The sequence below is a fragment of the Chenopodium album genome, chromosome 1 (genome assembly GCF_948465745.1).
Source record: "Chenopodium album chromosome 1, dcCheAlbu1.1, whole genome shotgun sequence".
Classification (NCBI taxonomy): domain Eukaryota; kingdom Viridiplantae; phylum Streptophyta; class Magnoliopsida; order Caryophyllales; family Amaranthaceae; genus Chenopodium; species Chenopodium album.
In genome coordinates, this window is record NC_137834.1 from 24799459 (window position 1) to 24871547 (window position 72089).

A 72089-nucleotide genomic window follows, 5' to 3' on the forward strand; every position below is an offset into this window, starting at 1 on the left:
CCTCCATCCTTGCTCTACACCTACACATCGCCATGGCCATTCTCTACAGGAATTGATATCATTGGCAAAATCACTCCCCCGGGAACCGGAGGCCACGAATATATCCTAGTAGCAATTGATTACTTCACAAAGTGGGTCGAAGCACAATCATACGCTAAACTCACTGCAAAACATGTAGCACTCTTTATCGAGAGAAATATTATTTGTCGATACGGAGTCCCACATGAAATGATAAGTGACAATGGAACTCACTTTCAAGCCGAATGTGAAGACTTGCTACAAAAATACGGCATTCAACATCATCATTCTTCCCCTTACAGACCTCAAGCAAACGGAGCAGTCGAGGCAGCTAATAAAAACCTAAAAACTATCATCGAGAAAATGACGGAAAATTATAAAGATTGGCCTGACAAACTTCACTTCGCATTGTGGGGTTACTGCACGTCAATTCGCACATCAACAGGAAATACGCCATTTTCCTTGGTATATGGAATGGATGCCGTACAACCTGTCGAACTAGAAATACCATCTCTACGCATTGCATTAGAGAGTAAAATCGATGAAGTTGAATGGACAAGGGCAAGATATGAAGAATTGATTCTACTCGACGAGAAACGACTAGAAGCTCTACATCACACTCAGTGTTACCAGACTCGTATGGCTAGGCATTTTAATAAGAAGATCAAGACAAGAAATATCAAAGTAGGAGACTTGGTGTTAAAAGCACTAAGGAAAAATGTTTTAGATCCAAGGGGTAAATTTAGACCTAATTGGTCTGGACCCTACATTGTCAAAACAATCCTATCAGGAGGCGCAACAAAACTAACTAATATGGATGGCAATGAATTCTCGAACATGACAAATCTTGACCAACTTAAGAAATACTACCCATAATTACTTGAGTAGGATACTCAAGAGAGCTACGTTCGGCCTGATTCTTTAAGAAAGGATACGTAGGCAACCCTCTACGGGTGCGGCCACTTTATTTTTCGACATCTCTGCGTTCCAGAATTAATTAAAAATTCAACAGAAGATCGGCGAATTATCGGTGTCGCAGAGAAGAACCTGGCGCCAGCCAACAACCACCAGCGCCAGTCGATGAACTTGGCGCCTGGCGCCAGACTTCAATGACAGGCGCCAATTGCAAATAAGTGGCGCCAATTTCAAAATAAATTCTGGGTGAATTTCGGTGTTTTTCGGAAAATTTTCGACTTCCGTACTCGAAGAATTTCTGGAAAATTAATTTTTCGGTTTTCATTGCTTTAATAAAATAAAATTACATTATTGGTGGAATTTAAATAAAGCTGAAATAAATTAACTTTAAATGAAAAATAAACTAAGTCTAATAAATTGAAAGTTAAGTAATGCTCCTAATCTTTCTTTTATTTTCTAGCCCTTTTCCAATTTTTGTCTGCTTCCTCCTCATCATCCATAACTTTAGCTAGAAGGCATCCTTTAGAGGACCTACATTCAATCTCAGAATAGATAGTCTCCCCTTCAGCTAGTACTCCATGTTTCTTTTCCACCCAAGTCTTTTTATCTGTGGTGTCAGCTTTCCTTTTCCCTTTACCTTTGGTGACACCTTTCTTCCTAGGCATTGCAGGTGTTTTGAATTCAATTCTTGCACCTAAGCGTTCCTTGGCAGGAATCACCCTGTCACCCAGACGACTCTTCACATCAATTCTACCCTGATCCTTCGAAGGCTTCTTCAGCAACCACTTCTTCACATCATTGGGCAAAGAAGGAGGAACCTTTTGGGTAATCACTTCCCATAAAGGTCTAGCACTCCAGTAAGCATCAAATCTGTCTACTTCTTGGGAAACAGGGTACTCATAGGGAGGACGAAGATCCCCGGAAGGAATATTCTGAAGCAAGTCGTATTGTCTTTTTACCCTGCAGGGGTAATAATAAGTCACACGAGACAAGCTTGGAAGGCGGCAGAAAGGTTGCTTGTTGACACCAACCATCCTTTCTATTTTCCACCATGGGACGACCCACTTGATAGTAAAATTGCGAGATTCGAAGACCTTTCTCCACCCATGGCGTCCAATTTTAGGGAAGCGTTTCTTCCTCCTCACGAAGCAATTGGGAGTATACTTCTCAACATCTTCTGGAGGGCTAATTAATTCTAGCCTTTCCATTAGCCACATCTGTAAAAAAAAGTGCAATGCAATTAAATTATTATTACAATACAAAAATATATTTTTTGATTTCTGTAATTAAAAATATTATTTTTCTACCTGTAATAAAATTGGAGAACCGCTAAAAGGTGCTTTTGGGTCCCTTTTCAATTAATCAAGACTAATCATAGTCTCACCAACTATCAATGGCATTGGATTCCTCCTTGATTCAATTTGTTCTAGTATGGTGGTTATAATTGATTGACCTTCATTATTTTTACCACTACTAAGAAAAAATTGATTAAGCATGAAAAATAAGAAAGCCCTTCTTCTATATATATGAAAAGATTCAGAAAGAGGTTTATCAAAATAATGGCGTGCAAATTCTTTCAAATTCACTATGTTGCCATCTACTATTTTTGATAAATCCCTTTCTTTTAAATTAAAGAAGCGCTCAAAATCCTAATAATAATATGCATCTACTCTAGGGATTACTATGAGGTCTATTGCAGGGAAGCCTAAAATAGCACCAAATTCTTCTGGCAAAGGGCTAATCTCATCATACCCTAGTTTTGGTGACTAAAGACATGATTATATTTTTTCTAAAGCAAAGAATTATTTTATTCGCTGGAATTATGAGAAGAATCGGCTGGGCAGGGGGCTATTTATACACAAATTGCGAGAAGTTTTAATCAGAATGAAATACGGCATCAGCGTCAATTGGCGTCAAATCCCGTAATTGGCGCCAGCCGTCAGTGCTTGGCGCCACACACCAAGTGTAGCGCCTGGCGCCACGCGCCATTTTGTGGCGCCAGCTGGCGCCAAGTTGTCACATCAGACGCGCGTGCTTAACTTGCGTTTTTAATCCTAAACTCGAGTCGACTAATGACTTTATGGCCCCGTTTATCTTTCCTAAACATTTTTTTTATCCTTTTTCTTAATTGATTAAAATAGCAATTTTATTAATTATATTATTCTTTTTTTTGGATTTTATCTAGATTAATTTCCAAGTTTTTTTTCTTATATATACCCGACATTTTATTTGATTTTTTTCCTTTTTATTTTTTCTTTTAGGGGAGAGAGTCGGATACCCTCCATCAATAATAAAAATGACGGAATTTTTACGCAAAATCGTTTGTCACACTTCTCTTGCACACACAAACATACACATAATAATAACAAACAAATAAACTCATAATAGCATAAATATACAAAATGTGTCTATAAATAGTGAGTCTAAGGCAAAGTTCTATGAAAAGTCAAAATAAAATATACACAGGAATAAACTACGGCGCTGGAGGACGTAGGCCCATCATATCGTAAAATTGCGCCGTACGAGGAGTCACCTCTCCACCAGCTCCGGCTCCAGCTCCAGTCTCCGTAGGAGGAGGAAGACTCAATGTAGGTCCACTCCACCCAGGATTAACCTGAGGCTGAGGCTGCGGAGGCTGCTGCGATGACGAGCCTACCTCGTACGTCCCACCACCTCTGAAAGCCGAGGTAGCCTCTCCTATCAGTGCAGCATGAGCACCCTCAGAAGAAGATCCCGAGCCCTCTGCAACGTCAGCACGAGCAGCCTCAGAGCGACCACCTCTACCCCCTGACGTAGTACGACGACGTCTTGAGCTAGACCTCGCCGGATCCCTCCGCCCCTCAGGTCTCGTGCGGGTGTGAGAAGCAATAGGCTGGCCCTGCAAAAAGAATTAAGTCAGAAACAAGGCAAAATTGAAGTGGTAATGCAAAAAATATGTAAAGAAAGACTACCTCTCAAATGACGTCGTCCCGACGGCAGGTGGCTGCATTCCTCATCCGGACGAGCTGGCTCCGGAAGGCATCTATACATCGTGCCATCGCCGAAACCACCTCGCGCGAAAACTGACAGAGAAATAAGTCAGTAAATATGCATAATATATGGACGAAAAATTGCAAATAAACCAAGATTACTCGAGTCTGGTGGCGAGGAATCGACCGCTCTACGAAGCGCTCGCCCTCGGGAGCCGGAGGAATCATCTCCTCGATCGGCCCATATTTCCCCTGGTAATGGATGGACATACGGGGTGGCACGAACTCAGCGGCACCGTCCTGATAAAGCAAAAAGTCAGTAAAACATTACTTGGGGGCTATCTAATGGAAAGTAAAAGCTGAAAAATCTTACCCTCACATCCTCAGCCGATACAGGGGCTGGAGCTAACAACGGCAGTAGCTCCTCAGCATAGCACTGCCCAGGGATCACATAGGACCGCCAAGGGGTACCATCTCCCTCAGACATGCTCGACAACCGCGCGTCGTTGAACATATGACGTGGTGGAGCAGCAGGAACGACGAAGACATCAAAGGAATGCTGTCTAGCAACCCTCTCTCCTAAGTACGCGATCGCCCCATAAGTCCCCAGGAAATAGCGACGCTCAGCAGAATACTTTGCGGCTAACTCAGGGACTGTCCAACCGCCCCACGGCCGATACACCACCTCAGGACCCTACAAAGAACATCAATCAGGCGAGAGTATACCTAAAGCGTCGCGAAAAAGCAAATAAATAATAAAAATCGTGCCGCAATGATCCAGTTCCGGACATGTGTAGTAGACATATCCACATGGCGGCCGCCCCAAGAAGCGCTCACTAGAAATCCGCGCGGCGATGGTCTCGCCGGCGCAGCAGAGGGGAAGTGCTCGTAGAACCAGATCTACGAGGAGTTAAAATTGTGAGTAAATGCTAACTAAAATGTAGAGCTAAACTTTATAGGGAATAATGTTTACCTCTACGACCTTCCAAAAGGCAGACAAAGCGACGTTCGTCCCAAAGGACCGGTGCCGACACGAGTCCCTAAGTGCACGAACGAAGTCAGCGTAGGTCAAGCTGGCCCAGTCATAAGTCCCGATCCGATGAAGATCACGGACAGCAGGAAGATAGTAAAGCAACTCCCTACTACCTTTGTTAGGGGAGAATGTCCTTGACAACAACATCAGCGCAAAGATGCGCACCCGCTGCTCTCGGGTGGTCGCATCGTCCTCAAAAGCCGATGCCAGCGTCGAGCGGCGAATTCCCCTAGCACTAAACTGAGTCGTCTCGACCTCAGCTCGGGCCCGAATAGCGATCAGCCCCAACAGCTCCTCGGCCTCCGAAGAAAAGACGTCAATTCCACTGTCGAACGGCAGTGGCACAGAGTTGAACTCCAGTCCTGTAATGAGACTGAAGTCCGTAGGGGTGACCATCATCTCGCCCCAGGGGAAATGGAAAGTGTTGGTGGTGTCCCATAAGAACTCCACCAAAGCGTGCACTACATGATGACCCCCGCTGGAGGCAACCATAGCCTCGGAGGTCTCGAACAAAGTAGACAGTCCACAAGACTCCCATAGGAGTCTCGTCTCAAGATCCCCGGCGATGTACATCTTGTACAAATCGCCCAAACCATCACAGCCGGAACCGTGATAGCGCGTCCTCCCGGCCGTGATTCCCCGTCTCACCCTCTCAAAAATGTGGTGGACGGGGGCGAAGAACAGGGTCCGCTCATCCCACTCCAGAAGTCGACCAAGCGAAGTGGAAGGTGTGACGTCATCCTCTACGGGCTCGTGCTCCTGTCCGATGTTTCGGGACCGTGAACCCGAGCCTCGCTGTCTAGCCATACTACATTGTGCAAAATCATCATAAATTAAGGTTCTATAGTATCTAAGGTTCGCCTAGCCGCATGATACTATGTTCGCAAAAACAGAGTACGTAGTACTAAAACAGAGCACAAATTCAAATTGAGTAAACGACATTTTTCAAGCAATCAAACAATTTCTTGCAATACTATAGTAATTATTGTGACAAATTGGACAAGAATTGCTAGCAAAAACATCAAAAACAAGTCACATTGTTCTTCACGACCTTAGGAGGTCCAACAATGGCAAATTGCTCATTTCTTCACCAAATTGAGTCAAACAAGTCTCAAATTACTCCCAAGGCAATATATAAACATAATCAAGCAATTTCATGGCATAAAACTTGAAAAACAAAGCAAATTGATCATTATAAATTTCGAATTTACATGAAATTCGTGAATAAACATGCCAAAAATTCATAAAAAACGATGTGAGTTTGAAGAAAACTTACATAGATCGGGAAAATAGATGAAAAGAGCTTTAATTTGCAACGAATTTGAGTGAATTTGGTTGAGGAACGAGCAAGAACTGAGCAATTGAAGCTTTCGGATTTTTTCGAGCAACTTCACGATGAGCAGCCAGCAAAATGAAGAGGAAAGGGGTATTTAAGGAAATCCCCGTGCTGGCGCCAAGCCCTATGCATTGGCGTCAAAAATTAGGCTTGGCGCCTGGCGCTAAGGCTAATTGTGTGGCGCTGATAGTTTTTCAGCGGCGCCAGAACACCCAGCCGCTTGGTGAGGTTGTTCTACTTTTCTGCAACATATCTTGGGTTCCTTGGTACGCCAGTTAACCCCTCTAAGCAATTTGACATGATTTTAGTAATCAGCTTGATTACATAAAGTGATCGACCTGATAAAAGATCGTCTCACTTAGCTTAAAGCGCCTAAGCATTGACTCATTAGCAAAAGACACCGAAATATAGGTTCAAAGCAAAAGAGCACCGACATACAGGTTCATTCGCAAAAAAAAGGCACTGACATATAGGTTCAAAGCAGCAGAAGTGTCGACGTACAGGCATAGCGGAAGCAAAGTTCAGGCGAACTTTTAAAGATCGACAAGCGTGGGTCTTCGGTAGTTTCCTCTGGAAAATTATCGCATCAAATGAGGATGACTTCAAGTGAGGATATCTTCGACGGCATTCCCTAGCTTGCCGAGAGTTGTCACAAACAACTGGAGGTAATTTCAGGCGAAGTTGTCTTCGATCATGTTCCCTTAGGCATGGAAGATGGTCATAATGCGGATGGAGATTATTTCAAGAGAAATAATCTTTGATAGTATTCCCTTGGATGTGGAATATTATCAATGCGGATGAAGATTATTTCAAGAGAAATAATCTTCGATAGTATTCCTTAGGACGTGGAATATTATCAATGCGGATGAGGATTGTTTCGAGAGAAATAATCTTCGATGGTATTCCCTTGGACGTGGAATATTATCATAGCGGTGGAGGATCGTTTCAGGCGAAGAAATCTTCTAATTTGGAAGCAGTTACGGGCGTAGCAGTTTTTAAGCGGGATGGCATTCTCTAGCTTGCAGGAGGTCATCAAAACAACAAGGATACAGCAACAATTGGTTACTTTAAGAGACGTGTGCTCGACGGTGCAAGATACGCGTTTCTTAACTCTTTTATCTGTTTAACTAATGCTAGTTTTGCAGGTATCGGCGTTACAAGAGTGATTTAGGATCACAGAACGTTCTGAATCATTCTCCGTCCCTATCGATACTTTGACTTTTGTTTTCGAAACTTGCGTTTCTCCAAACTCAGCCAAAGTGGGGGCTTCTGTAGACACCCATTTGTGTCTCCCCAAAACCAAACCCAGTGATGAGCACCTTTCACGTCGAGTCATAATCGAATGAAGCGAAAGTGTGGAAAGTCTAGTGTTGCGGATAGTTTTAATTTCTTTTCTCTTCCCTCTGTTTTTGAAAACTTATTTTAAGAAAACAGCCAATCCAGTTTGGTTGGTCCATGATATGGGTCCAATAGTAGTGTAGTTGGATGGGGCTTGACAAGAGCTTTCCAACGATATATTATAAGCCCAATTCCGATGAATATCGAGGAAGTTATGGCCAAATTACTGAACTAGGCCCGGTTTGAGCCTTATATGCGGCCCAATGATCTAGGGGAGGGCTTATTATGATTTATCATTCCTAATGCAATTAGGAATGGTTTTATTCTTCTAGATTCTTCTAGAAGGTTCTTTTCATTCCTAATTCAATTAGCACTGACAAATTGACTTTTGTTGACTTTTCAGAGTTTTAATCAAAATCAAATAGCATTTTCGAGGAAATTATATGATTTTATCCTCCAGTACGGCAAACTTATCTGATTTTCGAAAACGCGTTAAAATCAGGCTTGGCGCCTGACGCTAGCCATTGGCGCCTGGCGCCAGTGTTGGTGCCTAGCGCCAGTTATCCAGGGCTTGCGCCAGCTCTGTTTTTTGTGCGTCAGACTCTGTTTTGTTTATTTTATCTTTTTGGCTGATTTTCTCTATAAATAACGTATTGAAAACTCCGTTTTCATTTACCAATTCTCATCATTCACGAGTTCTCATCTACAATCAGTTTTAATTAGCATTCTCTTAATCATTCAATTCTTTCTTTCTTTCTCTTCTCTCCAAACTTGCTTTTACATACAAAATTCCGCATTCACAAGATCTAGAAACACCTAGCCATATTCGAAGTTGCCTTCGCCCTAGACGTGAAAGGTTTAATTTCTGAGGGTTTGGTCCCAAATCTCTCTTTCAATTATTTAATTTAATTGTTTTATTATTTTCCTTGAAGTTACTAACGTGTGTATTTTGTAATTAGAAAGAGGTACGAGGCATCAAAGTAAGTGCTTTAATTGATTTATTGATATTATGATGTAGAAATCATGTTTATATTGTTATTATGGTATTCCTAGTATCATGTCTAGAGTAATTTTAATATTTAATATGATTGTTGCGATGCTTCCTATTTTCTTCCTAATATTTATGATCGATTGTTAGTATCATGTTAGGGTTAAAGATTTGATTTTTATTGCTTAGTGACATGCTAGGGTTTGTTATTAATCTTGTTAGTATCATGCCTAGGATCTTGCTATTATTATTATGCTTTAATATTAACATGAACATGATTATTATTATAATTGTTGTAATTTATGATGATTATTTTATCTATGATGATATTATTATTATTATGATTATTTTAATTATTCATGATTATTATTGTTTATTATGTTGCTTGATATTATTTATTCATTGCTTGATCACGCCTTTTTATGCATTTTTAAAGGGAATTTGTACTTGTAATCACGCTTAATAAGATAATTGATAATCTTGTTAGGGTTAATATGATTATAATTTCAAGTGATCGCCAATAATAATAGTTTATTTGTGCATTAAATTCAACCAACATAGATTAAACAGGTTTCGGCTAATCCTATTGATTGCATGTTAATTAAAAAGCGCACATGAATACGATCAGAATAAAGTAGAGGCCTATTATTAGGGCAGGTTCAATCTCTTTTAGGTTGGATTTGTACCTTCATCCCCGAACCCTTATTTGGTTCTAGACCTTATGGAGTTGACGATCTCTTGGATCGTTAAGGGGTGTAACCTTCACCTCGTGAACGGTTTACAAGTTCCTAAAACTTGTTGGCGACTCTTTTACTCTATCTTCTTACCTTTTGGACGCCACCGTACTTTAGTGTATAATCACAGTGGGGTTCAAGCTAGAGGGATTAAAGCTTGAAAATATTCCCTACAGGTAGGCTAGTGTTTAGGCTAAAGCATAGAAGAGAGAAAAATCTAGAGAATTAATTCATGCCCCGTACATCAGAAATGAGGAGGTATTTATAGAGAAAATGTGCTGAGGGAACACACGGAACCCTAAAATGATAAAAACCCTAAAAAGTATCCCGCGACACGGCAAAGTGTACCGTGACACGGGAAATCCCACCGTCAGGCGGGAAACATTCCCGTGACAAGGTGCACTTTTGTGTGACGCGGGAAATATTTGCTGATTGGGAGAGAAAACGCGTTAAGGGTTTACGCGGAAAGGACACGGAAACCCCCGTGTCACAGCAGGTGCCCCGTGTCACGGGGAACCCCACCGTCAGACGGGAAAGTTTCCCATGACACGGTGGACTGTTGCCGTGACGTGGGAATTTTCAGTCCGCTTTTCCGTCTAAATTCATTTTTAACCCTAATTTCGTTCAGCATTTTAAGTGCCGATTGATAATTTCGGGCTATTTCTGATTTTATTATTAATTGGGCTAAAATAAATAAAAAGTTTGGGCCAAAATAAATAATAAAACAGTAAAATAAAAAAAAGGTTTGGGCTGAAATTACATAATAAGTTTTGGCTAAAATTAAAACTATGCTTTGACCAAACATCAAGACTAATCCATGGACTATTCAAAAATACGAATTTATTTAAATACGATTTTTTAAGCACTCTCGGGATTAAATACTGAACCCGACCAATAGTGGCAGTGAAAGGTTGTTCATCATCGGGTTTGGTTTTGGGGAGACATTTTTAGGTGTCTACACCAGTTCATGCCTCCCAAAAATTGTGAGGTCGGCAAACCTTTGCCAAAATTTTGGGACGAGATGTTGAATCCACGTCCCTTTGGCATGTTGGAGGTTAAGCAAACCCTCCCCGGTGAGTCTCTTATAGACCACGACAATGTGGTCTAAGGAGGGTTCAATAGGTTTGTCCGATTTAAGCTCAAACAATTTACCAAATTCTTTTAAAGTTAATCGCACATCATTGTTTAGAAATCGAAATTGGACATGAGTGATTAAAGCATTAGTTTTAATAACATTGAAGCTAGAAATAAATTCTAATGTCAAATAATCATAGGTATCATAATGCATTTGGAAAAATCCACTAATTCCTATACCTTTAAACAATTTCTCTACAGGTTTATCAATTCCTAGTCTAGACAATGTAGGATGATGTACAAATCGAGTAGAGATTACCTGCCTCTAGATGAGGTTGAGCATCCTAGCTCGTTGTTCGGTTGAGGTCACGACAACTTCCTCCCATCCCGGTATTTGAAGCTCCGGGTCGACCATCGGTTGTTGTTGTTGCCTAGAACCTTCACCCCTTTGTTATCTAGATCTCTTTGAATCCATTTGTAGTGAAAAATTTAGGAATTGAAGCTTTCTCTCTCTAAGGGTTTTGAGAAATCTTGAGAGAAATCTTGAGAGAAAGTGGTAGAAAGTTAGTGGAGAATGTAGAGGAAGGTGTAAGGATTAAGAATATGTAAAAAAAAAATTGAGTTTTGATGGATGAATTTGAGGAGATCTTGAAAAGAAAGTGAGTTTGGAGGTTTGAAAATAGAGGTTTGAAAATGGAGATTTTAGAGAGAGAAAGTGTGAATGAAGAAGAAGAAGTAAGAAAGAAAGAGAAAAGAAAAGAGGGGAAAAAAATATAATCCCGGACAAAAATTTCGGCCGATCGGGCGAAGACTGGTTTTGCTGAAAATGTGAAACGCGCGCCCGATCGGGCGCGAACTCGAACCTGAGATTCGCCATGTTGCTCGCCCGATCAGGCGAGCTTCGCCCGAAATTTCTTTTTATGTTACTCGATTTCTCCAAAATTCCGCCCGATCGGGCTGCCTCGCCCGATCAGGCAAAATTTCCCTTGATTCTCTTCCTTCCTTGCGCGCCCGATCGGGCGAATTAAAGCTCCAATAAAATCCATATTTTGCGCCCGATCGGGCACTTTTTGCTCGATTTTTGACCCCTAGGTGCGCGCCCGATCGGGCGAGCTGACAGGATAAAGTCGTATCACCTAATCAAAAGTATTACCTAAGTCCTCTAACTAAAGTAGATAGGGAAGTAGGGTCGAATCCACAGGGAAACTGGTCTTTCTATTCCTAATTAATCAATTATAATCTAAATTATTAAAGTAACCAATTTGTTGTTGTTAAAGGAATTATACTACGAAGAATAAGTTTAGGGAGAAAAACAATAATAAGAAGGCCTAGGGTCACAGGTTCACCAATAATTAATATTCCGGGATAAAACATAATAATTAATAATTAACATTGCACAAATAACATGATTAACAGGCTCTCGCAATTTATTAATCAACATAGATCTAACAGACTCTCGCAATTTACTAGATCTAAGTTCCCATTAAAAATAGCCTTTAATATTAAATTAACATCTGTTCGATTCATCAATTCAATATTGCTAAACATTCACAATCAAATTACATCTGCTCGATTCATAATCTAATTGCAAAGAATTAAAACAATTCAATAAGAAATTATCATGCAATACCAATAATCAATAATAACAAATCATCCCTTCATATTAATTATGGATCCCCATAAACCCTAGAATTAAACTACTCAGACATAATCATAACTAAACTAATCAAATAAATAAAACAAAACATAATCAAAGAAGTAAATGAAATAGCTGAAATTAAAAGAGAAGAAATTGTTACCAAAAGAAATCTGGATTAATGAAAGTAATTAAGAACAAAAGTTGAGAGAGAATTTAAGAGAGAGAAATATCCTAAGTAGAGAGAGAAAATCTAAAAAAGAAGGTAATCCAAAATTACGTACATAATTCGTACTTAAAACATTCCTCAAAACAAAAATTAAAACTAATCTAATCAGCTCTGAGAAAAACACGCGCCCGATCGGGCGAAGGGCCGCCCGATCGGGCCTGCCTTTTTGCCTTGCCCGCTGCTGTTGTGCTGCGCCCGATCGGGCGCGCCTCTTCCTTGAGGGTCTTTATGCGCGCAACCGCCCGATCGGGCGTATGCTTGCCCGATCTGGCCCGGTCTTCTTCTTCGAGGCTTGGGTTTCGATTGGGCTCAATTCCTCGGCCCAATCTAAGTTTCCTCATCGGGTCTTGATTAATCGATCCAATAGCCCCGGTATCTCATACCAAGCCCTTAATCATCGGCTCTCACCGATCTTGGGCTTCAAGAGTGGCCGTGTCTTTCTAGCTTCCGTAGTTGATCCATAAAACCCGGGAAAATGCTCCAAGAGTGCAATTTCCTATAAAATACAACTAAAACTACGAAAACACTAGAAAACACAAATTAGTAATAAAAGTGGCTCTAAGGAGCCAAAAACACTACTAATTATGACCGCGGGACATGGGTAAAACACTATATAAATTGGATATATCAAACTCCCCCAAGCCAAACCTTTGCTTGTACCTAAGCAAAGAGCTCATCAATGAACATATAAAACATGCCTCATCCCAATAAACAAAATCAAGCACAAACGATTCAAGATAAATCTAATGAACATGCTTCAATGTCAATCAATCTCATACATCTAATTATCATTCATCCCCAACAATTGTCAAGTAAAGCAAACCACATGAGCATATAGAATTCAAGACTAGTGCTCACGCACTCAACTCTCATTTATGTGGCGAGTAAAAGATGTACTCGATCGTTCTCCAACCAACCCCTTTATTTGTGAACAATGCCCACCCATCTCACACTCTCGTGTGTTTAAAACAATGAACGCTCAACCTACTAGTCGACTCGAAATATGTCAAATCATAACTTGCATTGATAAACAACACTTTCACATTCACACAACTCTATGCACAAAGGTCGGAAGGTCTTTAAAGCTTGTAATGTAAGGTTAGGGTAAAGGGAAGGATAAATTTGGGAATATGTGAGAGAAAGCTATGCATTAAGGGAGCCAAATCCTAATAAACCCATGATCAAAATAAATGATGATCATACATCTCCATCAACATAACTAACTCCAACAAGAATCCACCAAATACAACTCCAAACAATATAAACAATCCCAACACTTACAATTTTCACGCATAAAAATATGATAATGTAGAACTTGAGTGAAATACAAGCTTTGAACTCATTCTTTTTTTCTTTCTTTTCAAACTTGAAATTTTTTTTTTTCTTAAACAACCTTTAAATAGAACATTTGAACATATGAAACAATTTTTTTATTTTGCTCTTTTTTTTTTCTTTTTAACTCATATTGGAAATTTCAACTTTGTAACACAATATATCAATATTTTCCAATCATAAAATTAAAGAACAATCACTCTTCTTTTATTCCCACATTGTGCAAATAATGTGCACGCCACAACTCCCTCACCTCACCAACTAATATCTCCCCCAAGCCAAGCTTGGGACTAGTAACCAATGGGGCTCATATAGGCTTGTAATGTGGCTAAATAAACAATAAAAGGGCACAAGCAACAACATGGGTAACAAGAAGGGAACAAATGTATCTTATATCGTCTGAAGGCTTCCTAAGAGAACAAATGCCTTCGTCCTCCTCAATGTGCATAATATTGAGCTATATAAACATTACTAATAGTTGCAAACCAATACTCAAATTCATTGACATACCAGGAACTATGGAACTATCACACATTCCTAACCAAATCAACTAGTCAAGCACTATATTCACAAATAGTTGGCAAAATTGACGCATGTTTAGGAATCCAAACAATTAAACTTCAAATCATGATCAACAAATTCACAAAGCTCATTATCATATACCAAGAATCAAAACAATATTTTCCAAGTATGGGACACAAGGAAGCATGAATTATAATTCATTGGAACATATTTTTGGATTTTTTTTATTTTTCAATTTTTTTGTATTTTTCTCATAAGGGAAAGCAAATAGAAACTACACTAAAAAGCAAAAAAACTATACTAGAAAGCAAATAAAAAGAGAAAAGGAAGAGAATTACCAAGCGAAAGATCACCCCCCCCAAGCCAAATCAAGCAATGACCTCATTGACTTGGGAATGTAGCCTACTCCTCATCCTCGTCCATCCTCGAATAGCCCCCTCCATGGCTAGGACCGGCTCCTCCATGGCTAGGACCGGCTCCTCCATGGCTCGAACCACCACCTCCATAACCCGAACCACCTGCAAAGTAGTTAGGATCCACATTCCCCCCAAGTCCACCAAAAGGAACATCGGTCCCATAACCATGGACCGATGAGTAGTCCACATAGGTACCGTAGGCACTTGGGTCCGTGTATCCTCCTTGAGGATATTGGAACCAATCGAGAACAAGTGATTCGGAGGGAATAGCCCCCCGACGTGCATAGTCATCGTACACTGGGTACAAACCCCTCCCGACGTTCCTCTCCACATACCCCACCCGTCTATCTAGAGACCCAACTCTAGTGTCCAAGTTCCTAACCATACTCTCGACTCTCCCTTGCCCCATCTCAATCCTATCCAATTGGCTCCTAAAAGCCGAAAAGTCATAAGGGGCCAATGTTGTAGTTGGTTGAGGATGTGGGAATGTCATATGTGTAGGGTTGGGGTGGTAATTGGTGAAATTAAGGTTGTGGTGAGGGTGGTGCTTGGTGAGATGCTTGGGCCTCACCTTGGTTGCCTAAGTCGAAGGTGTAAGAAGGTAGACCCTTCTCAAACTTGGTCAAAACCAGGTTAGGCAAAGTAAAAGCATTGTCCCTTCTACCCGATTCCCTTTAAATCACCCACCAAGTCTCACTTCCTATGACATTTATCCAATTTAGGCCACCTAAATAGGGTAGGTCCATAAGTGTTGGGTCGGCTACCTTCCCCTCGTTGTTAGGGACAAAGTTAAGGTGTTTGACAGCTATGTGAGTTACTAGACCACCAAAATAAATGGGTACCCTAGAACTACCCCCCTCGGCCGCATTGGCCACCCTTTGGAAGTGTTGGGCCATCCTATGGACAATGTTGAGCTTATCACTCCTAGGTATCATGTATGACCCTAACAATTCTAGTTCATCCCTCCTAACGTTGGCGGGTTCATACCTCCCAAAGATGGTAAGGCCAACAAACCGTTGCCAAAACTTTGGCACGGGATGTTGTATCCAAGTGCCCTTGGCATGTTGGAGGTTCAAGTTGGCATCCCCCGTAAGGGATTGATAGACAACGACAATGTTGTCTTGAGGAGGTTCGATTGGTCTATCCGATTTTAACTCAAATAATTTGCCAAATTCTTTCAAAGACAATCTAACATCATTATTAAGCAATCTAAATTGAACATGAGTAATCAAAGCATTAGATTTTATAACATTAAAACTAGAAATAAATTCCAAGGTCAAATAATCATAAGTATCATAATGCAACTTAAACAAACCACTCATGCCAATTCCTTTAAACAATTTTTCTACGGGTTTATCAATTCCTAATCTAGCAAGGGTGGGGTGATGAACAAAGCGTGTAGGAATTACCTGCCTTGACGTGAGATTGATCATCCGTTGTCTTTGCTCTTGGGTGGTGATGACCACCCTCTCCCATCCCGGAACTTGCAACTCCGGGTCAATCCTAGGCGCTTGTTGCCTTGAGCTTTCCCCCCTTATGGTCCTAGATCTTTTGAGAGCCATATTTGATGAGAAATGGTAGGAATTGAAGCTTTCTCTCTCTTAGGGTTTTGAGAAAAATTGAGAAAAAGTGGTAGAAATTTGATGTAGATTGTAGAGAAAGATGAAAGGATTAAGAATATGTAAAAAAATTTGAGTTTTGATGGAAGAATTGGAGGAGATCTTGAAAATAAGGGAGTTTGAAGGTGTGAAAATAGAGGTTGTAGAGAGAGAAAGTAGTAATGAAGAAGATGAAAGAAGAAGAAAGTGAGGAAAGAAAGAAGGGAAAGGAGTAAAAGGGGATGGCCAAAAATAGGCGCACCCGATCGGGCAAGCCTCGCCCGATCGGGCGAAAATACTGAATTCTAGATGCCTCCTTGCGCGCCCGATCATGCGCGAATACAAAGTAAGATTTCGCCTTTTTACTCGCCCGTTCGGGCGAGCTTCGCCCGACATATCTTTTCCTTTACTCAATTTTCCACAAAAATGCGCCCGATCGGGCGAATTAAGCTCCAATTCCAACTCCAGTTGCGCGCCCGATTGGGCAAGCCTCGCCCGATCGGGCAAAATAAGAGCTGAAATTCTCCTTGCTTGCGCGCCCGATTGGGCAAGCTCCGCCCGATCAGGCCCGTGCCCAGTCGGATTCTCTTAGCTTCTTCTTCGATTTCTTTTCTTCTTCAAATTTTTCTAAGTCTCCTTACCTCTCAAATCTATACCTGTACAAAAACACTTATAAAAGGTAAAATTTCACTCTCCTCGCCTCTCTAAAATATAAATAAAAATAAAGAAAAAGGAAAACTAGTCTAGAAAGCAAGAAATACGGGTTGTCTCCCGCAAAGCGCTGGTTTATCTAGGTCCCGCACGACCTTCTTACCACCTTGTAGTTCAGGTTGGAAGTGGAGTTAGGAGGGTTTCCTCCACATCTCTAATAGTAGCGCCCTCATGATACACTTTCAATCGTTGGCCATTTACCTTAAACTCTTCACCCTTGTCATTGACCAACTCTACTGAACCAAATTTGTTCACCCTTGTGACAATGAAGGGACCGGACCACCTAGACTTCAACTTTCCTGGGAAAATCTTTAATCTAGAATTGAAGAGAAGAACCTTATCACCCGGTGCAAACTCTCTTGGTAAGATCCTCTTGTCATGCCACTTCTTGGTCTTCTCCTTATAGATTCGCGCATTATCATATGCCGACAATCTAAACTCATCTAACTCATTGAGTTGGAGGAGTCTTCTCTTACCTGCGACCTTAGAATCCATGTTAAGCTCCTTGATCGCCCAAAAAGCTTTGTACTCCAACTCCACGGGAAGATGACATGCCTTACCATAAACTAATCTATAAGGCGAAGTACCAATTGGTGTCTTGAATGCCGTTCAGTATGCCCAAAGTGTGTCATCAAGCTTCATACTCCAATCTTTCCTTGACTTGGCTACTACCTTTTCTAAAATCGCCTTGATTTCCCTATTAGAGACCTCGACTTGACCACTAGTTTGAGGGTGGTAACTAAGCCCGGTTCTATGATATACACCATACTTCTTAAGGAGGTTATCCAATTGTCTTTCATGGAAGTGAGTACCTCCATCACTAATAATAGCCCGTGGAACACCAAACCTCGGAAATATGATCTTCTTGAAGAGCTTGATGACTACCTTGGCATCGTTTGTTGGTGAAGCTATGGCCTCGACCCACTTGGACACATAATCGACGGCTACAAGTATGTAGAAATTCCCATTGGAAGATGGGAACGGCCCCATATAATCAATACCCCAAACATCAAATATTTATACTTCAAGAATCCCGGTTTGGGGCATCTCATGCCTCCGCGAAATGTTGTCATTCCTCTGGCAAGAGTCACAAGCCTGCATAAACGCGTTAGCATCCTTAAACATAGTGGGCCAATAGAAGCCTGACTCATTAATCTTAGCCACCGTTTTAGTGGGGCCATGATGTCCTCCATAAGGTGAGGTATGACAACTGGTAAGAACGCCATGAACTTCCCATTCGGGAACACACCTGCGAAATAATCCATATGCACACTCACAAAACAAAAAAGGATCATCCCAAAAATAATGTTTAACATCAGAAAGGAATTTCTTTTTCTGTTGGAAGGACAAGTCATGAGGTAGAATACCACCCACTAAATAATTAGCAAAGTCCGCATACCAAGGGTGTTGCTCTACAACTGCATACAGGTTGTCATCAGGGAATGAATCATCTATAGGAAGAGAATCCTTACCCTCATCATACCTGATTTGTGACAAGTGGTCTGCCACTACGTTCTCTGCTCCCTTTTTATCTTTTATTTCAATGTTGAAGTGTTGGAGCAAAAGAACCCATCGGAGTAGCCTTGGCTTTGATTCCGCCTTAGCTATCAAGTACTTCAATGCTGCATGGTCAGTAAAAACAATGACTTTAGAACCAACAAGATATGATCTAAATTTTTCTAAAGCATAAATAACAACAAGAAACTCCTTTTCCGTAGTGGCATAGTTGACTTGAGCTTCATCCAAAGTTTTTCTTGCATAATAAATAGCATGCAAAACCTTGTCCTTTCTCTGTCCAAGCACGGCTCCTAGCGCAAAGTCACTTGCATCACACATGATCTCGAAAAGGAAGATTCCAATCGGGAGCACATATGATGGGTGGCGATATCAAATCCTGCTTAATCCTGTTGAAATCCTGAAGACACTCGTCAGTAAAAATAAAAGGAGCATCCTTGAGCAAAAGCTGAGTCAGTGGTTTAGCAATTTTAGAAAAATCTTTGATAAAACGGCGATAAAACCCCGCATGACCCAAGAAACTTCTAACTCCCTTAACATTAACTGGGGAAGGTAATTGCTCAATCACTGATATCTTAGCTTTTTCTACTTGTATGCCCTTATCAAATACAATATGACCTAGAACTACTCCCTATGTCACCATAAAGTGACATTTTTCCCAATTAAGAACTAAATTGCACTCTTCACATCTTTTCAAAATTTTAGCGAGATTAATTAAGCATGAATCAAATGAAGAACCATACACGCTAAAATCATCCATAAAGACTTCCATAATAGACTCTATGAAATCAGAAAAAATGCTCATCATACAACGTTGAAAGGTAGCGGGTGCATTATATAAATCAAAGGGCATTCTACGATATGCAAAAGTGCCATAGGGGCATGTAAAAGTAGTCTTCTCCTGATCTTCAGGGTGAATCGGAATTTGGAAAAATCCCAAATACCCATCCAAATAGCAAAATAATTTATGTGTAGCTAACCTCTCAAGCATTTGATCTATAAAGGGAAGAGGGAAGTGGTCCTTTTTAGTGGCGATATTTAATCTACGATAATCAATGCACATACGCCACCCCATAGTTCTAGTGGGAATTAATTCATTTTTTTCATTGGTTATCACAGTCATCCCACCCTTTTTTGGCACTACCTGCACAAGACTTACCCTTTGGAGTCAGAAATAGGATAGATAATACCTGCATCAAGTAATTTCATAACCTCCTTCTTGACTACTTCCTGCATGTTGGGATTTAATCTTCGTTGGGGTTGAATGCAAGGCTTATAGTTGTCCTCTAGATGTATCCTGTGCATACAAAATTCAGGGCTAATACCCTTGAGATCATCAATATTGTACCCAATAGCTTTCTTATGGGCTTTGAGAACCCCTAGAATTAGGGAAGTTTTTAGGTCAGTAAGTGCAGTACTGATGATCACGGGGTATAGTTCCTGTTCATCAAGAAAAATATATTTTAAATGAGAAGGGAGAGGTTTTAGCTCAGGTTTCTTGACCTCAATAGGTTTTGATTCCTGAACTAAATTTACTACCTTCATTGTTTCCTTGGGGCTTAACTCTTTTAAGGAAAGAGCCTTTTCAATATCTTGTACCTCATTACCCCAAACGCTTGCATTGTCTCTAGATAAATTCCCGTAGAGGACTTCCTCTAGGGGATCCCTCGCAAGAACTTGTGGCAAGCTATCATCACAAATATCATCCATTATATCAATTACATCAATATAGCAACAATTCTCCTCTAGCATAGGCTCTTTCAAAACCTTCCCTAAATTAAAAGTAACATTGTCGTCACCTAAAGAAAGGGTTAGTTTACCATTTTTAACATCAATAATTGCTCCTGCGGTATGGAGAAAAGGCCTACCTAATATAATGGGTATTTGCGTATCCTCTGCCATGTCTAACACAACAAAATCAACAGGAATAAAAAATTTACCAACTCTGACAGGGACGTCCTCTAAAATACCTATGGGGTATTTTACCGAACGATCTGCCATTTGCAAAGTTATATTAGTAACTTTTAATTCTCCCATACTAAGTTTAGCACAGACAGACGATGGCATGACACTGACACTAGCACCCAAATCACACAAAGCTTTATCAATAAAAACATTCCCTATATGATAAGGGATAGAAAAACTACCAGGATCCTTTAATTTAGGAGGGGATTTGTTTTGCAATAAAGCGCTACACTCCTCTGTGAAAGCTACAGTTTCTACTTCATTAAAGGCCCTTTTCCTAGTCAGAATGTCTTTCATAAATTTAGCATAAGCAGGAACTTGAGTGATGAAGTCAGTAAAAGGAACTGTTACCTGCAGGTTTTTCACAACCTCTAAAAACTTACCGAATTGTTTATCAAGCTTACTCTTCAGTTGTCTATTAGGGAATGGAAGTTTGATAACCGGGCTCTGCACATCTCTTCCCTTATCCTACGATTTACCCTGCACAGAAACGTTAGTAGAGTTAGTATCTATTTGTAGCCCTGCAGGGCTAGCAGGATTAGCGTTTGGTATAGAGGAATCTAGATCAGGAACTAGTCTACCTTCCTTTGGCATAGGAGGTCCATCATAATGTGAACCACTCCTTAGGGTGATTGCATTGGCATGATCTGTAGGATGGATAGGTTGTGATGGTAGAGCTTCCTGCTGACGGGATTGTAGGGTAGATGAAAGTTGTGCAATTTGATTGTCCATGATTTTATTATGGGCTAGGATAAAATCAATTTGCGCATCCCTACTCTCCATATGCTTTTTCATGTTGGCAAGCATTGCTCTAATTTCTGTCATGGCAGGGTCGGAAGATGATGAGGGTGATGCTTGGCTTTTATGCCCGGAATTAGGATGATAATATTTTTGCTGTGGTGGGGTTTGTTGTTGTGGTTGTTGTGGAGGTGGAGGGTTTTGTACATTGGTGCTCCGGTATGAAAGATATAGATGGTTCTTATAACCGGCATTGTAGGAATTGGAATATGGGTTATTCTTCCTATAGGTTTGAAAGGCATTAACTTGTTCCATAGAGCTCCTACAATCTTGCTCCCAATGCCCTACAATTCCACAATTTTCACAAAAAGCTTCATTGTTAGCAACAGTAAAGACATTAGGTACAGAGTTAGGAGCAACAGTAAGATTATCTAATTTTTGACAAATAGACGTTAATTGAGCTTGCAAAAAGGATACGGAATCGACATTATGTTTTCCTTTATTTGCAAACCCTCTCGGATTCCCATATTGGGAATTGTGTATTGTCATGTCTTCGATAACCTGTCCTGCATTGTCCACATTTAAATTCATGAACCTCCCACTAGCTGCAGAATCTAGCACTGATTTAGAAGAATTTCCAAGTCCATTATAGAATGCTTGGATCAATTGCCATTGTGCTAGATTGTGGTGGGGGCACTCTCTCTGTAGATCCTTGAACCTCTCCCAAGCCTCATATAGCGTTTCGTCGGCCTCTTGAGCGAAGTTCTGAATAGCACTCCTTAGCACCGCTGTTCTCTCTGCAGGATAGTATTTATTATAAAAATATTCAAAGCAAGAGTTTCCCAGTCAGTAATACCAAGTGCAGTTCTATTCAAACCATTAAACCATAATTTAGCTTTGCCACATAATGAAAAAGGAAAAAGAATCTCCCTGATTTGGTCTTGCGTGACCCCGGCTTGTCTAATGGTGTTACAATATTGGCAGAAATCTGCGATGTGAAGATTAGGATCTTCACCCTTAGCTCCACTGAATTGCTTCCTCTCTATCATACTGATAAATTGGGGCTTGATTTCGAATTGAACTCCATCTAGTGCCGGAGTGGGAGTAAGGTGTGGGAAATCTGTGAGCTTCGGCTGCGAGTAGTCACTAAGTTTCTTCTAGGCCGTCATCTCTGATTCTGAATCTGAAGGAATATATGTGTCACTAGAATCAGAGGGAGGATCTCTTCGACTGTTGTCCTCGTCAGAACCCGCCAGAATTTGTCTATAGATTTTCCTTTGCCTATGAAAATAGCGCTCGATCTCAGGATCGAAAGGGATGTAACCTGATCTGGAACACCTGGGCATAAACAAGGAACTAAAAGACAAATATGAGAATTGCCTCAAAGAATTAACGTTCTCTAAGACAAAAGGGGATAATCTAGACTACAAAAAATAATCAGAAAATAAAATAAAAAAAAAACCGTTTCCCCGGCAACGGCGCCAAATTTTGACAGGGTAAAGTCGTATCACCTAATCAAAAGTATTACCTAAGTCCTCTAACTAAAGTAGATAGGGAAGTAGGGTCGAATCCACAGGGAAACTGGTCTTTCTATTCCTAATTAATCAATTATAATCTAAATTATTAAAGTAACCAATTTGTTGTTGTTAAAGGAATTATACTACGAAGAATAAGTTTAGGGAGAAAAACAATAATAAGAAGGCCTAGGGTCACAGGTTCACCAATAATTAATATTCCGGGATAAAACATAATAATTAATAATTAACATTGCACAAATAACATGATTAACAGGCTCTCGCAATTTATTAATCAACATAGATCTAACAGACTCTCGCAATTTACTAGATCTAAGTTCCCATTAAAAATAGCCTTTAATATTAAATTAACATCTGCTCGATTCATCAATTCAATATTGCTAAACATTCACAATCAAATTACATCTGCTCGATTCATAATCTAATTGCAAAGAATTAAAACAATTCAATAAGAAATTATCATGCAATACCAATAATCAATAATAACAAATCATCCCTTCATATTAATTATGGATCCCCATAAACCCTAGAATTAAACTACTCAGACATAATCATAACTAAACTAATCAAATAAATAAAACAAAACATAATCAAAGAAGTAAATGAAATAGCTGAAATTAAAAGAGAAGAAATTGTTACCAAAAGAAATCTGGATTAATGAAAGTAATTAAGAACAAAAGTTGAGAGAGAATTTAAGAGAGAGAAATATCCTAAGTAGAGAGAGAAAATCTAAAAAAGAAGGTAATCCAAAATTACGTACATAATTCGTACTTAAAACATTCCTCAAAACAAAAATTAAAACTAATCTAATCAGCTCTGAGAAAAACACGCGCCCGATCGGGCGAAGGGCCGCCCGATCGGGCCCGCCTTTTTTCCTTGCCCGCTGCTGGTGTGCTGCGCCCGATCGGGCGCGCCTCTTCCTTGAGGGTCTTTATGCGCGCATCCGCCCGATTGGGCGTATGCTTGCCCGATCTGGCCCGGTCTTCTTCTTCGAGTCTTGGGTTTCGATTGGGCTCAATTCCTCGGCCCAATCTAAGTTTCCTCATCGGGTCTTGATTAATCGATCCAATAGCCCCGGTATCTCATACCGAGCCCTTAATCATCGGCTCTCACCGATCCTGGGCTTCAAGAGTGGCCGTGTCTTTCTAGCTTCCGTAGTTGATCCATAAAAACCCGGGAAAATCCTCCAAGAGTGCAATTTCCTATAAAATACAACTAAAACTACGAAAACACTAGAAAACACAAATTAGTAATAAAAGTGGCTCTAAGGAGCCAAAAACACTACTAATTATGACCGCGGGATGAGGGTAAAACACTATATAAATTGGATATATCACGAGCCTCGCCCGATCGGGCCCGTACCCAATCGGATATTTCTTTTTTTTCTTCAAACTTTTGCTCTTGAAAACTCCTTACTTTATGATCTTAAACCTATACAAAGACACTTATGAAAGGTAAAATTTCACTCTCCTCACCTCTCTAAAAAAAATAATAATAAAAAAAATTAAAGGAAAAACTAGTCTAGAAAGCGAGAAATACGGGTTGCCTCCCGCAAAGCGCTGGTTTATCTAGGTCCCGCACGACCTTCTTACCACATTGAAGCTCACAATGAACCGGAACCGCTTAGGTGAAGTAATTCAACTGCACCAATCGTAGCCCCTTCATGGTATAGCTTGAGTCTTTGGCCATTAACCTTGAACTCGTTATCATGTTCATCGAATACCTCCACAGAACCGAATTTGTTAGCCCTTTTGATAGTAAAAGGACCCGACCACCTTGACTTCAAATTTCCGGGGAATAGTTTAAGTCTAGATTTGAACAACACTTTATCACCTTCTTTGAATTCTCTCGGAAGGATCATCTTGTCGTGTCATCTCTTTGTCTTCTCCTTGTAGACACGAGCAATATCATAGGCCGTCAACCTAAACTCGTCGAGTTGGTTAAGTTGAAGTAACCTATTTTCTCCCGCTAATTTGGCATCCAAATTGAGCTTCTTAATAGCCCAATATGCCTTATATTCTAATTCCACCAGGAGATGACATGTTTTACCGTACACGAGTATATATGGAGTAGTACCTATTGGGGTCTTAAACGCAGTTCTGTACGCCCAAAAGGTGTCATCCAACTTATCACTCTAGTCTTTCCTTGATTTTGCCACCACTTTTTCTAGAATGGCCTTGATCTCACGGTTGGAAACTTCAACTTGGCCACTAGTTTAGGGGTGGTAGGCTAAACCTGTCCTATGGTAAACACCATACTTTTTGAGGAGGGTGTCTAACTTCCGCTCATTAAAGTGAGATCCTCCGTCACTGATTATAGATCTAGGCACGCCAAATCTTGGAAAGATAGTCTTCTTAAAAAGTATGTGTACCACCTTGGCATCATTAGTACAAGTAGTGATGGCCTCAACCCACTTAAATACATAATCGACGGCGACAAGTATATAACGGTTCCCGTTTGAAGAAGGGAACGACCCCATGTAATCTACACCCCAAACATCAAAAATTTTAACTTCCAAAATTCCAGTTTGGGGCATCTCATGCCGCCGCGAGATGTTGCCAGTCCTCTGGCAAGAGTCACAAGCCTGCACAAAAATGTTAGCATCCTTAAACATAGTAGGCTAATAGAAACCTGACTCATTGATCTTGGCCACCGTTTTGGTGGGGCCATGATGTCCTCCATATGGTGAGGTGTGGCAACTAGTAAGCACACCGTGAACTTCCCATTCGGGAACACACCTGCGAAATAATCCATCTGCACACTCACGAAACAAAAAAGGATCATCCCAAAAATAATGTTTAACATCAGAAAGGAATTTCTTTTTTTGTTGGTAGGACAAGTCATGAGGTAGAGTACCACCCACTAAATAATTAGCAAAGTCGGCATACCATGGGTGTTGCTCTACAACTGCATATAAGTTGTCATCGGGGAAAGAATCATCTATAGGAAGAGAATTCTTACCCTCATCATACCTGATACGTGACAAGTGGTCTGCCACTACGTTCTCTGCTTCCTTTTTATCTTTTATCTCGATATTGAAATCTTGGAGCAAAAGAACCCAACGAAGTAGCCTTAGCTTTGATTCTGCCTTAGCTATCAAGTACTTCAACGCTGCATGGTTAGTAAAAACAATGAATTTAGAACCAACAAGATATGATCTAAATTTTTTTAAAGCATATATAACAACAAGAAACTCCTTCTCCGTTGTGGCATAGTTGACTTGGGCTTCATCCAAAGTTTTGCTTGCATAATAAATAGCATGCAAAACCTTGTCCTTTCTCTGTCCGAGAACGGCTCCTAGTGCAAAGTCACTTGCATCGCACATGATCTCGAAAGGGAGATTCCAATCAGGAGCACATATAATGGGTGCCGATATCAAAGCCTGCTTAATCCTGTTAAAAGCCTCAAGACACTCGTCAGTAAAAATAAAAGGGGCATCCTTGAGTAAAAGCTGAGTCAGTGGTTTAGCAATTTTAGAAAAATCTTTGATAAAGCGACGATAAAACCCCGCATGACCCAAGAAACTTCTAACTCCCTTGACAATAACTGGGGGAGGTAATTGCTCAATCACTGAAATCTTAGTTTTATCTACTTGTATTCCCTTGTCAGATACAATGTGACCTACAACTACTCCCTTTGTCACCATAAAGTGACATTTCTCCCAGTTTAGTACCAGATTGCATTCTTCACATCGTTTCAAAATTTTAGCGAGATTAAGTAGACATGAATCAAATGAAGAACCGTACACGCTAAAATCATTCATAAAGACTTCCATAATAGACTCTATGAAATCAGAAAAGATGCTCATCATACAACGTTGAAAGGTAGCGGGGGCATTACATAAACCAAAAGGCATCCTACGATATGCAAAAGTACCATAAGGGCATGTAAAGGTTGTCTTTTCCTGATCTTCAGGGTGAATCGGAATTTGGAAAAATCCCGAATACCCATCCAAATAGCAAAAGAACTTATGGTTAGCTAACCTCTCAAGCATTTGATCTATAAAGGGGAGGGGGAAGTGGTCCTTTTTAGTGGCGATATTTAATCTACGATAGTCAATGCACATACGCCACCCTATTACAATTCTAGTGGGAATTAATTCATTTTTCTCATTAGTGATCACAGTCATCCTACCTTTTTTAGGCACTACCTGCACAGGACTTACCACTTGGAGTCGGAAATAGGATAGATAATACCTGCATCAAGTAATTTCATAACCTCTTTCTTGACTACTTCCTGCATGTTAGGATTCAATCTTCTTTGGGGTTTAATGCAAGGCTTATAGTTATCCTCTAAATGTATCCTGTGCATACAAAAATCAGGGCTAATACCCTTGAGATTATCAATACTATACCCAATTGCTTTCTTATGGGTTTGAAGAACCCCTAGAAGTTGGGAAGTTTGTAGGTCATTAAGTGCAGTACTGATGATCATTGGGTGTAGTTCCTGCTCATCTAGAAAAATATATTTTAAGTGAGAAGGGAGAGGTTTTAGTTCAGGTTTCTTGACCTCTGCAGGTTTCGATTCCTGAACTAAATTTACTACCTTCAATGTCTCTTTGGGGTCTAACTCTTTTAAGGAAATAGCTCTTTCAATATCCTGTACTTCATTACCCCAGACGCTTGCATTATCTGCAGATAAATTCCCACAAAGAATTTCCTCTAGGGGATCCCTTGCAAGAACCTGTGGCAAGCTATCATCACAAATATCGTCCATTATATCAGTTATATCAATAAAACAACAATTTTCCTCTAGCATAGGCCCTTTCAAAACTTTCCCTAAATTAAAAGTAATATTATCATCACCAACAGAAAGGGTTAGTTTACCATTTTTTACATTAATAATGGCTCCTGCAGTATGGAGGAAAGGCCTACCTAATATAATGGGTATTTGTGTATCCTTAGCCATGTCTAAAACTACAAAATCAACAGGGATAAAAAATTTACCAACTCTGACAGGGACATCCTCTAAAATACCTAGAGGGTATTTTACAGAACGATCTACCATTTGCAAAGTTATATTAGTAACTTTTAAAGCACCCATATTAAGTTTAGCACAGACAGATGATGGCATAACACTGACACTGGCACCCAAATCACACAAAGCTTTATCAATAAAAACATTCCCTATATGACAAGGGATAGAAAAACTACCAGGATCCTTTAATTTAGGAAGGGATTTATTTTGCAATAAGGCACTACATTCCTCTTTAAAGGCTACATTTTCTACCTCATTAAAGGCCCTTTTCTTAGTCAGAATGTCTTTCATAAATTTAGCATATGCATGAACCTGAGTGATTAAATCAGTGAAAGGAACTTTTACCTGCAGGTTTTTCACAACCTCTAAGAACTTACCGAATTGTTTATCAAACTTATTCTTCAATTGTCTATTAGGGAACGGTAGTTTGATAACTAGGATCTGCACATCTCCTCCCTTATCCGGAGATTTACCCTGCAAAGAAACATTAGAAGGGTTAGTATCTGTTTGTATCCCTGCAGGGTTAGCAGGATTAGCGTTTGGTATAGAGGAATATGGATCAGGAACTGGTCCATCTTCCTTTGGCATAGGAGGTCCATCATAATGTGAACCACTCCTTAGAGTGATCGCATTGGCATGATCTGTAGGATGGATAGGTTGTGATGGTAGAGCTCCCTGCTGACGGGTTTGTAGGGTAGATGAAAGTTGTGCAATTTGATTATCCATGATTTTATTGTGGGCTAAAATAGAATCAATTTGCGCATCCCTACTCTCCATATGCTTTTGCATGTTAGTAAGCATTGTTCTAATTTCTGTCGTAGCAGGGTCAGAAGATGATGAGGGTTATGCTTGGATTTTCTGGCCATAATTTGGATGGTAATATTTCTGCTGTGGTGGAGGTTGTTGTTGTGGAGGTGGAGGGTTTTGTACATTGGTGCTCCGATACGAAAGATATGGATGATTCCGGTAGCCAGGATTAAAAGAGTTGGAATATGGGTTATTTTGCCTATAGGTTTGGAAGGCATTAACTTGTTCCATGGAACTCCTACAATCTTGCTCCCAATGCCCTACAATTCCACAATTTTCACAAAAAGCTTCATTGTTAGCAACAGCAGAAACATTAGCTACAGAGTTAGGAGTAGCAGTAAGATTATCTAATTTTTTATAAATAGATGTTAGTTGAGCTTGCAAAAAGGATACGGAATCGACATTATGTTTTCCTTTATTTGCAAACCCTCTCGGATTCCCATATTAGGAATTGTGTATTGCCATATCTTCGATAACCTGTCCGGCATCGTCCACATTTAATTTCATGAATATCCCACTAGCTGCAGAATCTAGAACTGATCTAGATAAATTTCCAAGTCCATTGTAGAACGCTTGGATCAATTGCCATTGTGCTAGATTGTGGTGGGGGAATTCTCTCTGTAGATCCTTGAACCTCTCCCAAGCCTCATGTAGAGTTTCATCGGCCTCTTGAGCGAAGTTCTGAATAGCACTCCTTAGTACAGCTGTTCTCTCTACAGGGTAATATTTATTATAGAAATTCAAAACAAGAGTTTCCCAGTCAGTAATACCAAGTGAATTTCTATTCAAACCATTAAACCATAATTTAGTTTTGCCATATAATGAAAAGGGAAAAAGAATCTCCCTGATTTGGTCTTGCGTGACCCCGACTTGTCTAATGGTGTTACAATACTGGCAGAAATCTGCAATATGAAGATTGGGATCTTCACCCTTAGCTGCGCTAAATTGCTTCCTCTCTATCATAGTGATAAATTGGGGCTTGATTTCAAATTGAACTCCATCGAGAGCTGGAGTGGGAGTAAGGTGCGGGAAATCTGTGAGCTTCGGCTGCGAGTAGTCACTGAGCTTCTTTTGAGCCATCATCTCAAATTCTGTATCTGAACGAATTTCTGCGTCACTAGAATCAGATGGAGGGTCTCTTCGATTGTTATCTTCCTCAGAACCTGCCAGAATTTGTCTATAAAGGTTCCTTTGCCTATGAAACGAGCGCTCAGTCTCAGGATCGAATGGGATGTAACCTGATCTGGAACACCTGGGCATAAACAAGGAACTAAAAGACAAATATGAGAATTGCCTCAAAGAACTAACGTTCTCTGAGACAAGAGGGGATAATCTAGACTACAAAATTAATCAGAAAATAAAAATAAAACCATTTCCCCGGCAACGGCGCCAAAATTTGACAGGCTCAAGTCGTATTCACCTAATCAAAAATAAAACCTAAATCCACTAAATATGTAGATAGGGAAGAAGGGTCGAACCACAGGGAAACAGGTCAATTTATTCCTAATTAATTAGAAGCAATCTAAATTATCAAGTAACCAAATTTGTTGTAAAAGAGTAATTAAACTACAAAAGGTAAAAGTAGGAAGGGAATAAAAAGAGGATGTAAATCAATGAAGGGAAAACCTAGGGCATAGGTTCACTAATAAACAATATTCCAGGGCAAATCATAATAAGCATTCATCAAGCATCAATTAATCAAATTATAAAGGGCTTTCGCTACGTATTACAATCACATAGTTAATTTACCGGTATTAAATCTCATATCTCGAATCTCGACTTAACCATTTATAAATTAGTCCGCCTATTGAAACTAAGCCTAAACATCAATTCTCATCTGTCGAATCTCGAATTAATATTGCTAAACTCATACAATTAAATCAAGCTAAACCTAATTGCATAGCATTAAATCAATCAATAGGAAATTAAATAAGCATTGATAATCAACAATCACAAATTACCCCTTCATATTATTTATTAGATCCCCATAAACCCGAGAAATAAAACTACTCAAGCATAATTAAATCTAAACAACTCAAAATAATAAAACAAGACATCATGAGAGAATTAAAGAAAATAACTGAAATTAAAAGAGAAGAAATTGTTACCAAAAGAAATCTGGATTAAGGAATGGAATTAAGAACAAAGTTGAGAGAATTTAAGAGAGAGAAAATATCCTAAGTAGTGAGAGAAAGTCTAAAAAAGAAAGTAATCAAAATTACATACAAAAATCATACTTAAACATCCCTAAAACAAATCCTAATTGAAAACTAAAAATCTCGACAATCAGGTCCTCTAAAAACACGCGCCCGATCGGGTGAACCCGCCTTTTTTCCCTCGCTCTTCCTGGGCAGCCGCGCCCGATCGAGCTTACGCTCACCCAATCGGGCGCGCCTTCTTGCTGGTGCATCCTTGTGCGCGCCCGCCTGATCGGGCGCATACTTGCCCGATCGGGCCCGGCTTCTTCTTCGAGACTTGGACTTCGATTGGGCTCGATTCTTCGGCCCAATTCGGATTTCCTCTTCGGGTCTTGAATACTCGGTCCAAATGCCCCGGTATCACACACCGAGCCCTTAATCACCGGCTCTAACCGGTCCTGGGCTTCAAAGACGGTTGTGTTATCTTAATGCTCGTAGTTGCTTCATGAAAAACCCGGAAAACGCTCCAAATGTGCAATTTCCTACAAAACTCAAGCAAAACTACAAAAACACTAGAAAACACTAATTAGTATTAAAAGTGGCTCTAAAGAGACAAAAACACAACTAATTATGACCAAGGGACGGGGGTAAAACACTATATAAATTGGACATATCACTAGCCTGCTCTCTGCCGATGGACAACAGCAAAGGAAACCTCACCTTGGGAATTTCTCGCCACCACTTCCAAGCTAACCCATCCCTCTTCACTTAAAGACGCATCAACATTAATCTTAAGACACCCGCAGGTGTTAGGATCCAAACCTTGGAGCTAGCAGCACGTCTTTGAGCCGGTTGTTCATAAATACGAGCCCCATAATTAAGTTGTTCCTCCACCAACTTGAAAACCCGAGCCTGAACCACCTCAAGTGGAGTTTCTCATCCTTCAAAAATATTCAAGCTTCTCTCATGCCATATTACCCATGTGAGAGTTGCATCTCTACGTTTAAGGGCAGGATCTTTTGTCTTCCAGCTAGCAATTATATCACATAGGCTCAATTCCTCATAATCTGCAATAAGTTCTGCATAGCAGCAAGCATCCCAAAGCGATCTCGAGTGCGGGCACCTGATGAGGCTATTGGCAGCAGTCTCCTCCTCCACATTGCACCACGAGCAGGCAGCTTCTTCAATCAAGTGGCGGTGCTTCATAAGACTACGCACAGGTACTGTACTTGTACATACTCTTCAGAGAAAGTGTCTTATCTTTGGTGCAACATCAAGACTCCATATAACCACCCACGCAGCATGGAAAGTATCCAAATTAATTCCTTTACCCAAAGTGTAAGCATTACGAATAGAATAACACCCGTCCTTCGAAAACTCCCAGCTAAGTTCATCAAGCATATTTTGTTTGCTAAGAGGAATTGCCAAGATACACCTCATATCCCGTGCATTGAAAGTTTCCTCAATTTTGCTCATATCCCACTCCATGCTTTCTAATTCATTGACTTTAAACACCCCTTCAACGGCAGCCGTGGTGGAAAAGCGACCCTCCTCATCCACAATCCAAGGATATTTCCATACATCAATGTTTGTTCCCCTCCTGACTCTCCAAGCAAGACCTTCTTTAAAAAGAGCCTTGGCGCTCCAAATACTTCTCCAGGAGTAACTAGTAGAGAACCCCAACGAAGCATCAAGAATCAAATACTTCAAAAAGTATTTTGCTTTCATGACTCTTCCAATGTTCTTGCCCCTAATCAACCTCTAAATTTGCCTTCCCAATAAGGCATCATTAAAGACTGAGAGATCCCTAAAACCCATTCCCCCAAAAAATTTAGGGGTGCACATCCAATCCTAACTCTTCCAATGTATTTTCTTCCGCACTCCATCATGCCCCCAAAAAAACCGGGCCATAGACGATTGGATAGAGGACAAAACCAAAGCCGGAAGCTTGTAAACTCCCATAAGATATGTTGGAATAGATTGAATAACCGATTTTAAAAGGATCTCTTTCCCTGCTCTTGAAAGAAGCTTCTCTTTCCACCCTTGAAGTTTCTTCCCGTTTCTTATAAGAAGTGCATTAAAAATCGCATTTTTTTACTCTCCGGTGATGGTAGGAATTCCTAAATAGTTCTCATGTCTCTCTACTAGCCTTATGTTCAGAAGACCCAAAATTTCCGCCCTTTGCTTAGTTCTAACTCCTCTGCTAAACGAAACCTTTGACTTATCATAATTAATTTTCTGCCCGGATGCTGCTTCATATTGGTTGAGAACCTCAACTATTTTGTAGCATTCATGTCTAGTGGCTCTAGCAAAAAGTAAACTGTCATCCGCAAATAAAAGATTAGAAACCTCGGGGCCATTCCGGCTAGCCTTAACACCATGAATCTCTCAATTATCGACTTTATTCTGCAACATACTAGAAAAAGCATCAGCAACCAGAATAAAAAGATACAGAGAGAGCGGATTCCCTTGTCTTATTCCTCTAGATGGGGAGACAACACTATATACACCCCCTCTGATGACAAAAGAATAAGACACTGAAGTAACACATCCATAATAAAATTCACCCACCTCCCATCAAAACCCATAGTGAGAAGCAACTTCTTTAAAAAAAAACCCCATTCAACTCTGTCATAAGCCTTACTCATATCTAGTTTCATGGCAATATGACCTCTGCGACCCTTATTACGATGCTTCATAGTATGAAAAATTTCAAGGGCTATGAGAGCATTATCTGTGATCAATCTACCCAGAACAAAGGCACTCTGGTTTTTCGACACCACATTAGGGAGTATATTTTTCAATCTCATTACAAGGGCTTTCGAGGCTAGCTTATACAAATCATTACACAGACTTGTAGGCCTAAACTCAGACATATTAGTGGGATTTTTAACATTTGAGATCAATACAATATTAGTTTTGTTTACATTACAAGGGAAAGGGGCCCCATGTAAGATAGTACTAACAAAACTAAACACATCCTCACCAATAATATGCCAAAAACGTTGATAAAAAATAGCATGCAACCGTCCGGGATCGGGGCTTTACAAGGTTGCATATGTTGTTGTATGTAGACACCTAAAAATGTCTCCCCAAAACAAAACTTGATGATGAACAACCTTTCACCGCCATTATTGGTCGGGTTAAATATTTAATCTTGGAGTGCTTAAATCCATATTTCCATTTCATAAACCAACCCAAATCTTAGCCCATTTCCCCAAACCATAACTTGTTTTCATCTTTTTGTGCCTTTAAACCCAAAATAATTCATTTCGTATCCTTTAAAATCATTTATTTCGTGTCCTTTTTATAAAAATGTTAAGTTCAGTTTATTTTGGTCCATAATCTAGGTCCAATGATTGAATAGTTGGATGGGGTTTGAAAAGAGCTTTCCAACAATATATTATAATCCCAAATCCGAGTTATAACAAATAAGTTATGACCAAAATAAACTGGGCACAAACCGAACCTAAGCCCATCTTACCTACGACCCAATGATCATGTAAAGGGTCCAAAGGATTTAATCCCATTTCTAAACCAATTAGGATTAATTAGAATCTTCTATAAGTTTCTAAAAGATTTTAATTATCCTTTTGAAAAGATAAGAGTAAAGAGTTTGAAATTGAATAAAACTTTTCTTTTTGAAAATCCTAATTTTATTTGAATTGAAAGACGTTCAAAGATAGACAGATATTATTTTTGTGCCTCATAGTTTTTATCCAAATCTTAAATTTTTGGATAGCCCTTGAAATTATATTTCCAATTATATATTATAATATCAATTCCGAGCTATAACGAAAAAGATATAAATGAAATATCAAACTCTATCCAAAACTTACACCGTCTCACTATTTCAGCCATATATTTTATTCTACAAAATATTTTAATCTGATTCTAATTGTTTTAGAAAGTAGACTTCAACCGCTTTCCAACGACATATTTTTTTATCTTATTCCGATTTTTGAATCAAAAGATATGATAAAAACAAAAACCGCAAAAGCTGTTGTCTATCGCAAGAGTATTATTCCAATTCGAATTCTTATCTTTTCTTAATTCTTCGAGCCTTCTTTTTCCTTATAAATAGAGGTCATATCTCCCCTTTTTCAATCATGAACAAGCTTGATCATAAAAATAATTCTCTTCTCCCTCTTTAGCCTAAACACTAGCCTCCCTATTCTTTCATTCCTTAAGCACTCTAAGGAGTCCATACAATACCCAAAGTTCTATACTTAAACAAAGGCGTAAAAGGTATAATTGACAGAGGGTTTGGACCAAATCAACTCTATTTTTTTATCTTTTTTTTTAATTATTTTCATTTGATTTATATTTTAATTGAAGTTACTAACAGTTTATTCATGATGTAGCAATTCAAGGAAACGCGAAAAGGGAGTAATTAATTCACTTAATTACTCCTATTAATTTAATTTCTAGCATCATGATAGGATTATTATATTTGATTTGACTAACAATTTATTGTTGAATTGCTTCCAATATTAATGCTTATTTTATTATATTTATTGATCACCACATTGCATGTTAAAGGGAATATGTAATTGAAAATCACGCCTAATAAGATAATTTGGACGACCGATTTAGGTTCCTTTTTAATCTTATTGTTTAATAAAATGATCACTAATATATTAGAATTATGTGCTGCATTAATATTCAACCAATTTAGCATAATAATAGTTTGGAAAATTTGAGTATTTGTTTGCATGCCTTTGAGATCGCAGGAATCACTTTTCACTATAAGAATCAAGTAGAGGCCAATAAGGGTGAATGTGACTCCATGACTCACTTCGTACCATCATCCCTGATCCTCCTTTCATGGTTCCGAACCATATGGAGTTAGTAATCTCATGGATTATGAATGGGGTGTAACCTTCACGGGTCAATCGTTGTTGCCTTTCATTGTCCCTTAATCGTGGTTGTCTTTTATGATCCATGAACGGTTTACAAGTTCCTTAAAAACTTGTTGGCGGCTCCCTACTTTCCTTGTCCCTAATCGTTGTCCCTAATCATATATGTCAATTCCTACTTCCTAAGAGTGCCAAGCATATTCACAACATGCTTTAACGTAGGCGCACTTCGAACGACGCCTACATTGTGGAACCTGGTTTTTGGTGGACAAATATTAGTCTATAAGTTTCCACTTAAGTGTCTGATAAGACTTATAAACAACATTTAGAGTCGCCACCTTATTTTTATCCGAATAAGGACAGATTTTAAAACAATCAATTTTAAGAAATAAAACTAAAAAAAGAAATCAATTTTAACTCCAAAAAGATAAATAAGGCACAGGGTTCGGGGTTTAGGTTAAGAGAATCGAACATCTGGAACTCGTCTTCCCTTCTGTTCTAAGGAACGAACTCTTACTATTGTGTTGCTAAAAATCAAGTTTTAAAACATGTTAATCACAAAGAATATGATATAATAATTAATATAAGGTAGGTTTTAGCACCAAAGTTGCACTACGTACCGATAGGGGTGTTCAGATCCGGGTACTTCAAAATGCGGCCCATGACTCGACCCGAGAAAACTAGGTACCCGGTTTTTGGGTACCCGAATTCTCGAGTCGGGTCATAGGGTACCCGAATTTGTTACCATAACAATTTGCTGCCCAAAAATTTGAAAAAGAGGCACAGTTCGTTTACTACCAATCTAACCTTCACACAATACCAAGACGCAAATAAATAATCAATATCACAAACAAGTTTAAACTAACAAAGAATTAAAAGTGAAAAATAGAGGGAAATATATATTTATTGGTATCTAAACAACCAAACATAAAAACAAAAGATCTACTCTAAAAATAATACTTAGTAGACGAATGGAAATAAGGAAGGAACTAGTGGAGGAGTATATCAATTAATAATACATAAAAAATAAACAAAAATATTAATAATAATAAAAAAGACCATTAGTACTTTGGTAATTGGTAGTACTGATGTAGCTCAATGATTTACTGCGTTGTTACACTTGCTTCATCATCTATGCGCTTCAACTACAAACCTGCAATGAATTGGAAGTGGTGAAATAGATCGATTGGTTGACGATGTGAATCACGAGATCCATTGATGAATAAGAACGACCATGAGTCACGAATTCAAGGAGTAGATATTACAATTGTAGGCAAGATCGAGAGAAGAAATGAAATAATGTAAGATGAATATGGAGATTAGAGGAAAAAATAACCAAAGAAAGAGAGATAGGTGAGATTGTGAGAAGAGAAGATGAAAGAGGAGAGAGTGAGGAATACAGGGGAAAAGTGGCCAATAAACCCTAACAGCAACTAAAGATCCAGAAGAAATAAAAAAATTTAAAAATTACTTAACGGGTCTTCGGGTACCCGCCAGCTATAAAGATCGGCCCGTGACCCGACCCGACAACCACACAAATTTCTCAGGTCGGGTACCCGACCTGCAAAATTGATTTTTTTGTAAAAACTACCCGGCTAATTTACACCGGGTCAGCAGGTCAGGTCAGTCGGGTCGAGTATTTTTGAACACCCCTATGTACCTGTAGGCACCTAAAAATGTCTCCCCAAAACCAAAGTCGATGATGAACAACCTTTCAGCGCCATTATTGGTTGGGTTTAGTATTTAATCTTGGAGTGCTTAAATCCATATTCAAATCCATATTTTCATTTCATAAACCAACCCAATTCCTAGCCGATTTCCCCAAACCTTCACTTATTTTCCTCTTTTCATGCCTTTAAACCCAAAATAATTCATTTCGTATCCTTTAAAATCATTCATTTCGTGTCCTTTTTATAAAACGTTTAATCCAGTTTATTTTGGTCCATAATTTGTGTCCAATGATTGAATATTTGGATGGGGCTTTAAAAGAGCTTTCCAACGATATATTATAAACCCAAATATGGGTTATAACGAATAAGTTATGGCCAAAATATTAAATTGAGCCCAAACCGAACCTAAGCCCACCTTACCTATGACCCAATGATCATGTGGAGGGTCCAAATTATTTAATCCCATTCCTAAACCAATTAGGATTAATTAGAAGCTTATATAAGTTTCTAAAAGATCTTGATTATCCTTTTTGAAAAGATAAGATTAAATAGTTTGAAATTGAATAAAACTTTTCTTTTTGAAAATCCTAATTCTATCCGAATTGAAAGACGTTCAAAGATAGACAGATATTATTTTCGTGCCTCATAGTTTTTATACAAATTTTATATGGTTGGATAGCCCTCGAAATTATCTTTCCAATGATATATTATAATATCAATTCCGAGCTATAACGGAAAAGATATGAATAAAATGTCAAACTCTATCCAAAACTGACACCGTCTCACTATTTCGGCCATATCTTTTATTTTATATAATATTTTAATCTGATTCTAATTGGTTTAGAAATTAGACTTCAAGAGCTTTCCAACAATATCTTATTCATCTTATTCCAATTTCTGGATCAAAAGATATGATAAAAACAAAAACCGCAAAAACTGCAGTCTATCGAGTTTTATTCCGATTTAATTCGGATTTTATCTTGTTTTTTCGACCCTTCTTTTTTCTCTATAAATAGAGGTCATATCACCCCTTTTCAATCATCAACAATCTTGATCATCAAATAATTCTCTTCTCACTCTTTATCCTAAAACACTAGCCTCCCTATTCTTTCATTCCTTCCTTAAGCACTCCAAGGAGTTCATACTTAACCCAAAGTTCTATACTTAAACCAAGGCGTGAAAGGTAGAATTAACTGAGGGTTTGGACCAAATTAACTATAATTTTTATTTAATTTAATTTAATTTCCATTTGATTTATTTTTATTGTAGTTACTAACAGTTTATTCATGATGTAGCAATTCAAGGAAACGCGGAAAGTGAGTAATTGATTCACTTAATTACTCTTATTTTATTTTTATATTGCTAGTATCATGATTAGGGTTATTCTGTATTTGATTTGACTAACGCTATTATTGTTAAATTGCTTCCAGTATTAATGTTTATTCTATTGTTATTATTGATCACCATATTGCATGTTTAAAGGGAATATGTAATTAAAAATCACGCCTAATAAGATAATTTGGACAACTGGTTTAGGTTCCTTTTTAATCTTGTTGTTTAATCAAGTGATCACAATATTTTAGAATAATATGTTGCATTAATATTAAACCAATTTAGCATAATAATAGTTTGGAGCAAATTGAATATTTTGTTTGTATGCCTTTGAGATCGCAGGAATCGCTTTTCACTATAAGAATCGAGTAGAGGCCAATACGAGCGAATGTGACTCCATGACTCACGTCGTACTATCATCCCCGATCCTCCTTTCGTGGTTCCGAACCATATGGAGTTAGTAATCTCATGGATTATGAATGGGGTGTAACCTTCACGGGTCAATCATTGTTGTCTATCGTTGTCCCTTATCGTGGTTGCCTTTTTATGATACGTGAACGGTTTACAAGTTCCTTAAAAACTTGTTGGCGGCTCCCTACTTTGCTTTGTCCCTAATCGTAATGTCAATTCTCACTTCCTATGAGTGCCAAGCATATTCACCACATGCTTTTAACGTAGGCGCACTTCGAGCGACGCCAACAGTACCGATCATAGTGAGATTTTGAATTCACTCTCGGATCAAAACATTCGTAGTTTGGACAGACGCCATGTTTTCTAAGTGGGATTTTTTTTTTAATTTGGGTTGTTGACATAAACGTCATTTTTTCTAAGTGGGATTTTAGTGATCTTTGACGGATTCGCTCATAAAAGTAAAATGAACCACCTTGGTTGAGGAAAATCACTCCGATAAGTGATTATCAAAAATGTCTTTTGAATAAGAAAATTCAACAAATGCGTCCCAATTGACGACTTTTAGTGGGTCAAGGTATTTTTTGGAGTGAAACAGTAAGGGTTCACTGTATAATCTCACTTTGGGTTAAAATCACTCAAGGGTAATTTTTTGTAAGGTTTTAAGGGTTATGTGTTTAGGCTTAATGGAATTGACCAAATAAAACACGACACTTGTCAAGGCCTTATTTCTAAATAAAAGGGAACAATGAACTATTTAATCATATCCGACTGTCAATTAATCCATCAGGTAATTATAATTGGATATAAGCTTATTTTTATGGAGATGGATAATTGTTACAACCTTATATAACTAAATAATTAATCTTAACCTCATGTTTTAATTTGAAAAGGAGACCATAACCTTATATTAACTATCATTAATTATTAAAACAAACAAGCAAAGTTACGATTCATTCTTGTGTCGCGAAAGGGTTTGAAATAAGAAGGTTCACAAAATTATAAAAGATTTCTAAGTTTGTTAAAACTCTTATTTCTGAAGTCTTCTTAAAATAAAATTGAAGATTTTAAAACATTTCTTTATAATTAAAGATTGTGAATAATTCTTACTTCTAAAGTCATCTCTAGATAAAATTAAAGTTACTTAAAACCTTAATCAATAAAGTTCTATAAATATAAATACATGATATAGTGTAATATAGGTTCCATGACACCATTAGTTTCTTGGAAATAAATTAATAAAAAAAAAATTCACAAAAAAAAAAAAAAAAAAAAAAAAAAAAAAAAACAAAACAAATTAAGAGAAAAACGTGCCTATTTCATCTCTTTGATAGCTTAAACTAAAAAAAAATTAAAATATCATAGAAAAATCGAAAAAATTATTGTGAGATACAGTTGGAAAGCTCTTGAAAAGTTCTATCACTTGAGATAAAGAAATAGAACTTCTTTTGGACATAAGGGTTGTTTTATAGGCCATCTTTGGGACGTGGTAAGTAACTCTTCACTCTTGAACATCCTTTAGATAAACTCTTAATTCATTAGGTCTTTAAGCTCACTTTAAGAAGGAAATTATTCTTAAAAATATATCTTAGGCAAACACATGATTATGTTAACCTTTTATATTTAAAATGCATTAGAAAGAGATGTCATGCAAAATGCAATTAACCCCCCTCTTTTATAACCTATCACCTCACCAATAGACTTGACTTTCTAATGTGGAGTAATGAAAGATTTAGGGCTAATTTAGCACCTAATATCGTCATCACCCCTATTGGTAACATAGAATGGAAACAAACACATTAGGGTTCGTTTGACATTGATGTGGTTTTCTGTTTTTTTGTTTTTTGTTATTTAAAAGTATATGATATATGTCCCATAATGAATAAAAAATTATATAAACTTATTAAAATCATGATAATTTTGAAAACTGACAACAGAAAAGTGAAAACATCTTTTTCTTGCCTGTGTTTTGGTTTTTGATTTTTAAAAAAAAAAAAGGAAACTAAAAAACCAAAAATGATGTCAAACAAGCCCTTAGTTAGCATCTATTAACTAATACTAAAACAAAACATTGCTGACATCATGCATTTTCCAAATTGTACACATGTCACTTTGACATAAATTTTTTTCCCGCCAATTTGCTTTGATGATGTCAATAATTTTTTTTTTATTTTTTTTATTTTTCCTTATTTTATTGCAGGAAAAGGAATGTTTGTCATTTCCCTACCTCGGTTGGGTACAAGTCTTTGGACTAGTGGGCTTTTTATAGGTAAATGGACCAAATAATGGGGTATTGTACAAATCGTAAAAATCTCTAGACAAAAAAGATTACTCTAAGTGAACACACCAATATGATTATTATACTTTAAAAGGGTTAAACAATACTTGTTTATAATGAAAATGACATATTCCTCTGACGAGACAAAAAATATTGTACTTTTATACTATATAGTAATTATACATATACGTATGAAATACCCACTTTTACTATAAAAAGAAAATTACCCTTATCCAAAATCTCTACTCACCACTTAATTCTTATCTTCTTCCATCTCCCTCCTTACCCGAAAAAAACCAAACAAAAATCACCATTAATTTTGGCCACCATGTTTCAAGATAACCAAGAAGATCAACCTATCTTTACTTTTGAGGAAGATATGAGGATGATACGGGTGTACTTCATGTACATTGTGGGGCTAGTGGTCCTCCTAATGGCTGCATTAATTTACTTGCTAATCCACAAGTAAGGCTCGAAAATTACTTCGGTGGAGTAGGGTAAAAATGCATGTGGTGTTAGCTATACTTCAATATTTTGAAGTACAAATTGTAACATGTATTTTGGAAATTATGAATAAAAATCATTATTATTACTTGTTTTCTTTTTTTTAAAAAAGTCATTAAGTTATAAAAATATTTGGGAAAAATAATAATGATTATTTGCAAAAAAATAACTATAATAATAAAAGATAATAATAGTGATAATTACAAAAGCGGGATCAAAATTTGGTGTCTACAGTTGTACAGTTGAGAAAATTTCCTCCTTTAATTTGTATATGGTTTCTTCAATTCATCATTCATCTATGGAGTAATTACTTCTCTGACATGTTGTAGCAATCCTTGCAAGACCTCGTCTGATGGGTTAGAAGTCTCAAACAACCTCTTGTAAAAGGTAGTAAAGATGGGCTCTAATTTATCTTCATCCCCCAGCCAAACATCATTCTCATAAAAAAGGTCTTCGATGTGGTTTCTACTTTGCCTTTGGGAGGCCTTATGATGAAAGTATTTCGTATTCTTATCACCATTTTTTACCTACGCCACACGAGAACGGATATACCAATATGCCTCCTGCTTTTGAGTAAGCTCCTCTAAAAGACGTTTCAAGCTCGATACACTCATTGCAGCTATCTGCCGAAATTGGTCTTCTTTGAGCTTCGTGGAGAGCAACTTCTGTTTTTGCAATCTCTTTACCCAATTCATCAAATTTCATTGCACTCCAAAACTTTAATCTGACAGCAACTAGCGCAAGCTTATCCATCACCCCTCCCATCATTTCTCCCCTCCAAGCGTCTCAAATGACCTGCTTACAAGAATCATCAAGGAGCCAGTAGGTCTCAAATTTAAAAGCCTTCTTTTTCTTCTTCTTTTTTATTTTCTCGGGTTTTAATTTCAGCACAAGAGTAGAGTGGTCAGACTTCACATGAACCAAATGTTCCACCTCAGCCGTAGGAAACAAACCGATTTAGGGAGAAGATGCGAGGCAGCGGTCTAGCCTTTCACATACTTGAGTAGCAGGAGTTAACCCGCGTTCCCACGTATACCACGCACCCTTAAAGCCCAAATCACGTAGCTGACAGTCATCAATCATCTCTCGAAAAGGTACCATTTCTCTTCTCACGGTGTTAGCTCCCCCTTCCTTCTCTTCGTATTAGAGGATTTCATTGAAATCCCCACCAATAAGGATCGGACTAATAACACACCCTTCGCACAGTTGCCTCACCAAAGTCCAGGTGGTGTTTTTTATCAGTTTCAGGCCATCCATAAATTCCCACGAACCTCCAGCTCACGCCACCACTAATCACATCCCACTGATATGGTTTTGTGAATAAGAGACTAAGTTAAAAGTAACTTTATCCCCTCTCCAATAAAGACACAGCCCACTTGCTCTCCCTCTACTCGCAATACCAAGTGCATTCGAACAACCGAACCTATTCTTCAAATTTTCAGCCTATGCTTTATTAATTTTTGTTTTCGAAAGAAATATATATCGGGGTAAAATCAAGGCTCCACTTGCGAAGCCGCCGAACTGCACGAGGATTACCTATCCCTCGACAATTCCAGAATATGAGACTCATAATGATTGGGGGGGGGGGGGGTTGGTCCTCGCCAACCGCTGCCATAATATAGTTAGAAGAATCGTGATAAGCAATCTTAGAGCGCTTATTTATATCTGCCCCTTCATTATATTAGCCCCATTAGAGTCCTCCTCCCAACCCCTTTTTTGAAGTAAACTCTTCTCACCACCATCAGCTATTTTGTCAATTTTCCTTACCACTTGCTCATGTTTGTTCTCACGAACTGGGAGCAGAGCATCAGCCTTGACAACAACTATTCCACTACCACCAGACACACCTGCATTCTTTTGAACTCTTCTACTCTTTAAAGTAACCTGACATTTCCTAGGAAAAGTTTTATTATCCTATCTTCCCACAGCAGAAACGTAAAGCATCCCCCACACACATCTGAGAAATTAGCAGTCTTCCCCATTGTGGTATTCTCTAGGTGATCATCTTCTCTGACTAGCTCACTACCCGAGGCTGTAGTAGCCTGTAAAGGATAACTTTCGGGTCATCCTTGGTGACACTAAGATTTTTGCAAGTTGGGAGGTCTTGCAGTTTTTCCACATCCTTCATTCTCCCCTTCCTAGGTGAAGCTCGCATCCAAGTTCCCCAGGCTAGCCTACCTTTCTTCTCCTCCTAGGAAACAGATGAACAATCCTTCTCTAAATGGCCCATGATCCCACACGCAAAACAGAATAAAGGCAAACGTTCATACGCAAAATTCAATCAAAACTTCTTTCCCTTTATTATCAAGAATTTTTTGAAACACCCTAGCCCTCCGAAAGCGGTCTAAACCCAAAACATCTTCTTCTATCTCAATTAACTCTCCCATTCCAACTATAATAACACGAACATGCTCATCAGAGCGACACTTAAAGGGAAACCTCTTAATTCGTAGCCAGAAAGGGGATTTAGAGAGCACAAATTGTTCCAACTGCTCATCGCCTTCAATCTCCTTCAAAAGAATCAAAATATTATCAAAGCACCATGTGTTATACGGTCTTTCGGTCAACAATTTGCCCACAAGAAGCAAATCAAGATTATCCATATCTTTGTTAACCGTTCTGCATTTTGCGTTTCTTAATTTAATTTTTATAGTAGTGTTTTTTTGGTGTTCCACCTGGTTCACTCTTAGGGCTAATCCGGAATTGAGAATCAATTCTAGATGGTTATGTTTCAATCCCCTCCCGATTCCAACATCCGATTGGTATTAACCTCATTAGTTCAGTCCCTCCTACTGCTACTCTCCCTTCCTCTTTCTCCCTTTGCGATTCTTCCTCCTTTTCTGATTTCGTACATCATCAACACGGTTCTCTCCGGCACTCTTCGTTTTCGTCGTATTTCAGGTATATGTTTAAACTTCTCTTTATTTATATGAATTTAGTTTCAATTTTTTTTTTTTTTTTTTTTTTTTCGGTTTTGTTTTGTGGGTTTTGATTTCAGGGTTCTGTAATTTGATATTGCTTACTATAGTTTTTGGGTATAATTTTGGTTAATTGTAACTAGAAATTCTTACCTGTTTTTGCTTGTAAATTTGATGTGTTGTTGAATTATTCAGTCTGATTTAGTGTATGTTCACTGCAAATAATGATGAAGTTTGCGTGTTTGTGTCTTCGTTTTGCAAAAAACCAGTTTGGGATCACAGTTATACATTAGGAATTTCCCAACAAATTTACCCCTAGACCCCTAACGGCAAAATTGCTAGGTTGCAGCACGGCATTATCAACAAACATACTGCTGGCAAATTCAAAGAAGATGGAGACGAAGGTGACGATTCTTCGGCGGCAGGGGAATTTACCGTTACAGCTGAATTGTACAAAAAAAAAAGAGTGAGTCTGGGAATTCAATTGCTTATTTCTATTGAATTTACTATATTGGTTTTTGCATTTACTCGTGTAATTCGCTAAAATGTCGGTGGTTTCGCTGCTTGATTTGGGTTGTGAGAAGAATATATTATCTCATCAAGAGGATATTCATCCAGTAGTGGTTTATGACGATCCGTCGGATCAGAGATCGTTATCACTAGATGATATAAGTAGCGCTGATGATTCGCCTAATGAAACTTGCCTTTCTTTAGAACTTACAAATGAGGTTGTTCCTTATATTGGCCAGAGATTTACTTCACATGATTCTGCTTATGAATTTTATAGTGAATTTGCTAAGAGATGTGGGTTTTCGATTCGTCGTCATCGGACTGAAGGAAAGGATGGTGTTGGGAAAGGTTTAACTAGACGGTACTTCGTTTGCCACCGTGCTGGCAATACCCCGGTCAAAGTAGCTAATGAGAATAAGCCCCAAAGAAATAGGAAATCTTCACGTTGTGGGTGTCAAGCATACTTGAGGATTAGCAAGACAACTGAATTGGGTATTTCTGAATGGCGTGTAACTGGTTTTGTTGATCACCATAATCACGATTTGTTGGAACCTAATCAGGTTCGTTTCTTGCCTGCTTACCGGAATATATCGGAAAATGATAAAAGCCGAATTTTTATGTATGCCAAGACGGGAATTTCTGTGCAACAGATGATGAAGCTGTTGGAGCTAGAAAAATGTGTAGAACCTGGGTTCCTTCCATTTACAGAGAAGGATGTTCGGAACTTAATTCAGTCATTTAGGAAATTGGATCCAGAAGAGGACAGTATAGACCTCCTGAAAATGTGCAGTAACATTAAGGAAAAGGACCGTAATTTTAGATTTGAGTACACTTTGGATTTGAACAACAATCTAGAGAATATTGCGTGGTCTTATGCTTCATCAGTTGAAGCATATGAGATGTTTGGTGATGCAGTTGTCTTTGATACTACACATCGATTGACTGCTTTTGATATGCCCCTTGGAATATGGATTGGAATAAATAATTATGGAATGCCTTGTTTCTTTAGCTGTGTACTTTTGCGTGAGGAAAATTTGAGGTCATTATCATGGGCTTTAAAGGTACATCTCTGCCTATCTTATACCACTCCTGTGCCTTTTCCCTTTGTGTCATACATGTTCCGTTCTTCTGGTTGGTGGCTAATTTTACAATGCTTGTTAATATAAACTTCTAGTTGATGCTATGTAATGACTTGATAATATTGCATATATGAGTTGGGAGAAACTAACACTTTATGGCATATTATATAAATTATTAGCTTAAGTTTATATTATTTTGTGAGAATGTTCCTTTGCTGTGCAATGCACTTGAACTTGAGTGTTCATGTACATCAAATTTGTTTGTTTTTTAATTGATTCTTTTTTCCGCCTAGGTATTTTTAGGCTTCATGAATGGAAAGGCTCCACAGACAATATTGACCGATCAAAATATGTGCCTAAAAGAAGCAGTGACAGCGGAGATGCCTACCACTAAACATGCATTGTGCATATGGCTCATTGTAGCAAAGTTTCCCTCTTGGTTTAATTCTGTCCTTGGGGAACGATACAATGAGTGGAAAGAAGAGTTCTATCGACTCTATAACTTAGAGTCCATTGATGAGTTTGAGTTGGGTTGGAGAGATATGATTTATTCTTTTGGTTTGCTCTCTAACAAACATATTGCCAATTTGTTTGCCTTGAGGTCACTTTGGGCCGTATCATACTTAAGAAGCCATTTCATGGCTGGATTGACTACTACTGGCCAATCAAAGTCAATTAATGCTTTTATCCAACGTTTTCTTAGCGCTCAAACTCGGCTTGCTCATTTTGTGGAACAAGTAAGTTTCTATTTATTGCTTCTGTCCATTACTATGCGACTATACTTCACTGATTATTCGTGTTAATATGCAACTTTGATTGGTTATCTTGCACATGTCCCACTTTCATGTCATCACGGGTTAACACTCCAAATCCTCTTTGAACAAGTAATTTGAAGTCATATCTGTTTCTTTTGACACAGTGTGGACTTCTAGCAGTTTTTTTCAAACTTTACTTTTGGTGCTTTTTGGCTTGACTTTTGTGGTAAAATTGTGTTACTCATGTCTATTGAAGTGAGTTATGATACTTATGATTATGTGTTATAGCAACTCTCTCTTGCAGCAAAGGTTGGTCTATGCTTGTTCTTCAGTATAGCTTCAAAAAGATAAAGTCTGAAATGACTTTTCCATTCCATTCTTTAATCAATGGGGAAAAACATGGAATATGAAAAATCAAATGGAAAGTTGTACTCAAATAAATGTCACTTGCTTTGTAATTAATTGATAATTACAAGTACAAAAAAAGTTTCTCAAGTTCTCTAGGAAGCATGAAACTGGATATCAGAATGGATCATTGGGTATTGTATCTCCAACTTTGTATCTGTTATATCTTTTTGTTTTTGGCTTGAGTGGGACTTTGACTCTCAATACGTTAAAGATAGGAATGTTATTTAAGTTGGTAGCTAGGAGGGACTTATTTTAAGGTTAGGGAATGTGGTGGTGGCTTTGGGAACGGTTCCCCAGAAATGATTGCCGAGGTAATGGTGGAAAGTACCTTGGTCCTTTAATGACTGTTCGATATGTCTTATTTGGGATTTTATGAATCTCTGTAGGTTTGGTTGGATGATGGAGAGGGGAGGGTGATGAGGTAGGGTGTGGTGTCTATCTTTGGGTCAATTGAGGTTTGGAAGGTGTGGAAGATGTTTTGGTTGTGGAAATAGAAGAAAAAGAGTGACTGATTATGAAACTCTAAGAAAACTTCTTTTTTTTTTTTTAATTTTTATTTATTGTTCTCATTTATATTTGGCTGGCACTAAAATAAAGGAAAATAGATGAACTTTAATGGCTCATATTATATTTATTTATTTATTATTCATACTTAATTACAGTTAAAATTTGTTTTAATGATGAATGATAAGTATGAGAATGGGAAAGATCTACATGAAGCTTTCAGGTGTCAGGATTTCATTGTTATAAAACAATAATGAAATCGATGCTTTATTTGATCTAAATTCCATAACTTTACTAGAAGATTGTTAAATCATCAGTTATTTATGGGAGACACAATTAGGTGTCTACACCAAGGCATCCTGAGCTGAATTTTCACATTCTGTTTTAGTTCCAGATATGTTTTAGATTCTTTTCAGCTGGTAATCCATCTATTTGTAAATACATTTGTATGTCTTGCAAAAGTACATCTTTGAGTGACACCTGTACTTCACACCAAAAGTTATCTATTGTCATGATTCACTGAAAAGCAAGCTAGTTGTTTCATCTTTATGGGCAGCTCTACTTGATCTATCTAGACTGGCGATACTAGTGAAGATCCTAAAGCTATAATGGAGCATCTATTCATTATTTGGACAAGTTCTTGCCACTAGATCAAGTAACCATTTTTTGATTCTACCCTTTTGCATTCGTGCTAGTATTAGGGTTTATGTGTTTTGTTTAGTTGCCAGCTATCAAATATTGGATTAGGAATACAGATTTAGTGTGTAGTTCTTAGAAAAACTTAGTAGGGTTATCATTGTGGCTAAGTGTCTTTTACAAGTGCTAATTTTCTTAGATGTGTCCCTTTCATCTGCATTGCTGTCAATTTTCCCGGAGATCTGTTTGTGATTGCTTAAAGTAGAAATAAGTATCTTTGGCTTTTCTTAACAGGTAGCTGTAGCTGTTGATTTTAAAGATCAGGCCGGTGAGCAACGAACAATGCAACAGAATTTACAAAATATTAACCTGAAAACTGGAGCACCAATGGAAGCCCATGCTGCCTCAGTCCTCACACCCTTTGCATTCATCAAACTTCAGGAGCAACTTGTTCTGGCTGCCCACTATGCTTCTTTCCAGATGGAAGATGGTTTTCTTGTGCGACACCACACTAAACTCCAAGGTGGCCGGAAAGTGTACTGGGACCTACAACTAGGTATCATTAGTTGTAGCTGTGATCAGTTTGAATTCTCGGGTATCCTATGTCGGCATGCCCTCCGAGTTCTTTCGACTGGAAATTGCTTTCAGATTCCTGAAAGATATCTTCCTCAGAGATGGCGACGATTCAATTCATCTGCCTTGAAGCCCCAGAGCACCCTTACTGACCATGGAGAAAAAGTTAAACGGTTGCAGAGCATGGTATCTACCTTGGTTTCAGAGTCGTCCAAGTCAATGGAACGCTTAGATTTGGTAACTGAGCAAGTATCTATTCTTTTGTCACAGATCAAGGATCAGCCGATTTCAACCTCATTCGTCTCAAGAGGTGCTACCGTGCACAGATGTTTTTAGCTAAACCTGTACAATATGGGTTTCACTTTTCCCGTATTATTGAACACAGTAAGGAATCAGTTGTTTAAAGGCAAGAATTGCCTCAAGGGGTCTGATTTGAAAGCCCACTTTAGGAAGGGTTGCTAAGTTAGAGAGTATAAATATGTTTGGAGGACAGTAGATCCTGCCTGGTTCCTATTTTTGTGGTTGCAGAGTATTTCTGTATGTATTTCCTTTGTATCTAATTGTGTTGTATGCTGTTTTGCATCAGCTACTGTCATATTGTTTGTAAATCCGTAACCTTTAAAAAGTTTGAAGTCAATAACTGTCCTTTTGAACAGCAGCAGCTTCACATCATCCATATATGTTTGTTGCTCATCTTTTAATTCTCTCTCTTAATCTTAAAGACATATACACCTAGATTTATCCCGTCTTTTCTTCTTCCCAGTCTCTCATAGTAAAACCCCAAAAATGGTGATAACATCAAGATCATCTTCATTGTTGAAGGCTCCTCCTAAGAAATACGTCTGGGCTGCTATGCACAAGAGCTCTGTTGACTAATGCCTCGGCAAATATGTTATGGTATTTTCTTTTTCTCCTCTATTTTTCTCGATTTTGACATAATTTGTAATTGATTTTTTGAGTTTCAATTTGATTTTAGGTATGAGATTCAACGAATGTTATGATCCAATGGAAGATCTGGACATCAAAGGAGCTCTAGATTGGCTCTGTCTTTTTTGTGCACTTTGAACCTTTTCATGAAGCATGAGTACCTCCTGTAGATGTCCAGGTCTTCTCTCTGACATGATTTCATGAGATTGACTAATTGGAGTCTTCGGCAACCTGTCACTTTCTTACATGATTGAAACCTAGGTATAATGTTTAGCGTTTTTCTACTGCTTATATTTTTGTCAATTATTTGATGATTGGTATCCATGACAACCTAAACCATCAGCTGCTGATTTATTCTCAACTTTTTTATGATTTTGTAGATAAGATTTATCTTTATTCAGATGCAGTTTTTGTATTTTTTAAATTTTGGCTACATGACTACATGTGTGTTGCTTGGTAGTTTTGTTGATGGCTTGTAATTTTTGATGTTCTCTCTCTCTCCTTTTTTTTTTTTTTTAAAAAAAAAAAAAAAAAAAAAGAAGATATTTTCCATATCTTGGTGTGTAACTATTTATCATGGATGTCATGTTGCTACAGGGATATCAATGAGGTGGTGTTCCACTTCAATTGCATCAACATGTTATGTGATGCAAATTTATGGATAAGGCACTCGGGGTTTGCATGGCTATGATCAGGCTCAATGAAGCTGAGGTATTGTTTTAATACTCCTTCCGTTTATTTTTCAAATTTTTTTTCGTCTTATTACTTAACATTTAGTTTTATTTTTTTATTTTTTTTATCTTCCTATTTTTTCTTTATTCCTTTTATGGTAAATGAAAGGCTCACTTTTTAACATTATACTATACATTAATACCAATGTCTTCACACAACTTTCTCTTTCCAACCCATAGAATCAAAAAAGACTTTCCACTAAAAAGGGAGTGCGCAAGTGAAACATTAGTATTGCAATATCAATTTTTATAGAAAAAAAAGCTTATGAAATTATGACTTTGATCAAGTGTGTTATGTGGATTTACTTGTGATTTTTCTATTATTTGTCATAATTATTTGCAAGTATAAGAAAATAATTGCTTTTTATAGCTGTTCTTTTTCTCTTCATTTTTAGTATTGATCTTAGCTTTGTTTATTCTCCATATTCAATCTCTGAATTGAATTTGAAAATAATACAATGTACATCAGAAAACAGAGAAGGGAGGAGAGAGAATGATAAGATAGAGAGAAGGATAAGAGAGAGAGAGAGAGAGAAGATTGTATTAATGATTGGATGATCAATACAATATACAGGCTAGCTTAATTATAGTTGATTATCAGGAACTCAGGAAGTAATCTAACTAATTACAATTCTGTTATAGCTTTCTAACAACCGTAATAATATCACAATATCACAACTGACCAACTGATTTTACAAACTGAACTCTCCTATCATACTTCCCCCATGAAAAAGACTATTTTTAAGTCTTTGAAATTGGCGGGAAATTAGGAAATTTAGTTCAAAATCTTCTGCATTCTCCCAGGTGGCTTCATGGTCAGGGCATCTTTCATTGAACTAAATATTGAACTTGAGCAGCAATCTGGAACTTAATCATTCTTCCTTCGATAGCAGCTGGTTGATCACCACATTTACATTCTGTCCATGTAACCCAATAGAAATATGAGCAGCTATAGGAAGGGTACCATGGTACTTCTTAAGTTGTGATACATGGAAAACGTTATGTATCAGGCACCTTCAATTTGTAAGCAACTTTTCCAATTAAAGCCTCAACTTAGAAAGGTCCAAAATATCTCTGAGCTAACTTTTGATTAGGTCTGTTTTGAATGGAATTCTGCCTAAATGGTTGTAATTTTAGAAGTATCCAATCTCCAATGTTGAAACTTCTCTCTGACCTATGCTTATCTGCCTGCATCTTCATTCTACATTCTAGCTTGAGTTTGATCAAGCCTTCTCTTCTCTGAATGCTTCTATCAACAGCTTCATTCTTAGATTCTCCGGCTAAATAAGGCAAGTATACAGTTGGTGGCTGATTATAGAACACTTCATATGGTCTCAATTGTGTGGAAATGAGTATTGTACCACCATTCAGCTGTAGGCATCCATAACAGTGGCGGACCTAGAAATTTGACAATGGGGGGACAATTTCGATAATTCAACTAACATCAACCTGTTTTTTTTAAAAAAAACGGGTACACAATACAAATGATTCGGGTACACAATACTAATAAGAAATAAACTAAATCACAAATTAATTCAAAAACATGATTTCATAAACATAATTACTCATAAACTAATTCTTTAATTTTTTATAATCTAAGATAAAAAAATTAGAAAAAAATCAAAAAAAAAAAAAAAAAAAAAAAGAACAACCTGACATATAGAGGCGTTTCATTCACCTCAAATCATTTCCTCTCTCCACAAATTAGTTTGTACGACTTTTTCCTTAAGCAATAAAATCAGCTAAGTATAAGATTTCAACAACAACAACAACAACAACAAAAGATTGAACACAAAAAAAGTTTATTTTGTCAATTGCCTAATACCTTCAAATCAATCTTGCAATTGGTAATAATTGGATTTATAAAATCTTATTCACACTATACGGAATCACTATCAAATTCCAATCAAAATGTAACAAATTTATCATTTAAAAGCATCCAAAGTAATGAGAAAATATATAATTAACATGAAAAAATTAAAATCAACACACAATAACTTAGCTAAATTTGATATTTCCAACAAAAAAATCAACAAGAATTGTAAAATAAAGGTAATTATGCGTACATATAATAATCCAAAACCTAGGGTTTAGCAAACATACCAGAAACAGAGGGTTTTGACTGGGGTTTTCGTTATCCTCAGCTTGTTACTCCATTGAATTTTGAAGTACAAAAATTTTGATAGAGATAAACTAGGACTAAGTAGAATTCGTTTGTGATTTAATTTGCAGAATTTCAGAAATTTCTTCAGGTGTTGACGCCTTGACGGTAGTGGCGCTGTGGCGGTGTTGCGGCGAGAAATCCGGCGGTCGGTGACTCGGTGGTGCCGTGCTCTTGCGGTGGTCGGTGGTGGGGATCTTCAATTTCTCTTAGGTTTTTGAATTTCAAAGCTTTTCTCTTTCCTCCCTTAATTTTCTGAAAATTTTTCTGAATTTCTCTTTCCTCCCTTTTTTTCTCTTTCCTCCCTTTTTTCTGAATTTTTTTTCTCTTTCCTTCTCTTCTTACCCACGTGCTGCTGATTTCTTTTTCTTTTTTTTTTTTTTTTTAATTTCTCTGATTTTTTTTTTTGAAAGTGGGGGAAAATGGTCCCCCTTGTCCTCACGTGGTCCGCCACTGATCCATAAGCACCAATCTTGACACCTTTTTCCACACATGCATCTCAAATAAGTTTCCAGACACCTGTTCACCACTTTTGTCTAACCATTAGGATGGTAAGCTGAAGTTAGCAAAAATTCTTTATCATGCAAGGAGAACAACCCTTTCCAGAAAATTCTGTACCATATAAGGAGAACAACCCTATCCATTAGCTTAAAAAAAAAAAATAGCATTCTTTCTCACTAACAATGCCCTAGGCCACCCATGTAACGTGAAAATGTTGTCCAAATAAGCTTGAGTAACCTGTAGAGCTGGAAAATGATGAGCGAGGAATAAGATGAGCATAATTGCTCGGTCTATCTACTACAACGAAAATCACCTCTTTACCCATGAAAATTTATTGGAACATTACGCATATGGTTAAAAAACACGGGCAAAAAAAAAAAAAGAACATCATAGACATCTATAACCTATATAAAAGTTGAAGGCACCAAAATTGCTGTAAAATTTTCCTTGTGAATAGTGGTGTATAGGGTAGCTCCTGCTGCTGCCCTATTCTCCCAGCGCTGCCCAAGGGGTGTACTCTCATCCCAGCCAGATCCCCGGGCTCACACTCGGGTCAAAGGCGTTGGGCAAAAGCAAGATAAGTCGGCCCAGGCTCACCCGAGGCACGATAGGGTTATGATACAATATAAATACCCCTAAAAGGTAGTTGAATAATCTTTCTCCCTCTCTCTAAAAAGCATATTAAGCTTATTATCATCAACCCTTTAAAAGAGAGAATATGTGTTACTGTTATCGTGAATAGTGAATTGGCTCCATTGTCCTTATTCTTTCAATGTATTTATGATGAGAAGGTTTTGCGTAGAATAGACTCACGTGAGTCCGGTTTATAATGCACACATTCATCCCCCACCCACTGCCACTGCCTACTTGCCTAGTCCCCTATCGGCGGCTGGCGACCCTCTCATCCTGGCGCTGGTGACCCTCTCCCACCCAAGTAAGGTACTCGCAGCACCTTCATACTTCTCAAGTTTTATATAAACACTAGCGGCAGCTCGTTACAAGTCAAATGCCGTCTGCTCTTTCTCATCTGATGCTCTTTCTCATCTGATACAAGTACGGAGTATTATATAGTGTTAGTATATTATATATCCAATTTAATTGCTCAATTGGTCTCCTCTCTTCCTCTCGAAAAACAATGGCTTCATTTCATTATCTTTGCTTTGTGATACTCTAATTTATGATAAACAGTCGTTTAACTTATATTTCCACTCAGCTTGCTCCGGTGAGCGTCGCTCCTAGTGACGGTGAGTTTAGCCTATCTTTTCGTAAAATAATTAAGCATTTTTGTATTAATTATATTGGCCATTAGCTTTTCAGGGTCTGGACCCGCCATGGCTGAATGCCTTCAGTACATAACCGCATATATTTCACAATATTATCAAACAATAGAAATCTAATACTTCACTAATATCACCTATTATCAAACAAAAAGAATCTAATACCTGATCAATATTGATCTATTATCAAACAAAATAAATCTAATACTAATACCCGACCAATATAATCTATTATCAAACAAAAGATTTCTAATACCCGACCAATATAACCTATTTTCAAGCAAAAGAAATCTAATACCTGACGAATATAACTTGTTATCAAACAAAAGAAATCTAATATCTGACCATAATCTAATTTATGACACATGTAATCTAACACTTCCTTTGTTTTTTATTACTTGACCTGACCTATTGCAAATAGGCACAAGTTTTAAGGCATAATTGGAAAGACCAAATTACCCCTCCACTCCTACCCTTCCCTTCCAACCCACACATATAGTACTCCAGTAATCCAGTATAGTACTACTACATCTCACCACCACTTCACCCAAATGCTTTCCTTCACCACCACAACCGCCTACGACGCCGCACCACAACCGCTGCTTCACCACAAATAATCTTCGTCACCACTCCCGTCCAGGCCACCACCACCCCCTTCTTTAATTAAAAAAAAAAGCACCTTCTTCATCACCATCGTGCAAAACCACCATTGAAATAGAGGAATAGGAGGAGAGAGAAAATAACCACCACCGTCACATACATGAGCAATTTTTTAAGAAATTGAAAGATTTGAGGGTCAAATTTGGTTGTGGTGGTTATAGATCGTACATACCCATACTCCAACCACCAAATTAAAGACAAGAAAAGAGATGAAAAGAAAGAAAATACCCGTACTCTAACCACCGTTGCCGGAGCAACTTTTAAGAAATTGTGACCCAAAACGAGGTTGTGAAGGTTGAAATTGGTTGGGTTTGTTTTAAATCTGGACTTGATGGTCAAAATCGACCACAATAGCCTCGATTTTGGACTTTGGTAAACTTTGAGCACTTCGACGGTGGTGGAAACGACACGGAGGTGAAGAGAGAGAGTGTGATGGGAGAAAGGTGGAGGGCATCATCGGTGTAGAGGAGAGATAAGGGCGGTGGTTGATGTGTCAAAAAAAGTGAGGTGGTGGTTGTGGTGGCTGCCATGGATAAAGGGTGGATGTGGTGTTGGTAATCACTAATGAACTATGGGGTTGATTGAGGTCAGAGAGGAAGAGGGAAAGGTTAAAGGGTAGTTCTCTATTATGTTAAAATGGTCATGAGGGTATTTAAGTAAAAGTGTAGTATTATATTTGCCATAAAAGGAAACAGGTCAAGTAAAAAGAAACTTCCCAAAAAGAAATACAGGTCAAGTAATAAAGAACGGAGGAAGTATATGACTATTATTATTTAATTTCTGACTTTTTTTTTTTTTTTTTTTTTTTTTTTTTTTTTTTTTTGTGTATGATTGGATTTACGTGAGTCAGTACTTTTCCATTTCTGCCATTCCTTTTTTTTTTAAATGGAAATTACAGAAGAAAGGGAACGACAGAGAGGAGGTGAGACTATTCTTTGATTTATGGCATGAGATTTGTTTCCCCTTCCATTTCCATTTCCAAATCTCTGTCGTCCATTTTGATGAACTCTCCATTGAAGCAGCTTCGAACTTACTCCCCCATTGGATTTAAGCAGCTTGCCATTTTACTCTGATTTCTCTCTCCTGTTTTTCTCACAATCATCTCTATTTATTTTGGCTATGCACATTCTTTTCTTCAGGTATGTTTCTCTTTTCTAATTTAGATCTCTTATTACTATGAAACTTGATGAATTACACAACAAAATAGACCCAAATTTTATGATTTCAGTATTTGTAGTCAATTTGATGTCTGATTGTTTGTTTATTGCCAATTACTTCGATCTGCTATTCATTATTTTCATAAATTAATTTATGGGTAATATTGATATTGTACTTTTAGTGTCGGATCTAATTTCTATAGTCATACTGAAGGTTTTGTTTAATTCAAATTTGTTCCATGGTCTTTCATTTCTTCCATTGAAGCAGATTCTGAGCCTACTCCTCCATTGAATTGAAGCACTTCTAAGGTTTGTTTTTTTTTTTTTTTTCCCATGCAAATGTTGATCGTCTTTCAGTTTTTCTAACAAAGAAAAAAGCGGAACAAATTTATATATTCTATCACAGTAAATGGATGCATGTCAAGCAAGAATCATGCAAATTAAATTAGGGGAAAATTAGATCCCTTGAATTTTCCCTTTACTACGGGATCAGATTCAAAGCGTTTCAAACTTCCAATTTTTGATTTTGTTTAATTTGAAAAAATCTTCTGCTTACCACTATGACATTTTGGTGCTTGGGTTTACGGTATGTTAACCAAGTAATTTGTAATAACATACAAGATACAACCTGTCCATTATATTGAAATCAATTGAGGTGCCAATATTCGTGTTTGAAATATATTCTTGTAATTACAGACTTTGCTTTGTGGATTACTGCCATCAAATGGAGTTCTTCCACGTACAATCTCCTACGCATACAAAGAGCCTTGCTGTCCTCAAGAGGCAGGTGAGACTTTTGAGAGTGCAGAATCCAATTTTCCAGTTCCGAGGACGAATTTCATGGTAGATTGCTCGAATTTCGTACTGGGTATGTTGGGTTTTCGAAAAAAGTGGAAATTAAAGCCAAAGTTTTATTGGGATTATTCTTGGTTTTTGCGCTTTTTGGACCGGCTACGAGTTTGAGACCCTTGAGAGAACGAGCAAGCTCTTGGGGAGATGAGGTTAGTCTTACAAAGTCAGTTTTAAATTTCATAGAAGTACTTGTTCGAAATTATGTGAAAGTTATTGTAATATCAAATAATATCTTATGTTATTTTCTGTGAAAGTAAGCAAATTTGCTTAGTTGTCATTGTGTTTATATCTTTATAAGCAAATTACTTAAACCAACACTTATTATTGCTGTGGACTAACAGTCTGACTTCTTGACTAACCTTAAAGTTGGTTGCCATTGCAATACACTTGTATATTATGAATGTGGGCGTGCCTAAAGTATAACCGAGGAAAACATATCTTTGCATTCCGCTATTGCATATAATAATATGATGAATATGGTCTATAGTAATCTGAATGTGCTCTAGCAATAGGGTTGTATTAAACACTGAACTGGTAATAAATTTAGGAAACAAATCAACAAGAGATGATGACAGAAGGAAATAGAAAAATGCGACTGAAAAGGTAATGAAGGAGCTGAAACAGCTCTACCAAACTGTACATACTCTATAGCAGCTTCGAGGCTTAATGAGTGAAGTCGTGTTTGGTCAACTATCCCTAAGTCCCAGGTCCTCTTCTTCTTTTATTTAACCAATTGATCTTGCTACCTAATTACTAAAGATAAGGGTATCATTTCCTAATGTGTCCATCTTTTGTTAACCTAACTTTGTGCTTTATGTCTCCAATGACCGCCACTTTCACAAATTCCTTATTCCAAAGCACCTAATTTTGTAATTCTGTGCTTCCTAGCAGGGATGCACTTTATGAAAGGTATCCTCACCTCTGCTCTACTTCATTTGTGCTTTATCCTTAACTAGCTAGCAACCTAGAATTTTCACCATACCTAAGTCGGCATTTCTTTAGACCTTCGATTAAAGTTTTAATGAGAACTTCAGGCAGTTCCCCATTCATCAAGTTGCCATTACAGTTGCAGTTCCAGATATAACCTTCTACTTTCTGACTCTGCAGTAAGTCCAAAGTTTGAACCTATAGCTCACGGTGGATGGACCTGCCCCAACCATCCTAAAAAACAGTGTAATTAGAAAGCATATGCGGAAGAAGATAGTGTTCATTGACACCCAAAAGCACATCCAAAACCAGACCAAAAATAACTTGATTCGATAGCCAAACTATATTACATATGTTGTTAAGAAACTGTCACTCTTAGTGTCATTAAAAACAAACACCCTTCCCTAAGGTTCCTTCCCCAATCATATGTGAACCCTCGAATAACTTGAATTTGCTGTATCACCCAACTTCTCTAGAATGGAAAAACAATTACTTAATTCCTCTTAAACATCATTAACTTTATTATTAATTATGATAAAGAAATAAAAAAATAACCTGAGAGGAACAAATGGCTGGAATGATAAATTGCCTAAAGACTCACAGGTAAGAGTGAGATGAAAGGAAGTTCAACTAGCAAAACTCCAAGAGTAGGAAAAGACAATGAACGGCCTTAGGACATAGCTAGCAATATCGAAGTATGACTACTATGGCTTGAATTTCAGGGTACATGGCAAAAACATAGTGAGTAGAAAATGAAAGAGACGACAAAGTAGATAAATTTAGAGGTTGTGGGTGAAAAGCATGAGCAGTTTTGCTCTTTTCATGCAATTTTTTTTGTCTATATAGGTAAATATAAATCAATTAGTTTTATCAATAGAATGTACAAAAAGTTCAAAAATTGATTTATGGAAAAAGATGATATTAGTCAATTTCTTTTGTGAGTTGGTTATTTTACCTTTGAATGTTATTTTGTTTATTTATTTATTTGTTGATTCTGTTTTCATCCAACGTCTTTTCTTAGACATCACTTATTGCAGGTACCACCATTTGAAAAGCAACACAGTCTACGGCCATGCATGGTTGCTCCTACTAAGATCATTGCTGGTCTTGGGATGTCTCTTGGCATTGATATCCTTGAAGCTCTTGGACCCTGCTAACTTCCAAAGCACGTGCAATAGCCAGGGCTCTTTCAGCTTTATTAAACTCTTGCCCGAATGTTTTTGTTCCCGGGGAGGATGAGCTAAGCCTGGTCATTCTGATGGATATGATTTTGGGTTTCTACACATCGTTGATATATTCCCTACTTTGGTACTTAGTACCTTTAATATCTACCAGACCTGGTTCCCACCCTAGGACACCTGGATACAATGTAAACATTGGACTGTTTGGAGTTTGGACACTTCAAACTGGAGCAAGGGCAAGAGGAACTCTCTGTATTTAGTTTTTTTGCATCAGCTCCACACCTGTATCATTCTTCAATATGTTTGTGCACATTTGCTGAAAATTTTGATCTTTTTTCTTTTTGCCATTATTCAGCTTTTATTAGCTTTTGTGATTTGTATTCGCTTATGTTTTCCCACCATTAGATGATGCAGGCCATGATGGAGCAAGTCTTTTTTAAAGTTCAAAGGATTAGAAGCTGTTGATAGAACAATAAGGCAGCTAGCTAAACTGCTTTGGCAGGCTGAATTGACAGGAAAGCTTGAATACTTCCTTTTTGTAACGCGCGACCACTCTACACCAGTCGACTATGGGGACTACACCTATTCCGTTTGCACTATGTCGATTGAGAGACTTTGTGGGTGCAATAGGCGGTGAATCAATCCTGATGGAAACTTCCCTCGAACCTTTTCCTTTTCCAACTGTGAATGCTGGGGAAGATCTAGCGGAAGAGTGCATATGTGACGATGAAATAAGAGCCTCAGTGAAGGCTTTCTATGGTGATTCAGTTTCTAAATTGAGCGAGATTGCAGCTGCAAGGGGTTGTCTTGGCCATTTTCGAGGGAGTGAGATGATGGGAATCATTAAAGCATTTCTGAAGCTGAAATTTTAATCTTCTCACAGGAAAAGGAAGGTAACTGACTGACTTCAGGGAACTGATTGAAATTCACTGACTGTCATGATTCCGGCTGAATTACTCTCACAGCTTAAACTTTATGATATCATGTCACATTGTTAGCTCATATGCATTAATAATGTCATATTGTTTGCCCATTGTCATTGTTACGGTGTATGCCTTCATCTTTGGAATAATCTTGGATTCACTTTGTTGAAATTTGCTTAACCATGTTCTTCCTTTTTTTTTTTTTTTTTTTTTTTTTTTTAATTTATTTATTTATTTTTCCCTAGTAAATAAATGTATCATATGATAGCCTGGGGATTTACCTTTGAACCTTGTTACTTTTGAGGTGCTGCAAAAATGGCAAATTGGTCATCTTGAAGTGGTTAGCTCATGAGAAATTTCAGGAATTAATTTTGAGGTTTAAAATCCCAATATTGGTTATTCATTTGTATTTTTGGCTGGATGAAAAAAAATATATATTCTTTTAATGGTCATATAGTTCTTTCTTTGTAGTTGAATTGTTGGCCACTGTTTTGCCCATGATTGTTTTGATTTTCATACAAGTTTGCTTTAGATGATTTTGGTCCGCACACCTTGTTTCGGGTATTTTTTTTGGATTTCCTCGGATACTGGTCGCGCTCTCCAGGCAATGAGACTCGGACACCTGCAAAATAAACGAATATTCCTTTGCCGGAATATTCGCCTCCGACGATCAAGTTAGAGATTTGAACCGAAAAGGCTAGAGAGAGAAAGTAGAGAGAGGTTGGAGCTATTTAATGCTCTTGCTTGTAATGTCGTAATCCACCTCTCCCATCATAAAAGATTGGGGTATTTATAGAGATGAGAGCATGTGCCCTTTTAGGGTTTATACCCTAATTTTCCATGACATGATTGGCTGCGCAATCAGAAGATGCCACGTGTGGTACGGGGGCGCCGCTTTGCGGCTTTCATGAATATCTCTCGGGATTTGGGTCATGATGTAAGAAAACCTTTTTAATGCTGATTTCAAGGGCTCTTTTGTGCCTTAGACACGCGTCACCTTCCCGTAGTGACACGTGTCGCCCTTCAATTGGGCCACGTGTCACTACGGGATTGGTCCACGTACATGGGGGTATTTTTTACCCTAAACATTTGCCCCTCAGAGGGGGTGGCTCGTACGATAATGGTCGCCTCCTCTGAACTTTCACTTGCCTCGAGGCATATGGGTGTACGGAGATTGGGCAGGCTGCTAAGGTGCATAGATCTGTCCGCCCCATTTCAAGTTGGCCGTCTTGGGCTGACATACTGTCTTTGTCCGCCTAAGAATCCCCTAGAGGACGCCTAGCTCTGAGAAAGAAGCGGACGAAGTATGCCGCCTAAATTTTCGGGGGAGAGAGCGGGCGTCTAGTTATTGAGATGGAGGTCTTAGCTCCGTTTATTTTGACCGTCCTTTTGGACGCGCCGTTATTCGGCCGTCTCTTTTTCCGTTCATCCTAACGGTGTTGTCCTTTCACCCCTTTGAAAGCTAGGTTAAAGTTTCAAATTATAACCGTTTAAATTCTTTAGGCGGGAAATATGAATTTACTAATATGCCCCCATAAATTTTGTCTATATATACAGGGGGTTTGACCTCATTTTCACATTTTGGAACTTTGCGATTTTTAGAGTGATATCAGAGCTTTTTAGAAAGAGGAAGTGTTTTTTCTTTGAATCTTCGAGAGCTCCGCCGTGTGTTTGAGTTTTCCGGGCATATTTTTGAGTTTTCCGGTCAACTTTCAAGACTTCTCAAGAACTTCTCAAGTTTTCTACACGTACAGAGGTAGGTCGCCTTTTTTTTTTTCCCCTTCTTTACTTGCATTATTTTTCTTCTTGCTTTTCATTTTTTAAATCTGGCTCAACACTCGGCTTCGTCCGTTTCTCCTCATGAGGCCGGCCGTTCGCCAGCGGCTGAAGAGTCTAGAGTGGACGAAGACGAGTTGTGTCCTTCATGGAGTGGGTCCATTTCTAGTGCGTACCAACTTATCTTCACCTATTCTTCTTTGTCCCTGCAGTCGGACATGGTAAGAACAATGCAAACGCACGATCTTCATGCGGCCAGGAATCCAGATGGTAGTCTAGTTAACCCTAGGACTCCGTATGACCCAAATAACACTGACTTAGAAACTCCATCTACTAATCCTACGACCGCTTCCACAGGCACTCATTGCTCGGTCGTGGAAGTGACTTCATCTTTTGAGGAGCGCCAACGTGCACAGGGCGACTCTTCTGCTGTTGGGGTGTCCGGGCCAACCCCTGAACCTAGATTTGCTATCTCGTGAGAGGCCTCCTTCCCTTTCTCGGGCGGCCACTGCTGGTTCGTCCGTTTCAGCTCCTTCACCATCCCATCTCCAACATAGCAGGTCGGACAAACCAAGAGTTGGAGTTTCTATCAACGAACCGTCCGACCTGGCCCTCGCAGTGGCCTTTCTTTGGAAACTAGGGCGGCCACTGCTAAAGATAAGGGTAAGAGACCCTTATCTCCTGAAGAGCCTCTTTCGGCTGGGAGCGGCCATGTCTTAAGGAGCCGCAGCTCGGCCGAGGCAACAGACTTGGACAGAGTGTTGTCCTCCGAATTTGGGACCGCCCCTCGCCAAGAGGACGAAGAGTCAGAGGATGAGGACGAAGCCGAAGGTGAGACGGCCGAGTGAGAGGCGGCGGCTGAAGGTGAGGTTGCCAATATAGACAATCTCAAGGACCCGTACGCCTGTACGGTGGGTAGCACGGCCTTGGGCTCCTCAATGACGAGTTTGAAGAATACAAGGCGTTCCTCCATCTGGGAGAGGGTTTTGAGTTGGTGGCGCCGCGAAAATCTCACTCCGTGGCAGCATGGGAGGATGAGCGGCCGCGCCGCAAAGCCTTCTGCGTCTATAGGGCCGCCTTCGACGTTGGACTCCGCTTCCCCCTTCACCCTTTCGTCCGCACTGTTCTGGACGAATATAATATAGCTCTTTTCCAGCTGATGCCAAATAGCTGGCTGAATGTGTTCGGGTACTTGGTGACGTGCATCCGCAAAGGCTTTTAGCACTCCATGACCAAGCTGGAGAAACACACAGACGGCTGGTTCATCCTCAGCACCACCAAGGATTATAAGGTGGTGGTTGACCGCGTCTCCAAATGGCAATACTGGAAGAATCGTTTCTACCGCATCAAGACTAAGGATGTGGAGTTCAACATGAGGATGAACCGATTCAATTCCAAGACGATCCAGCTTGGACGTGGGGACCACAAGCCGTACAAGCCACCCGTCCATCCCAGCCGACAGCACCAGCTTGAATACTTTGGAGTCAATAGGGTGGAGAAGGATGACAAGATGGTGGTCGTACCTAAGAAATGGGTTCCTTTGTCCAGTTGGCTTAGGGACCCAACATTCATGTCATCCTACGGCCTGTACAAGAATTTGCCCCAAGGTGGGATACCTAGGTTTTTCTTGTTCGCACATTGTTTCTTCTTTTGAAAATTTTCTAACTCTTTTTCTTCTTTTATTCTGCAGCGGAGGCGTACGCAATGCTGGATCAAGAGCAAAAGGGGGAAATTGACATGTCGGAGATCGACTTGCTAGATACAAGGCTCGTCAGAAGATGTACGAGCAAACCAAGGAGGTATAAATTTCTTCCGAGGTCTTTCGTCCGTGTTGTTAGGTTGGGAGGAAGCTCCTAACTGAGTCTACACGGACGCTGTCCTATTTCTTTCCCAAACTTCCTCTTTTCTCACACGAACGGTTCTTCGTCCGAGTTGGTATGTTGGGAGCAGGATCCCAACTGTATTTACACGGACGTTGGCAAAGTTTTTTTAATTTTTATTTCTTCAACTTTTACTTGCTTTTTTCAGCTGGCCACTTCTACCCCCAGAGCTAAGAGAAAGCAGTCATCCTCGGCTGCGAATGATGGGAAGGACGGGAAGACGTCCAAACAAAGGAAGACGGTCGCATCCAAGACCCCTTCCGCATCGGTGGCGAAGACTAAGTCGCGGACTACTTCTAAGCAGTCTAAAGGAGAGCAACTCCGGCTGGGTGATAACGGGGTCTCCAAGTCCGTGGATCTAGCCGCCAAGTTGATCCATGATGAGTCCGTGAAAACGGACGATGGGGGTAAGTCAACCCCGGCAAAATCGATCGGATCCATCTCGACTCCGCCTGACGAGAGAGTCCAAAAATCTGATTGGCTCGAGGCCTCTCAGTCGGCTGGTAATCAACCCGGCTGCACATGTGAGGAGGGCGACGAACCTATGCCGCCTCCTCCATTTACTTTCAACACATTCTCTCCTCCGAGCTTCTCGGACGGTTAGTTTAGACAACCTTGTAAATTCTCGTTTTAAATTTAAGTCTTATTGCTCACACTAAACTCTTTTGCGTTGGTGTGCAGATATTACGGAGGAGTTCAACATGAAGCTGCCCGGCCAATCTCTCACTGGTGCGGACAGGAAGGCCATGAGGGAAGCAATGGTCAGGGTCGTCCCCGCTGGCAGCGAGACAAGTTGCGGGGAATTCATAAGGGCTTCCTCGGCCCTATGATTAATTGTTGTGCTGAGGTAGCATTTTGCAACTCAGTCATACTTTGAATAATTTATTATTTTGTTAACTCAATTTATCTTGTACGCAGCTTTTCCTGCGGCTGACCGCCTTCCTTGAATTGAAGGAGAAAGAGAATGAGAAGCTAAAAAGGGGGCGTTACTAGGACGACCGCTCTCCAGCGCACCTATTTCGAAACTCAGATTAATGCGCTGTCCGACAAGGCTGCGCGGCAAGCTGAGGATCTAGTCAAGATGGGCAAGGCTCTTGAACAAGAGACTTTGGCCAGGAGAGAGATGCGACTGTCCTGGACGGCCAGCGCTGGAAGGAGGGGTTCGAGGCCTTCGAAAAGCTGAAGGGAGACGTGGCCCTTGCGCAAAAGAATCTCAAGAAGGCCTTGGATGAGGTGGACGCTCTCCGGGCCGAGGTGGAGACTTTAAAGAAGTCCATTGCGGACTTAGAAGAGCAGCTAAAAGCACCTCGGCCGCCTAGTGCAGAGGAGGTCGTCCGAATTGAGCACAACACCGAGGAGAGGTTGAAGAGTCACTTTTTCGAGGCGTTCGAGCTCATGGTGGATGAGGGGGAAGCCGCCTACTATAAGGAGCGATTCACCAAGCGTTTCAACTTCGTCTGCCTCGGGGAAGAGGCTAAGAAGGCCAATCAGCCTTCTCCCGAACTAGTCGTTACACCGGCCACCTCGGACGATGAGGAAGAGGCTGACGAAGCCGAGGGCGAAGAGGAAAACAAGGAAGAGCCTGCTGATGGTGCGTCCGCTCTTGTCTCCGAGGAGCCTGTCTAGGACAAAGATTCGGCTAAATAGAGCCAAGCTCCTCCTCCGGCCGTCCCCTAAATTAAGCTTTTTAGTCTTTAACTTCTGCTTCTGTTGAACAATTTTATTTTCGTTTATTTGATGCCGCCAGTTTTGAGCGGCTTTGTAAGATATTTTGGCGCCTTATGAGCGGTTTTTATTTATGCAAGTTTTGCCGCCCTCTGAGCGGTTTTCCATTTTATCTATTCTATACTTAGCAAATTTTTGCGCATTTTACGTTTTTACGCTTTTATGCTTTCGTACGATGGGGGGGGGGGGGGAGGGTATGCCCTTTTATTCGGCGTTCGCCTAGTCCATACTCTGAATGGTTTGATTGACTTGGTAGTTTTTATGCCTTAAAGGGTATGACTACTAGCAAGTTAATCAAATCATAGTAATAGTTGCCCTTGGACTAGGTGCAACGCCGAATCAACAACTATTGCGGCCATATTATGGGCCTTATGTGAGCTGTTTGTTGAATCTATCGCTCGGATATACTCAAGAAATTTCAAGTAATATCTCAACTTTAAAATTTCTATGTTTGGCTGGGCTATTATGCCTAGGTATGCCCTTGCCCCCATTTAAGGAGGTGAATGTCCTTGACGGATTTGGGATACCTTATGCCTTTTACCGTCCGTCTCAATGGGAAGCGGACGTTTACCTGTGCTTTTTAATTTTATTTTTTTTTCATTTATTTTATTTTATTTATTTATTTATTATTATTATTATTATTATTATTATTATTATTATTATTATTATTATTATTATTATTATTATTATTATTATTATTATTATTATTATTATTATTATTATTATTATTATTATTATTATTATTATTATTATTATTTTTTTGTTTTTTTGTTTTTTGCGGTCCTTTGTGACCGTTTTGCTATGTCTTAAATAATTTTGTTCAGCTTTTATAAGCCGTGTTGCTATGTTGCAAGTAACATGGTTATGGTTTTTACTCGGCCTTTAATTCAAAAAACAAAGACGTACACAAGCAAAAACGAATAACTCAATAAGATAACAATGTCTGACTTTCATTAATTTGTCAAGATTACATTGTTGGGGCCATAAGGCTTTAATTACAGGGCTCGATCATTGAGACCTAGCTATATATGCAGCTTTTTGGCTAAGTACAAAAGACTTCTAAACATAATTTTTTTTGAGATTGTCCGTGTTCCATGTACGCGGAATTGGATGGCCATTTAAGGCTTCAAGACGGTATGTACCATCTCGAACTTCTTCACTGATTCGATACGGCCCTTCCTAGTTTGGGGTCAACTTGCCATCCTCATTTGCTCGGCCTACAGCCTCCATTTTTCTCAGTACCAGATTTCCTATCTTTAGCGGACGCTTTGACACTCGACAATTATATGCCCTTGTCATCCTTAAGCAATAAATTTCGTGCCTGAGCGCCGCATTGCCCCTGACCACTGGAAGAAAATCCAGGGCGGTTTTCATGGCCTCCCAATTGGTCGCTTCATCATATAACATCACCCTGAGGATAGGCTCGTACATCTCAATTGGGAGAACTGCCTCGACACCATAGACTAAAAAGAATGAGGTCTCTCCTGTGGAGCTCTTTACTGTTGTTCGTATGGACCATAATACATTAACCAGCTCATCAGCCCATAGGCCGCCTGCTTTTTCAAGCTTGCGCTTGATAACATTGGAGATCAACTTGTTATAGGCCTCTACTTGGCCGTTGGCTTATGGTTGGCCGACTGAGGCAAAGTAATGAGCTATGCCCCGGTCTCCCAACCATTCCTTGAGCTGAGGAGTTTCAAACTGAGACGCATTGTCGAACACCATTGACTGAGGTACTCCAAATCGAGTAATTATGTTCTTTCATATGAAAGCTGACAGGCTAAAGTCGTAATCACCCAATCAAAAATAATACCTAAATCCACTAACTTTGTAGATAGGGAAGAAGGGTCGAACCACAGGGAAACGAGTTAATTTATTCCTAATTAATCAAAATAATCTAAATTATCAAGTAACCAAACTGTTATTATAAAAGGGAATTAAACTACTAAGAGTAAAAGTGGGAAGGAATAAAAGTAGGAGGGTAATCAATGAAATAAAAGCCTAGGGCATAGGTTCACCAATAAACAATATTCCAGGGTAAAACATAACAATCAATCATCAATGCATCAATTAATCAGATCATAAAGGGCTTTCGCTACGTATTACAATCATAGAGTTAATTTATCGGTATTAAATCTCATCTCTCGAATCTCGACTTAACCATTTATAAATTAGTCCGCCTATTAAAACTAAGCCTAAACATCAATTCTTATCTCTCGAATCTCGAATTAATATTGCTAAACTCATACAATTAAACCAGGCCTAATCTAATTACATAGTATTAAATCAATCAATAGGAAATTAATTAAGCATTGACAATTAATAATCATAAATTACCCCTTCATATTATTTATTGGATCCCCACAAACCCTAGAATGGAAATTACTCAGACATAATTAAACATAAACTAAACAAAGCAATTAAGCAAGTCATAAAGGAATGAAAGAATAAAATTGCTAAAATTAATAAAGAAGAAATCGTTACCAAAATCGATGGAACTACAAAGTTGAGTCAAGAACAAGAGTAAAGTTCAGAGAAATCTAGAAAGAGAAAATAATCTAAGTAGAGAGAGAAAGTCTAAGAAAAGAGGTACTAAGCAAAAGCATTAAATTCGTACTTCAACAACAAAACTCAAATTACTCCTAATTAGAAACTAAGAAATCGGCGAAGAAGTCTCCCCAGAAACACACGCACGATCGTGCGAAGGGTCGCCCGATCGGGCCCGCCTTTTTCTTCGCACACCCTTCTAAATAGCCGCGCCCGATCGAGCCAATGCTCACCTGATAGGGCCCGGCTTCTCCTTGAGGCTTGGAACTTCGATTGGGCTTTCTTCTTAGCCCAATCCGGGTATCCACCTAGGGTCTTGAATACTCGGTCCAACGCTCGTATTCCACAAGTCGATCCCTTAATCACCGGCTTGATGACTCTAACCGGCCTTGGGCTTCAAAAACGGTCGTGCTCCTCTAATGTCCGTAGTTGCTAAATGAAAACCCGGAAAAATGCTCTGAGAGTACAATTTCCTACAAAACTCAACCAAAACTACGAAAACACTAGAAAACACCAATTAGTAATAAAAGTGGCTCTAAAGAGCAAAAAACACTACTAATTATGACCAAGGGACGGGGGTAAAATACTATATAAATTAGACACATCAAAAGCTGACACATCCGTCCACTTAATGCCTCAGACGGCCTCGGCCTCAACCCATTTCGTGAAGTAGTCTACTGCTACAATCACATATCGCCTTTGGCCTGACGCTGGCGTATACGAACCCAAGATGTCCATACCCCATTTTGCAAAAGGGAGCAAACTACTTATGGCCGTCAAACTGTTAGTTGGGCGATGGATTAAGGTTGCAAACCTCTGACATTTGTCACATTTTTTCACCATTTTCATGGCGTCCGATTTCAAACTCAGCCAATAGTACCCTGGGTGAGTGGCCTTTTCAGCCAGGGCTCGTCCTCCAATGTGGGAGCCGCAATATCTCTCTGGTGGAGGTCATCCAGCACATCATGTCCCCTCTTAGGGGTAATACACTTCAGGTAAGGCTTTACAAAGGCTTTCTTAAACAACTCCCTATGCTTCATTTTGAATCAGGCCGCCTTCTTTTTCATCAGCCAGCTCTCCTTGAAATCGTCCGGGAGCAATCCATCCTTTAGGTAGAAGATAATTCCGTCCATCCAAGTTGAGCTTTTATCAATGATCTGCACTGGCTCGGCATCAATACTTCTCTTTTTCTTTATTTTCCAAAACACTGATCTGGGAGTATCACATGATGCCGAGGATGCTAATTTGGAGAGGGCGTCCGCCTGATGATTAGACGAACAGGGGACTTGTTGCAGAGAAAAGTGTTCTAGGCTCTTGGCCTCTTCTTTAACTATCTTCACATATTTAATCATGGCCCGCTTCCCTTGCTTCAAAGTCACCATTCACCTAGCCAAATATCAGCTGGGAGTCCGAGCTCACATCCACCTTTGTTGCCCCTGCAGCCTTTGATGTGTCTATTTTATATAGTATTTTACCCCCGTCCCTTGGTCATAATTAGTAGTGTTTTTGGCTCTTTAGAGCCACTTTTATTACTAATTGGGGTTTTCTAGTGTTTTCGTAGATTTGGTTGACTTTTGCAGGGATTTATGTTTTTGGAGTATTTTCCCGAGATATTTTGGAGCAATCACGAGCATTGGAGAAACACGACCAGATTTTATAGCCCAGGGCCGGTTAGAGCCATCGAACCGGTGATTAAGGGCTCGGTATAGGTGATACCGGGGCATTTGGACCGAGTATTCAAGACCCAAAGAGGAAACCCAGATTGGCCCGAAGAATTGGAGCCCAATCGTAGTCCAAATAGTGGCCCAAGATAGCCGCCCGGCCAAAAAGGCTGGCGCTTGGAGGCGCGCCCGGCCGGGCGGAAGAAGCAAAGGTCGGCGCCCGGCCAAAAAGGCTGGCGCCCGGAGGCGCGCCCGGCCGGGCGAGAGAAGCAAAGGCTGGCGCCCGAAGGCGCGCCCGATCGGGCGGTGCCTCGCCCGATCGGGCGCGTGTATTTATTAGGAGATGTTTAACGTAGTTTTAATTTGTTTTAGTTTAGGATTTTTGTACGGAGTATAAATAATCCTCCGTAATATGTTTTTAGGACTTCTTCTTCTTCTCCTCTTTACTCTTTCTTTACTCTCTTAATTATTCTCTTAGAATTCTCTCTCTAAACCTTTGTTCTTAATCTACTCTTAATTCCAGATTTATTTTGGTAACGATTCCTCTTCTCTTAATCTTAGTTATTTATTCTATTCCTTTAATCATGTCTTATTTTATTGCTTTGATTTGTCTAGTTTTTAATATGTGTGAGTAGTTTTATTTCTAGGGTTTATGGGGATCTAATAAATAATATGAAGGGGTAATTTATTGTTGTTGATTATCAATGCTAGATTAATTTCCTATTGATTGATTTAATGCTATGTGACTAGATTAGGCCTATCTTTTATGCATGAGTTTGACAATATTGATTCAAGATTCGAGAGATGAGAATTGATGTTTAGGTCTAGTTTCAATAGGCAGGTTAATTTATAAATGGTTAAGTCGAGATTCGAGAGATGAGATTTAATACCGGTAAATTAATTATGTGATTGTAATACGTAGCGAAAGCCCTTTACAATCTGGTTAATTGATGCATTGATGATTGACTATTATTGATTATTGGTATTGCATGATAATTTCTTATTGAATTGTTTTAATGTTTTACAATTGCGGCTTGTAAAAGTATAGCAATATTAAATTGATGAATCAAGCAGATGTTAATTTGATATTAAAGGCTATTTTTAATAAGAACTTAGATCTAGTAAATTGCGAGAGCCTGTTAGATCTATGTTGATTAATAAATTGCGAGAGCCTGTTAATCATGTTATTTATGCAATGTCAATGATTGATTACTATGTTTTACCCTGGAGTATTATTTATTGGTGAACCTATGCCCTAGATCCTTTTATATATTGTTTTCTCCCTATTCCTATTCTTTGTAGTTTAGTTTCATACTCAAATATAAATATTGGTTACTTAGATAATTTAGATTATAATAATTAATTAGGAGTAAAAAGACTTGTTTCCCTGTGGAGATCGACCCTACTTCCCTATCTACTTTAGTTAGAGGACTTAGGTATTTACTTTTGATTAGGGGATACGACTTTACCCTGTCAGCCTTACACATTCTAAGGCCAGCTAAGAGGGCTTCATACTCGGCCTCGTTGTTAGAGGATTGAAATTAAAATCTTAGCGCATACTCAAATTTATCCCCCTCAGGAGATTGACAAATAATTCCAGCACCACATCCGGTCGTTGTTGCACTACCATCTACATATACCTTCCATATCAGTTCTCCGGCCGGCTGTGATTTTGACCGTGTCATCTCAGCTAAAAAATCAGCGAAGACCTGCCTCTTTATAGCTTTTCTGGGCTCAAACGTGATGTCGAAGCCTCTTAGTTCTAAAGCCCATTTAAGCATGCGACCACTAACTTCTAAAGTTGCAAACGACTTCTTGAGTGGTTGATCAGTGTAAACCACAATTGAATGTGCTAGGAAATACGGCCGTAGCTTTTTAGATGCCATGTACAACGCTAAACCAAACTTTACAACAGGGGGATACCTAAGCTCGGCGTTGTGTAGCACATGACTGATAAAGTAGATTGGGATCTGGTGGTCGTCCCTTTCAACAAGTAGGAATGCACTTAAGGAATGTTCTGAGATAGCGAGATAGATGTACAACTTCTCATTCTTGAGTGGACTGACGAGCCGAGGCAAAGTATGCAGATGACTTTTTAATTGTACGAATGCTTCCTCTGCTTCTTCCGTCCACTCAAACATGACTTTCTTTTTTATGGTTTAAAAAAAGTATCGGCATATGTCCCCTGTTCTTGACAGAAATCGACCGAGTGCCGCTAAACAGCCGGTCATTCTTTGAACTTCCT

The 72089-nt window shown here is 38.8% G+C and overlaps 2 protein-coding genes, 2 long non-coding RNA genes and 1 other non-coding gene across 7 annotated transcripts; 3 read left to right on the plus strand and 2 right to left on the minus strand.

Annotated features, from left to right (window-relative positions):
- Positions 1–28981: 28981 nt before the first annotated feature.
- Positions 28982–29088, plus strand: LOC145566581 (small nucleolar RNA R71). Its single transcript, XR_014095452.1, has one exon. It is a non-coding gene; the product is annotated as a small nucleolar RNA R71 (small nucleolar RNA).
- A 2372-nt stretch (positions 29089–31460) lies between these two features.
- Positions 31461–32252, minus strand: LOC145629992 (uncharacterized). The gene is made up of 2 exons (XM_081682236.1): positions 31856–32252; positions 31461–31747 (listed from the first exon to the last, which is right to left on the minus strand). The coding sequence occupies exons 1-2, from the start codon at positions 32250–32252 to the stop codon at positions 31461–31463; spliced, it is 684 nt and encodes a 227-aa protein (XP_081538362.1).
- Positions 32253–43253: 11001 nt separating this feature from the next.
- On the plus strand, positions 43254–49598 carry LOC145642838 (protein FAR1-RELATED SEQUENCE 11-like). 2 transcript variants are annotated; one of them, XM_081694004.1, is made up of 4 exons: positions 43254–44476; positions 44763–46064; positions 46376–46819; positions 48680–49598. In XM_081694004.1, the coding sequence occupies exons 2-4, from the start codon at positions 45039–45041 to the stop codon at positions 49292–49294; spliced, it is 2085 nt and encodes a 694-aa protein (XP_081550130.1). In that variant the 5' UTR covers positions 43254–44476; positions 44763–45038; the 3' UTR covers positions 49295–49598. The 2 variants fall into 2 exon arrangements, with proteins under 2 accessions (XP_081550130.1, XP_081550132.1); XM_081694006.1 differs by having other exon boundaries at positions 44836–46064.
- Positions 49599–51130: 1532 nt separating this feature from the next.
- Positions 51131–54128, minus strand: LOC145642848 (uncharacterized). 2 transcript variants are annotated; one of them, XR_014115728.1, is made up of 2 exons: positions 52720–54128; positions 51131–52014 (listed from the first exon to the last, which is right to left on the minus strand). It is a non-coding gene; the product is annotated as an uncharacterized LOC145642848 (long non-coding RNA). The 2 variants fall into 2 exon arrangements; XR_014115727.1 differs by having other exon boundaries at positions 51131–52065.
- Positions 54129–55097: 969 nt separating this feature from the next.
- On the plus strand, positions 55098–60707 carry LOC145642842 (uncharacterized). The gene is made up of 4 exons (XR_014115726.1): positions 55098–56354; positions 56641–56681; positions 57069–57373; positions 59189–60707. It is a non-coding gene; the product is annotated as an uncharacterized LOC145642842 (long non-coding RNA).
- Positions 60708–72089: the final 11382 nt, after the last annotated feature.

Bases quoted from the DNA above. Each gene is read 5' to 3' on its own strand.
- LOC145629992 (XM_081682236.1), bottom strand. From the start codon at position 32,252: ATGAAAGCAAAATACTTTTTGAAGTATTTGATTCTTGATGCTTCGTTG. The intron at 31,748-31,855 runs GTAAAGGAATTA...GTACAAGTACAG, and splicing joins TCGTAATGCTTACACTTTGG to TACCTGTGCGTAGTCTTATG.
- LOC145642838 (XM_081694004.1), top strand. From the start codon at position 45,039: ATGTCGGTGGTTTCGCTGCTTGATTTGGGTTGTGAGAAGAATATATTA. The intron at 46,065-46,375 runs GTACATCTCTGC...TTTTCCGCCTAG, and splicing joins CATTATCATGGGCTTTAAAG to GTATTTTTAGGCTTCATGAA. The intron at 46,820-48,679 runs GTAAGTTTCTAT...TTTTCTTAACAG, and splicing joins TTGCTCATTTTGTGGAACAA to GTAGCTGTAGCTGTTGATTT.